A 72,089-nucleotide genomic window follows, 5' to 3' on the forward strand; every position below is an offset into this window, starting at 1 on the left:
GGGAGTAAACCCATCTGGTCAGGCTGTCTTTGGAAGTTACAGCACTTTCTAGAACATTCGTCTTAGCCTGGATTAGTTTGGGGACCACCTCATCATTTACTGTAAAGCAAAATTGGTGATTGGTGCTATTGTTGACAGAGTTTGATTTTAAAACTGTTCAGGTCCCTGTCAGAGGTGAAATTGAGGCCAAAAGGGACTCAACTGATTAAAGGGTCTGCTGCCTAGTAACTACATTTCCTGGAAGCCAGAAGGCTGAATTTTCCAGAATCCTCAAGGAAACGAGGAAACCAATCAGCAATCAGAAGTCTGGGCAGACCTTTCAAATTCAGCAGGTGATAAGGGTCATGGGAGCTGTGAGGAGAAACTTTCTAGCTTCCTACTGATTCATTCCTTGGCTGCCACAAAGAGGTTCTACCACAGCTTTCCTCCATATGGTGAAACCATGTGGTAAACCGTAAGTAAACCTCCTTAAGCCCAAGAAGCTTGTGAGGTTCTAGAACTTTGTCTCTATTTAATGGAAGTTTGTGGATTTCTGCAACTTCATGTATTTATTGAGGCTTGAAATTGAGGAGATGGATGCTTTTGGACTTCGTCTGGATCTTTTAGTATTTTTGAAATGAAACCTCGCCTAAAATTATTGTGGTAATGTGGTAGGTAATAACTCTTAACCCATTTAGACCATCTCTTACTGATTGTCATGGAAATTGAAATTACAAGCTTATGCTATTAGCTCTAAGCCATGTTAAAGAGCTCTCAGTCTTATCAACTGGAAGCCCTGTGTGGGCCTCTTGCTCTCTATTTTGAGGCAGTTTTTTTCTGACAGCTTCCCCCACCTCAGACGCAATGAACTTCCCTAAATCCACATGCTCCTTTTCAGTTTTGAGGTAGGGTGTATGTTCTCCTCTGGCCTAGGTAGTGGAGACCTTGAGGTCCTGGCTTGGGCATTGATTCCATAAACTTTAAAGTGCTCAGACCTTTCTCCAGCATGTTTCTCACAGCAAGATCTTCTTTTGAAAGATCTCCTTATCAAAGATGCCAAAGGCCTTTTCTTGACAGCCACCTTCTAGGTGTCTGGATCTCAGAATTCCAGATCTGGACATGTAAGCAAATACACACCCGAACGCCATCTGTGTTAAGAAAACTGAACGCTCTGCTCCAGTCTCCAGAGGCTAGTTCAATTCTGGGTTAGTTCCAGGGATTCCTGCCTGCAGAAGAGGCTGAGTGTCTGATCTGAACTCCAACAGCTCTTAGAAATCTGATCTGGCCCTGGGTTATCGCTATCTGAATGAGTTACCAGAAGCCCTCTCTTTTCTAGGGCCTGAGGGTCATTTCTAGGGGAAGCAGTGTGCCCTAATGGGAAGAACACTGGCCTGTTAGGGGATCTGGCTTTCAATCTCAGCTCAGTCACTTGCCTGCTGTGTGACTTTGGGTTATTCACTTAACATCTCTGTGCCTCAATGACCTCATCAATAAAATGGGGACTCACTCCTTCCTCCAATTTAGACTGTGAGCCCCGTGTGGGACAGGGACTATGTCCAACCTAATTATCTTGTATCTACCCCAGTGCTTAGTACAGTGCTGGGTATGTAGTAAATGCTTAACGAGTACCATAAAAAATTTAAAAGACTCTAAGTCCTAAAGTGGCCAGGGAGTGAACTGATGGGAAAGGGGGTCAGTCCTCCAAGATCTTCTTGATTTCCTTTGGGAAGTCTGCCTACTAACTTATCAAGTCCTTACAAATCCATACTGACAGAAGCACCAAAGCGTGTGATCACACTTACACAAGAGGAGCTTTGAAATATTTGAATGTGAGTCTTTGTGGGAGAAGGAACATGGGATTGTTGGAGTACTGAGGAAATAAGGGTGCCTGAGGTCTAACCCAAACCAGCCATTTAATTATTTAAATAACACCTTTATCCCTGCATGCCAAGCAGTCTGATACTTTCTCACCCCCAAACTCCAAAATATGATATCACAGTTTTGAAAAATAGTTCACAGAACGGGAGTTTCTACCTAGTTTAAATCTACTTCTGGGATTGTGTGATTGAGAGGAAGGTAGCTCCTTTACTCTGCACCTGCATTCTCCTATTTGCAAGAAGGGGAAATTGCCATCGAGAATACTCCTCTTCTCCTTAATGTCTATGTCCCTGGAGGCAGGGTTTGGGCTAATATCTTATTGTCAAGCATTCTGCTGAACTTTGTATGTGCAAAAAAAAAAAACCCCAATAATAATGCTGGTGAACCTGGTGAACATCTGCCCTGAAGAAATGATGAATCGGGCTATCTTGCTACCATGGATGAGGAGCAGGCAAGGTATTATAGCCAGTAGGTGCAGATCTCTTGAGAAACACTGCTGTTGATGAGCAGATAATAAGGAACCTAGCAATGACTACAGTGAGTGAGCCAAAAATAAGGTCACAGGCCAGTGACATTTCATTGGCAGGGCTGAGCACAGAAAAAATATAAACTCTCCAAAATAAAATTTCTGAAAACCTATAAGGCAACACACATACAGAAAATGGCAGTCACCCCTGTCTTTTTTTCTAGTGCTCCCATCTTAACTTGGTGGATTATTATGAGACAAATGTCAGGTTAGCAATTATATTATTCTAAGCATCCTCTCCAAGACTTAGTCCTCTGGGAGCATGTAAAATGAGGGATTAAAAGAGGGAAATCTCCATTGGTTTCTAATCCCCTTTCACCTAAGAGGGCACCAGGAAGCCATAGATATATAGTTAATTGCAGTAGACAATTGCTTCATGCAGAACCTTTTTAAATATGATAAACTAGAGGAAAGCTTAGTGAAATCTCTTTTATGAATGATCATTTAAAAATCTTTAGCTTAGCTTGTGAGGGCTGTCCTTATCAACCCATTTGAAATTTTCACCTTTGACTTTGAGTCTGGCTGGGTTAAAATACACACCTGCTTGAAAACCATGTAACATGCATCATGTATGCTCTTTTTTCCCTTTCATCTGCTAGGCATTTATGGGTCCAGTAGCTTCCACATTTTTCTGCTGACAGAGTCTATTGGGGATTAGGGGAACTAAAAGGAAGCTTTGTTTCTTCCCTCTGGGGACAATCTTCCTTCGAGCAATCATCTTTCCTTAAGAATGTTTAATTCAGGTCCTATGGTGTTAATCAGCATGGCTTAGTGGAAAGAGTACTGAGCAACCTCAGGCAAGTCGCTTAACTTCTCTGTGCCTCATTCGTCATTGTAAAGTGGGGATTAAATTCCTCTTCTACCTTCTCTCTTGACTGTAAATTCGTTGTGAGCAGGAAATGTTTCTACCTACTCTGTTGTTCTCTCTGTTCTTTCTCAAGTAATTCCTCTGAACATACTCCTCACTCAAATACCATTGATTGATTGATTAGATTGTCCTTCCGCTGTCCTGGAATGCCCTCCCTCCTCACATCCGCCAACTAACTCTCTTCCCCTCTTCAACGCTCTAATGAGAGCTCACCTCCTCCAGGAGACCTTCCCATACTGAGCCCCCCTTTCCCTCTGCTCCTCCTCCCCTCCCCATTCTCCCTTCTGCCACCCTCTGCTCTTCCCCCTTCCCCTTCCCCTCCCCTCAGCACTGTGCATATTTGCATATATTATTTATTACTCTATTTTGTTAATGATGAGTATATATCTATGATTCTATTTATCTTGATGATATCTATGCTGGACTACTTGTTCTGTTTTGCTTTGCTGTCTCCCCCATACAGACTGTGAACCTGTTATTGGGCAGGGACTGTCTCTATCTGTTGCCGAATTGTACATTCCAAGCACTTAGTACAGTACTCTGCACTTAGTAATTATTCAATAAATACTACTGAATGAAAGAATGAAAGAATTGTGTGCCCCAGGTGGGATAGGACCTGTGTCCAATCTGAATGTGTTGTATCTAATTTAGTGCTTAGACATAGCAAAGGCTCAAATACCACAGTGCTGCTGCTTGTTCCTTCCCTCTTCCTTCTTGTCAGGCATTCCTTAAAATTAGTTTGTAAAGAAAAAAAGCTAGTTATAATCTACTTTCCCCCCATCCGTAACTTTATGGATTTCACGTGGTCTGAGCTCTTAGTTTAGTGAGCTTTACCTTGCGTGCCTTATTCATTTTAACAAGTTTTCACTCATTGATTCTGTCTAATTGAACATTGTAGATAGTCAATTCCCTGTGATACATGGGCTGACTAGCCCATGGCATTTGTGGAGTTACGTTTCCCCGAAACAGCACATGCTGAAGATTCCTGATAAAAGCTTAATTAGGATTTCATACCATTTGGGATTTGCTCAATGAAATTAGGGTGCAAAATGAAGTGTAAACAGAATTAATGTACTTTGGAATAGTTGTTCAGAGAAACTTGTTTTAAGTAGAATCAATGTCCCAAGCAAAACGATGACCAGAGGAACTTAAATGATTTAGTTGGGGCAGGGGAAAATATTTTTGTGATGGATTGGAGCAGTTCTGGGAAGACGCCACTTCTGAGAAACCATAAAGTTGAAATTCACACTATACGGACACACTGTACCATGGGGCAGAGTCAGGGGAAGAGGCCATAGTGTTTTCTATAGCAGTTAGGATATTTCCATGATCCCTATAATTTTACTTCCATCCTCTTCCCTTTTCTCTCTCTTTAAAGCTCTGGGAAATCAGTCAATCAGTGGTATTTATTGAGTGCTTACTGTGTGCAGAGCATTCATCCATTTAATCGTATTTATTGAGTGCTTACTCTGGGCAGAGGACTGTTCTAAACACATGGAAGAGCACAGTACAACAATAAACAGAAACATTCCCTGTCCACAATGAGCTCACAGTCTAGGGGTGGAGGCAGACATTAATATAAATAAATTTACATATATGTAATTTCCTTGCCTGCAGTGAGCTTACAGTCAAGAGGGGGATACTGACATTAAAATAAATTAGGGATATGTAAGTGCTGCAGGTCTGAGGTTAAGAACTATTATGTCACTGCACAAGGAGGAGTAGATAGAAAGATAGCTACAGAGGCAGAAATATATATATATATAGATAGAGAGAGAGAGAGAGATGGGAGGGAAAAAGTGAATGGAAAGATGAGAGAAGAAAGGTACAAATTAGACACAGGCAAGGGGGAAATAGTGGAATAGCATGAATCTAAGAATAGCGAAGGGAACCTAGCCACAAGTAGATGAAATCTGCCAATTAGAGGAGAGAGTTGATATCAAGGCATGGTGGGAAGGGGACTAGTATATAGCTGCAAAAACTAAACCTTGGTTTGCAACCAGCAATTCCTTCTCATCTTAGCTTGGTGCCAAAGTTAAGTTTGGGTCAGAAAGATCAGGGTCTAAAATGAGCAAAAAATATTCTCCCAAAAGTGCCTGTCCTGACAAGTATAAGTGTGCCAAGATGCTGAACATGAGATGTTATGTCTGAACCGTAGTGTATTAGGGATGGACCTTCTTTTTTTCCAGGTTTAGAGAACATTCAAGCCCCCCAGGTTACACATTTCAAAGGGAATTTAGAACATTTCAGAGTATCTGTTTGTTTATTCTTGGCCGAGCCCCATTTCCTGTTTCTAAGAAATAGATTTTCAAAGCTTTTTGGAAATCAAATAGCTGTTGCATAACAATATTTTTTATGAGCTAAGTGTAAATGAATCAGAAACACATGGATTGAATTCCCTTGAAATACACATAGACTTGAAAATGAAGTAAAAAGAATATGGGCAAACACACTTAGGAGTTATCAAAACCAAAATGTTAGTGATTTAAAAAAATTGTTTGTGACATCTGATCAACCCTAAACATAGAAAGTTTATTTCCCTCTGCTGGTGTTTCTTTTGGATGTTAGGCATTAGAATTTCAAAACATAGCTTAAATAAACACTTCTTTAAAAATAGTTGGGTTTTCAAATATAGGTCTGTATGGAATGTTATCATACAAATCTACCTGTCTTTAGGAGGAGAAAAAAACCCAGGACCATGTGCAATTACCATTTCTCAGTCTCATTAGATTTTTTTTTCCCTCTCCATCCCGGCAAATTAAAAAAGTCTTTCCTTTATTTATGGTTTTGCTTATGAGTGCTCAAGAGAACCAATTGGATCCCATAAGTACAACTTCTTCCAAGCAATTCTGGAAATTTTCTGTTAGGCAGTATAACCTCAGAAATTTTACCCTGAATCCAGGATGATATTTGGAAATTCCAGTGAAAATTACGTGGGATTCATGCTGTTTAGGGCAGACATTCATCTGAACTTACAGTGGCCATCCAGTTTTCAGCTGGCCTTTCCCTGCCCTCCATCGATATGGAACCGTATTCTTTTATTTATTTTTTATTCCCCTGGAGAGACTTCTGATGCTGGCTCTTGCCGCCAAAATCTACAGCTCAGACAGGGAACTAGAGTTCACAGGAGCTTGGTGGAGGGGAAGAAGGGGAAGGACGTCCTGAACTCTGGAACAATTATGGGGAGGTAGGTGACTGGGGCTAAATTGGTCTAAGGTGAAAAACGGCAGCCATATGATATTGTCATGTCCCATGATGAGCTGGCAAAACATGTGACATCACATGTGTCTCCAGGTCTGGTATTCATGAGAGCTATCAGTACTCATCCTGATGGGGTCAAGATGTCAGATGTCTTGGAGCTGTATTAATTTTTCCCTTAAAGAGAAAGAGGGTCACAGCTTACGCATTTTCTGCTATGCATAACTCTAATTCTACTGCTGAGGTTTGCTAGGTGGTAATAATAATTGTGGCATTTGACACTGTGGCATTTACTATGAAAATAATTATAAAGATGGGGGTTTTTGTTAAGAACTAACTATGCGCCAAGCACTATACTAAGCTGTGGGGTAGATACAAGATCATCAGGACCCATAGGGGGCTCACAGTCTAAGTAGAATGGAGAGCAAGGAATTGAATACCCATTTTGCAGATGAGGGAACCATGGCACAGGGAAGTTCAGTGACTTTCCCCACATCACACAGCTGGAACATGGCAGAACAGGAATTGGAACCCAGGTCCTCTGACATCCAGGCCATGGTCTTTCCACTAGGCCACACTGCTTCTCCTGGCACTGTACTAAAAGCTGGGGTTGATATAAGCAGATAAGGAAGTCCCTGTGCCACGTGGGATTCAGGGTCTAAGGGAGAGGGAGAACAGGTATTTAATCTCCATTAAGTGATTTGCCCAGAGTTATTCAACAAACAAATGGCAAAGCCAGAATGAGGACCCAGATTTCCTGACTTACAGATTGGGACCCTTTCCACAAGACCACAGTGCTTCTCAAGGCCTTGAAGCTTAGGTCCTTGCATCTGAAACTTTGTCAAAATGTGTGCAAAGCCCAAATGTTTGCCTGTTCTGTTCGCTAAATATCAGCCAAGGTAATGCTTGATCACTCCACTGATACAGAAAGGGGTATTTATCCCCTTTATCGTGATCAGTGTCTCCCAGTCTTATTAATGTGTGAGGAAATGAAGGAAATAAGAAACCAACAAGGCAGTTCTCTCCAAAGGAAAGATGAGATAGAGATAGAGATGATCCCTTGAAGATTAGAGGGCAAAATTCACCTGAAGAAAAGATCCAGGCTGCCCTTCAGGCAAGTTGCTATCACACAGTTCCCATGGAAGCACCTGGTAAAATGGTTCTTCTCCACCAGGTATGGAGGTCAGCTCAGTTGGGCTTCCTTAGCAGCCCAGAAAGAGCTAACTCCCCACACCTGAAAAGGAAGGGAGGCAAAGATCCAGAAGAAATAAGGCCAGCGGTCCCCAAGGAAAAGAATAGCATACTAGCATATGGCAGCTTTCCCCTGATTAGGATGGAAGTGCTCTAATCTCCGGAAAGTGAGCCCCTTTGAGATCCTTTTATTAAGATTGCTCAACAAAGATTTAATTTTCAGGAAGAAGGCTTCCGTAACTGAGAAAGACGCCTGAGTATCCGATTATAGGCTGAGTCCTTTTAGTAGGTGCTAAGGGATATAATTAATCAGTCAGTCCTATTTATCAAGCATTTAGCCTGTGCAGTGTGGATCAGTGGAAAGAGCACTGGCATGGGAGTCATTCATTCATTCATTCAATAGTACTTATTGAATAGTACTATGTGCAGAGCACTGTACTAAGCGCTTGGAATGTACAAGTCGGCAACAGACAGAGACAGTCCCTGAGTCAGAGGTCATGGGTTCTAATCCCAGCTCCACCACTTGTCAGCTGTGTGACTTTGGGCAAGTCACTTAACTTCTCTGGGCCTCAGTTCCCTCATCTATAAAATGGGGATTAAGACTGTGAGCCCCACGCGGGACAACCTGATTACCTTGTATCTCCCCCCAGCACTTAGAACAGTGCTTGGCACATAGTAAGGGCTTAAGAAATACCATTATCATCATCACTGTACTAAGAATCTGGGACAGTACAAAAGAATTAGCTAACAGGATCCCCGCCCTCCAAGACTTTATATGTAGTGCAGGAAGCGAACACTAAAATTTCCCTTACGACGGGTAAGGGAAAGCAAATGCATTTAAAATATGTACCTAAATGCTGTGGTGGGGAGGAGCTGGAGTGAATATTTAAATGTTTTGGGGTGAGGACTTAAGTGCACAGGTGACACAGTTAGGAGGGAAAACAGGAGAAGGAGATGAGAGATTAATCCAGGAAGGCTTTCCGAAGGGGGTCTGATTTTAGTAGGGTTTACTGTGCAGGACACTGTACTAAGTGTTTGGAAGAGTTCATCACAGTAGAGTTGGTAGATATGATTTCTACCCGCAAGGATTTTACAATCTAATGGGAGGAGTGGGAGAAGTGATGGTCTGCCAGATGTGAAATAAAAGGGAGTTCCAGGAAGGAAGGTTGTGAACGAGAGGTCAACAGAAGAAAGATAATAGATTAGAGAGGAGTGAAGTGTGAGGACTAGGTTGTTAAGGGAGTTTAGTGAGGATAAGTAGAGGGGAGTGAGCCAAATGCCTCCCTTCCGGAATTTACAGCCTAACTACAGAAGACAAGACAAACACGAATGCTCAAAGATGAAAATAAATACTTCCAAAATATAAAACAAAACATAAATTATAGAATCAAATCGATGGGAAAAGATGAGATATTCACAAAGATGAATGAAAGTCCATAAAATATTTAGATAGTTTAAAAAACATTATATCATCTCAAGAATGAATTTACCAATTCAGGGGAAGCATAGGAAAGAAAAAAATATGCCACGCTGTCCAAATCCAGAATCATGTGAAGACAAATGAGAATGTTTTAGAGATTGAAAATTGGATTTCAATATGCTGGAAAAACACAAACAAATAGTATGGTCTTATAGAGATGAAGTCAGGAAAACTAAGCAATTTTGATCACTAAAAGTTAAGAAACAAGTGAAATTGTGCTTTATATATTGGTAATTAGTTATTGTCCTTTAGTCTAGCTCTACAAATACAATGGGTCAGATTCTCCATAGAGAGAATCTCAGTTTTATAAAGAAGATAATGCTTCCAATACTGAGAGATTAATTTTTCGTATATAAATGGAAGATGTGAAAGTCACTCTTAGGTTGAAGAACCTGCTCAAATTAAATCCTGAATTATCTTGGAACATGCAAGATAATTAATTTCTAACTTAATCACTAATGAAGTGGATGCCAAAAAATATGTAAGGTCGTTCTGTCTCACATAATATCATTACAGACCAAAAGGATGCTGGGTCAACTGTGAGATTTGTACCTGATAAGATATTACCAAGTTAAGCTTCGATTTTTTTTTCTTACTCACATCTGCCAAGAAGACTATTTCATAAAACAAGAAGTTTAGTTAGGGAAATTGGATTAACTGTAGGGTACTCTGTTCACAAATGTTTCACAGAACGGAAGAAGCCCCTTGCCAACAGAAACATCACTCATACTAGTGGTTTATGTTTAAAAAATTAACATTTCAGGAAGTCCAGCGGGATAATCACTAAAATGGAAAACGTAATTTGGGAGAGAGAAAAATATTTGATTTGAAATATGCCTGAATTGAATTTCCATTGCAGCAGTACTTCCCATGTACTTTCCTGTCTTTAAATATCAAACTGCTGAGTAGTAAATGATTGTAAACTCATTGAACAGTGAAAGGTGTCATGAATTATTTCTATAATTAGTAATGATATATAATTATGGTATTGTTAAACAGTTTGTGTCAAGCACTGTTCTAAGTGATAGGGTAGATATAAGTTAATCAGCCCTTCATGAGGTTTAAGGTCAATTAGAAAGGAGAAGAGGGATTGAATCCCCATTTTATAGATGAAGAAACTGAGGCACAGGAAGCAGCATGGCCTAGTGGACAGAGCATGAACCTGGAAGTCAGAAGGACATGGATTCTAATCCCAGCTCCCCCTCTTATCTGCTGGGTGACCTTGGGCAATCCACTTAATTTTTCTGTGCCTCAGTTACCTCATCTGTAAAATGGGGACTAAAAACCCTATGTGGAACATGGGCTAGATCATCCCTGATTAGCTTGTATGTTCCCCAGTGCTTAGTACAGTGCCTAGACTATGTTACGCGCTTAACAAAATACCATCGGAAAAAAAAAAAAAGAGGACAGTGAGTGACTTGCTCAAAGTCACACAGAAGACAAGTGGTGGAGCTGAGATTATAACCCAGGTACTCTGACTCCCAGGCCAGTGTTTTTTCTACAGGGGCATACTGCCGCTAGTAGGCAAAGTTCCGCTAGTTGTCCTCTTCTTCGGTCTTGTCTTTCTTTGTCTTCCTCTTCCTCTGATATTCCTGCATGTCCAGATGCTCAAGATAAAATATCAGTATGTCTCTGGGACAACTGATGGATGAATAAAAAACTTATGGAAGTCACTGATCCCATGCCACACAAATGCAAGGCGGTTCGTTTTGTAGAATTCGGCATCAGTGAGTTTTACAAGTATTTGTTCAACACCTGCCCTCTAGCCTACTATATCTACATAGTCATTTTCCATGGTTTCTCCAACTGTCTATCTAAACTTTATATCTTAAGATGTTAACCAAAGACTGACACTTCCCACAGCCTCACTTCTTTCCTGAATCCATCTTCCCCAAACTCACTTGGACCTGTTTTCCCTGTCCCCTCTATTTCCCAAGTATGCTTTTCTTGGTCTTATGACCCCAGCTGCATCTCTTCAGACATAATCTCCTTCAATCTGGTTCCCAACAGCTTTGCTTCTCCACTCCCTCATGTCACCCTTTCCTGTCCTCACAGACTTCTGTTTGTGCTGATGTCTATTCCGTGGCCCTCACCCTGTCTCTCCTAATCCCATCTATGTCTCTTCCTTGGCTCCATCTTGATCTCAGCCCTTTCTTCTGAAAGCCTTCTGTTCCCAGTTTCTGTCTTCTCCACACCTTCAAATCAATCAACCATTTTGATTGAGCACTTACCGAGCGCAGAACACTGTACTAGGTGCTTGGGAGAGTACATTACAAAAGAATTGATAGACATGTTCTGTGTCCACAATGATCTTACAGTCTAGAGGGAGATGCAGACATTATTATTGTGGGCAAGTCACTTAATTTCTCTCTGCCTCAGTTATCTCATCTGTCAAATGGGACTGAAGACTGTGAGCCTCACGTGGGACAACCTGATTACCCTGTAACTACCCCAGCGCTTAGAACAGTGCTCTGCACATAGGAAGCACTTAAATACCAACATAACAATAATGATAATAACAGTGCTCTGCACATAGTAAATTAGAGAAGCAGCGTGGATCAGTGGAAAGAGCACAGGCTTGGGAGTCAGAGGTCATGGGTTCGGTTCCCGGCTCTGCCATTTGTCAGCTGGTGACTGGGGGCAAGTCACTTAACTTCTCTGTGCCTCAGTTACCTTATCTGTAAAATAAGGATTAAGACTGTGAGCCTCATGCGGGACAACCTGATTAGCCTGTATCTCTTTCAGTGCTTAGAACAGTGCTCTGCACATAGTAAGTGCTTAACAAATACCAACATTATTATGAATAAATATATTTTGGGTATGTACGTAAGTGCTGTGGGGCTGAAGGAGGGGGAATAAAAGGCGCAAATCCAAATGCAAAGGTGATGCAGACGGGAGTAGAAGAAGAAATGAGGGCTTAGCTGAGGAAGGCATCTTGAAGGAGATGTGCTTTAAAAAGACTTTGAAAGGCGAGAGAGTGTTCATCATTCAGATATGAAGGGGGAGGGAATTCCAGGCCAGAGGCAGGATGCGGCTGAGGTGTTGGCAAAGAACTAGACAAGATTGAGGTACAGTGAATAAATTGACATTAGAGGAGTGATGTGTGTGGGCTGGGTTGCAGTAGGAATGGAGGAGGTATGGTAAGAGGGGACAAGGTAATTGTGTGCTTTAAACCTATGGTAAGGAGTTTCTGTTTAACGCACAGGTGGTTGAGCAACCTCTGGAGGTTCTTGAGGAGTGGGGAATCATGGATTGAATTCATTCATTCATTCATATTCATTGAGCGCTTGCTGTGTGTAGTGCTTTGTACTAAGCGCTTGGGAAAGTACAGTATAACAACAGAGTGACAATCCCTGCCCACAATGAGCTCACAGTCTTGAGGCTGAGGGGCAGGGGGCGTTGGGGGGTGGAGGCGTTAGCAGCCGGAGCTATTAAAAATGAGCATGGATGATTTTGTAGAAGAAGGTTCCCGGCAGCAGAGAAAAGTATGGATTTCCCTCTGGGAGAGACAGTGAGCAGGGAGGTCACCAAGGAGACTAATATAGTAATCAGGGTGGGATAAGTTAAGTGGTTAGATTAACATGTTAGCAGTTTGAATGGAAAGCAAAGGGCAGATTTTAGCAATGTGGTGAAGGTTGAACTGATGGGATTTGAGTGGGCAGAAAGGGAGTTCTGTTTTGGAGATATTAAATCCAAACCTCTGCCTCTATTCCTGGCCTCTGGGCCTTGACTTTCTCTGGAGGTCTCCCCCCCATTTCCCTGATCCTACCTTCCAATGGTTCTATATCCTAGAATCTACTTTCCTGACATTACAGGAACCCAACCGCAATCTCCAGATTCAACAGTGAGTGGGCATTTCTCTGGGAGAGAACAAGTGAGATACTGGGCATCGTCAGGCAAAGTCACTTCAATTTGTCTACGGAAAATAATTCCCAAAATGGCTTAATGTAAATGATTACTTGCAGCAAAACAAATAGTGCTCTATCAATCTCCTGCACTGATTCATTCAATCATATTTGTTGAGTGCTTACTGTGTTCAGAGCAGCAACCGATGTTTCAGACAGAAGAGGGGCTTACAGAAACCAACGTCATCACCTGCAAATCCAGGAAGTTAAGGAGCGTTTGCAACAGGTGGTGGGATGATTTCTAAGACGGAGAGGATGATGGTCGTGTCAACAGAGATTAGAAAGTTAAGATGAGGAGTGTGTTTAGGAGGAAGACGAGAAGGTCAGTTTTAGGTATTTTCAGATTGCAGGGCTGGTGGAATATCCAAGTGGAAGTGTCTTGGAAGTAAGTGGAAATGCAAGCGTGTATGGTTGCCTTATCCAACTTCAAATGGCAAGACAGGATTACAAACAAAGTTTGGAAATGGAGTCAATTTCCTGGTAGAGAGACTATGCTTAGCTAAATGCCGCTCTGTTGATGGGTTAGATGAAGAGAATGGATGTCAGTAGCATACCCAAACAGCCGCTGTATGGTCAGCTGAAAACTGGGCAACTAAAAATAGGGAAGATACCTTTTAAGGACGCAGAAACGAAACACAACCTTGGACAATACTGTATTTTAGCTGGATCGCAGCTGAAAATGAGGAGTGTACTACAACATGATGTACTGTAATCACGAAAGCAGTGGTTCTTTGTTAATGGAAGGAGAGTGGCCTAGTGGATAGAACATGGACCGGGAGTCAGAAAACCTGGGTTCTAGTCCTGTCTCAGCTTCTTACCTGCTGTAAGTCCTTGGATAAGTTCCTTAAAGCTCAGGGGTTAGAGCACTGGTCTTGTAAACCAGGAGTCGCGATTTCAAATGGCGCTGGGGCCTATATAACCTTGTCCTTTTTAAGCAGAGAAGCAGCGTGGCTCACCGGAAAGAGCCCGGGCTTGGCAATCAGAGGTCATGGGTTCGATTCCCGGCTCTGCCACTTGTCAACTGTGTGGCTGTGGGCAAGTCACTTAAATTCTCTGTGCCTCAGTTACCTCATCTGTAAAATGGGGATGAAGACTGTGAGCCTCACGTGGGACAACTCGATTACCCTGTATCTACCCCAGCGCTTAGAACAGTGCTCTGCACATAGTAAGCACTTAACAGATACCAACATTGAGAAGCAGTGTAGCTCAGTGGAAACAGCATGGGCTTGGGAGTCAAAGGTCATGGGTTCGAATTCCGGCTCTGCCACTTGTCAGCTGTGTGACTGTGCACAAGTCACTTAACTTTTCTTTGCTTCAGTGACCTCATCTGTAAAATGGGGATTAACTGTGACCTTCACGTGGGACAACCTGATTAGCCTGTATCTACCCCAGCACTTAGAAGAGTGCTCTGCACATAGTAAACGCTTAACAAATACCAACATTATTATTATTCTTTGTGCTTCGCTTCCTCATCTGTAAAATGGAAATTCAATACCTGTTCTACCTCTTACCTAGACTATGAGCCTCATGTGGAAAAGACTATAAAATCCGATCAACCTATATCTACCTTAGTGCTTAATATAGTGTTTGGCCCAGAGTAAACACTTAATAAATACCATAAAAATGATCAAAAGGCTTTGATTATTTTATGTTCTTCAGTATGTACTACAGTGCTCAGCACTTAGTAAGTACTTAAATGAATACTACAATTGAAGGATCATGAGATGAAGAGGAAAAAGTGAAAACAGCTTCAGATATGACAAGGAGAAAACAGGGCAACACAATAAAGGACCGTAGTTTTGCATAATCTCTTTGAGGGCAGGGACTTTGCCTTCCACTTTTATTATATGTTTCCAAATGTCTAGTACAGTGTTCTGCACATAGGTGCTCAGTAGATGCTGAACATGATGATGACACAGTGGGACTGTGGTTTCTGTATTGACCTCTTTGGCTATATTTGCACCTCTATGTCATCTTTACCATCGGCGGCAATTTCTTCTTATATGACGCACCCTTACGTATGTGTAAATAAATGTATATATGTTTATATATTTCTAGGAGCCCTGACTCTTCCAAGGCTGTTCGTCCCATAGTTTTCTCTCTTCCTGGTGTCATCTCCTCTGGCCATCCCTCACTTACAACTCTGTGATCCGCTACTTTCTCCGTCTCCTTCTTTGTCTGGGCCTGTCTGAATGATACATTCTCTTCTAATGTGTGAGTGAATAAATTGGATGTGTGATTATTTATGATTGTGTGTGTGTGCGTGTCTGTGTATGTGAGAGCAGAAGGGAAAAGTACAAGTGAATAAACTTTTTAAAAATTCAACCTAAATAAATCATTTTAATGAAACTTTTTAGAGTATTGGCACCCACTGAATTACACTGATTGATCATTATTAGGTAAAGATTATTTTCGTGGTCGTGATTATTTCCATTTATTCGGTAACTGAAAAAAAGCACTTACTGTGTGAAGAGCACTGTACTAAGCTCTTGGGGACTACAATATCACAGAGTTTGTAGACATGCTCCCTGCCCACAAGAGCTTACAATCTAGAAGCAGAGGCAGACAGTGAAATAAATTACAGATATTTTCATAAGTGATGAGGGGCTGAGGGAGGGGTGAATAAAGGTACAAACCCAGGTGCAAGGACAGCGCAGAAGGGAGATGGAGCAGGGAAATTGAAGGTTTAGTGGGGTAGACCTAAAGATAATGAGGTGCTATAAAGTTATACAAAGGGAGGAAAAATGTTACACTTGGCTTTTCACACTGTTTCATCAGCTTTAAGCGGCAAAATAGCAACTAGAATACAATCAAGCCAAGAGTTTCAAAACAGTGCTTACTGCAACGCAGAACAAATCACACGTGTAGAGAGAAAGAGAGAAGGGCAGCTGACCTATTGGAAGGCAATACTTTTAATAGTTTAGATCTTATCCAGTTGGCAGAAAATGGAAACCCGAGACTAACAATTTATTCCACATTGTATGTCAACAAAGATAGTACTTTGCCACCTTGATGTGTTTGCCTTGTGCAGTTCCTAGCAATGATTTCTGACTCCTGACCATCTGTCTCTCTTTACTCCAATCCATTTCTCAGCTTTTCCCTCCGCCTGGAATGCCCACCTTGCACAATCTCCAATATTTGGGGAAACTCTTTCGAATAAATCAAATTTACTGAACACTTATGGAGTACAGAGCTCTGGATGATCTGTTACCGATTTGCACATTCCAAGCGCTTAGTACAGTGCTCTGCACATAGTAAGTGCTCAATAAATACTATTGAATGAATGAATAAGCACACGTAAGAGTACAGTATAACAGAGTTGGTAGACACTTTCCCTCTAGACCGTAAGCTCGTAGTGAGCAGGGGGAGACAGACATTACTATTAATACTTAAATTATAGTTATATACTTTAGGGCTGTGGGGCTGAGAGAGGAGTGAATAAAAGGTGCCAATGTAAGTGCAAGGGTGACACAGATAGGAGTGGGGAAGAGGAAATGAGGGCTTAGTCGGGGAAGGCCTCTAGAAGGAGATACGTTTTCAGTGAGGCTTTGAAGGTAGGGAAAGTCAATGTCTGTCAGATATGAAGAGGGAGGGCATTCCAGGTCAGAGGCAGGCTGTAGGTGAAGGGTCAATCAATTAATCATATTTATAAAGTATTTACTTTGTGCAGAATACTGTACCAAGTGCTTGGGAGCATACATTATAAAAATATAACAGAGTTGGTAGACATATTCCCTGACCACAGCGAGCTTACAACTTAGGGTCAATGGTGAGATAAATGAGATCAAGGTACACTGAGTTTAGGTTAGCGTTAGAGGAGTGAAGTGTGGGGGTTAGATTGTAGTAGGAAATTAGGCAAGGTAGGTGGGAAGCAAAGTGATAGAGTGCTTTAAATCTATGGAAAGGAGTTTCTGTTTGATGTGGAGGCAGATGGGCAACCGCTGGAGGTTCTTGAGTGGGAAACCATGGACTGGATGGTTTTGTATGAAAATGATCTGGGTAGCAGAGTGAAGTGTGGATTGAAGTGGGGAGAGACAGGTGGCAGAGAAGTCAGCAAGGAGTCTGATGCAGGAATCGAGGTGGGAAAGGATAAATATTTGAATTAGCAAGGTAGCAGTTTAAATGAAGAGGAAAGAGAGGATTTTAGTGCATTTGTGAAGGTTGAACCATCAAGAGTCGGTGACAGATTGAATATCTACATTGAATGAGAAAGATGAGTTGAGAAAAATACCAAGGTATCCTCAGAGTCCTCCTATGATAGTTCGGGACTCATTCTCCGGCTAATCACCGCTCTTTCTCATTTACGTGATTTCCTCAACTCCTCAGAATCCGTAACAACATCTGTTTATTTCTTGTTTATTGTAAACTTCTCCAGGTCAGGATTATGTCTTCTATTTCTCCTCATTATCCCCCCAAGCGCCTCGTATGGAGTTCTGTTTCTGCATGAGGAATGTACCCAATACATACTCGTGATGATGGTGATTTTCTAAAGCAATGATTATCCTAAAGCGAGGATTATCCTATCGATTAGACTGTAAGCCCATTATTGGCCAGGGGTTGTCTCTAACTGTTGCCGAATTGTACATCCCAAGCACTTACTACAGTGCTCTGCACATAGTAAATGCTCAATAAATACTACTGAATGAATAAAGCTTCTGGTCAAGGAGAGCCTTCCCTATTCTGTTTATAAAAACTGGCCAGGCCATATATATTTCACTACACCTACTGCTCTACCGTATTGTTTGAGATCATCCTTCAGTGTCTCTGGAAAGCATCTATTCTGTCCTCTCTGGACATTTTATCCCACCATACACCTGTTCTTTATCTCTCGATGATGATAATGACAGTAATTGTGGTGTTTAAGTGCATACTTCGTTCTGAGTACTGTACTAATCCCCGGGGTAGAAACAAGATAATTAGTTCCCACAAGAGGCTCATAGTCAAAGTAAGGAGAATGGGTATTGAATCTCAATTTCAGAGACTAGGGAACTGAGGCACAGAGAAGTGACTTTTTAAATGGGATTTAAGTGCTTACTCTGGGCCGGGCACTGCACTAACAACTGGGGTAGATACAAGTTAATCAGGTTGGATGCATTTCATGTCCCACCTGGGGCACACAATCTTAATCCCCATTTTACAGATGAGGTAACTGAGGCACAGAGAAATTAAGTGACTTCCCCAAGGTCACACAGCAGACAAATGGTAGAACAAGGATTAGAACCCAGGTCATTTTGACTCCTAGGGCCTGTGGTCCATCCATCAGGCAGCACTGTTTCTTGTTGTAACCAACCCTTCTCACTTGTGGTATTTACTGAGCACTTTTTAAGTGCAGAGCACTGTACTAAGCACTTGGGAGAGTACAGTGGAGTTGGGTTGCAGCAAACATTGTTTAAATGCTGGATGACTGATTGGGGTCCAGTTGTTGACGATCCTCTTTTTCGTTTGTTTGCTGATGAAAGTGCTTGAGAAGGTTTCGTGATAGAGTCATATTTGGCAGTCATACAGAGTTGGATGGCACTATAGGTAAAAGGAATGTACACAGTTGACCTAAACATATCATTAAAAATGAATTGAACTTGAAATGTTGAAACTGCCTAAGTTTCCAATTCTTGCAAAATAAAACCTTCTTGAATTATTTTTGGGGAAAAAAACTTAAACAGTAAAAATCAAGAGAATTTCATCACTGAATCTTGTTTCATGTAGTGGCTGATACCTAATTATGTGTTTGTGACTTCTACTGGCCAAGTTTCCCCCCGGAACCGTCTTTCGCGGAGTATTACACTCTCCCAAGTGCTTAGAACAGTTTACTGCACACAGTAAGCATTCAATAAATTCCACTTTTAATCATTCATCCAATCGTATTTATTGAGCACTAACTGTGTGCAGAGCACTGTACTAAGCACTTGGGAAGTAAAATTCAGCAACAAATAGAGGCAATCCCTGCCCATAGCAGGCTCACAGTCTTTTATAATAACAAATGTACATATTTGGCCACAGATATTTTGCCTCCTCAACAATGATATTCGTCCATTTTTTTAGTAGCAATGCAATGATCTTTATACTAAAAGGTTCTCAAAATATTTCCAAAAAAAATTCATGAAATTAGCTGATTCAGAACCAACCATAAATCAAGACTATAGATTTACAGGAAGAGTGCCTCTTCCCTTAAACATAATTTCGAATCTCAAGTCATAAATGCCACCCATGTGCTAAATGTAAACTTTTTATAACCCATCCTGTGCCTAAATAATTGACAGATTTCAGAATAGAGTCTTGAAACTGTAAAATTTCAAAATAAATAAGGGCATCTACCTCCTGGGAATACCTTAGGAAAGATGAGGCAGGGAGATGATTTGCTTCATTTTTTACTAAACCTTGCAACACATAATAAAAGGAAACAGTAATTGCTATTGAAATAATAATTTTGTGAAATTTGATTCTGGAAACAGTATAATTTAATTTTTGAGGAAAAATGGGTTCAATCTTCGGTCTCAAGGCTTATTTTATAATAATTCTAAAATGACTCAGTGGTATTTATCGTGTGTTTACTGTATGTTGGAGCACTGTACTAAACACTAATTGTGTTTTTGAAATGTTCCAGTGAGTAAAAGGATGATCCAATGTATAAATATGAACACATCTAGCTCCTTGAGCAGCCTCATCAGCATCGCTCAGTTCAAATGGCAGGAGAAGGTCATCACCATTAATGGTATTTACTGAGCACTTACTGTTTGCAGAACACTGTACTAAACGCTTGGAAGAGCACAGTGCAACAGAGATGGTAGATATATTCCCTTCCCACAATGACAAGGTCACCAAAAAGAGTCTTTAAAAAGTCAGCTCATCAGTACTTTTTTTGATGGCATTTGTTAAGCACTTACTATGTGTCATGCACTGTTCTAAACGCTGTGTTTGATACAAGCTAATCAAGTTGGACACAGCCCATGTCCCACATTGGGCTCGCCATCTTCCTCCCCATTTTACAGATGAGGTAACTGAGCCCAGAGAAGTGAAATGACTTGCTCAAGAGAAGTAGCGTGGCTCAGTGGAAAGATCCCGGGCTTGGGAGTCGTAGGTCATGGGTTCAAATCCTGGCTCCGCCACTTGTCAGCTGTGTGACTGTGGACAAGTCACTTAACTTCTCTGTGCCTCAGTTACCTCATCTGTAAAATGAGGATAAAATGTGAGCCTCACATGGGACAACCTGATTACCCTGTATCTACCCCTGCGCTTAAAACAGTGCTCTGCACATACTAAGTGCTTAACAAATGCCAACATTATTATTATTATTAAGTAGTGGAGCCAGGATTAGAACATCAGTAGTACCATCTTCCTAAACTATATACCATGGTGTTAATGCTCCAAATTGTTGATTCTTAAAATTCTCACGTCAGTGGGACCAGATTTTCCCATTCTCTGGACCAAGCATTTGCTTAGCACAGTGCTTGACCTCTAATTAGCCTTAAGTACTGTAACTGAGCATGCACCCCACTTGGAAAAAAAATAATCTGAAAAATTTACACTCAAAAATTCAGAAAAGGTCCATGATCCCTCCGAGTCCTATCCAGTATATATCTTGGCCTGTAAAAAGTTTTATCACTGTGATAGTCTCTTGAGTTTTAAGAGCTATTTGTAACTTGTGTCTCAGAAACTAATGCTTTTTACCAACTGAATTTTTCAATAGGCAGTTCCATGGCTTAGTAGAAAGAGCACCGGTCTGGATTATTGCTGTATTGTATTTATTATTATTATGGTATTTGTTGAGCACTCACTCTGTGCCAGGCACTGTACTAAGCGCTGGCGTAGATGTGAGCAAATTGAGTCAAACATAGTTCTTGTCCCGCAGAGGGCTCACGGTCTTCATCCCCATTTTACAGAGAAGTTAAGTGACTTGCCCAAAGCCACCAGCAGACAAGCGTCTGAACGGGGATTAGAACCCATTACCTTCTGACTTCCAGGCCTGTGCTCTACTCAGTACTCCATGCTGCTTCCCCTTGCCTTTCCAAGAACTTAGTTCAGTGCTCTGCACACAGTAAACACTCAAATAAATATGATTGAGTCAGAGGTTTTGAGTTCTAATTCTGCCTCTGCCAATTGCATGCTGTAAAGCTTTGGGCAAGTTATTCGATTTCCTTGCACCTCTGTTTCCTCATCTGCAAAATGGTCATTTAATATCTGTTCTCCCTTCCTTTTAGACTGTGAGCCCTACTTGGGACAGGGACAATGTCCAATCTGACTTTTGAATCTATGCCAGCATTTACTACACTGCTTGGCACATAGTAAGCACTTAACACATAGCACTACTATCCCTCTAGACTGTAAACTCATTGTGGGCAAGGAATGTGACTGTTTATTGTTGTATCGTACGCTCTCAAGTGCTAAGTATGGTGCTCGGCGCACGGTAAGCACTCAATAAATATGATTGAATGAATGGATTATTCTTATCTGTTGGCTGCCTACTGAGTGGAAAGTATGAAGCATTTGGGAGAGTCTTTGCTGTATCCTTGAGTCATTTAGTGGAAAGAGCACAGGCTTGGGAGTCAGAGGACATGGGTTCTAATCCCGGCTCTGCCGCTTTTCTGCTGTGTGACCTTGGGCGAGTCACTTAACTTCTCCATGTCTCAGTGCCCTCATCTGTAAAATGGGGATTTAGAATGTGAGCCCCATGTGGGACAACCTGATTAACATATGCTTAGAACAGTGCTTGGCACACAATAAGTACTTAACAAATTCCATTATTATCATTATTATTATTAATAAGTAATTTTTATCTGAGTCTTCAAGAAGCTCCTTAAGAACAAGGAACATTTGTCTTGCTTCTGTTGGACTCCCTTTCAAAACCTTAAAGAAGTGCCTTTCCCACTGTAAGTGCTCAGTAATTACCACTGATGATATCGATTAAAATGAGGCTGAGGCCATCATGTAATGATATCTTGAACTAGAATAGTGGTGAGGGTGGGAATGAAGGGGTGGAGCCATAAGATAGAAAAAGAAAGAAGAGGATGCAAAGGCATACTAAATCTGGGTCATGATCCCAAGCCTGCAAATGTCAGGGACAGCAAGGAGAGTGATTTAGTTGGTGGCAGAAAAGTTAGGAAGAGGAAAAAAGGTTGAGGAAGGAAAATGAAGAGTTCAGTTTTTGACATATTGAATTTAAGGTGCTAGCAGACTATCCAGATGGTGAGGTCCTGGAGGCAGGAGAAGAAAAAAGATTGTAAAAAAGGTGAGAAAACAGGGTTAGAAATGTTGATATGTAGGAATCAACTGGACAGAGGAAGTAACCAAATCAAATGGTGCATATGGTCACAAAACCTCATGTCTTTAGTTTGTCAGTTATATATATATATATTAGTAACCATCAAGAGGTTATTTACATTAATGAAAGCACGCTGATTTTAATGCAAAATTATCTGGATAAACGAGGCCTACAAACATGTATTGACCTAAGTTATGTGATTCTCGAATTCTGTCTTCTCATAGTTGATTTTTTTTTTTTTTTGGCACAGGAATAATTTGCAAAAGATTATTGTGGCTTTTGAGAATCTCACCTCATTGATTATTTTAACCTTACTGGAACATCTGGGAAATCTTAGTGGCACAAATTTATATGGCGATCACATTGTATTTATTCAGTGCTGTTAGTGTTTGTTTTTCATAAATATTTATTGGCCCCCTAGTCAAGTTCATTAAACTCTTCAGAAGAACTTTAAAATTACATAGTCTCAAAAAGATTTCCCTTAGAGGCTCTATGATATTTTGAAATAGCTTAAATTTAAACTTTATCATGTATTCTCAGTAAACAGAGCTCAAAGAATAGAAAACCATCTGTAATAGACATTAAAGTGTGTTACTTCTTTGCCTTATTTAACCACAGTACATATCATCAACAGAGTTCTAAAATCATAATAAACATCCTCACCCGGTTCAACTAGCTTCTTTGTACTTTTTCCATGAATCGAGTGTATTTCTAAGATTCTCCTCTACATTAACTTAAATGAAAAGATTTTTTTGATTGGAGGTATGCTGGGTATGAGTTGCCATTTTCCCTATAAATTTAAATAAAATACCAAATACCTAAGTAACTGAAAATCTAGGTGATGTTCAGTTTTCTTCTTACAATTCATATTTCTAGATTCATCAGCAGATTCATGCCTCCCTCTCATTTTACTCTCCATAACCCCAAACAGAATAATCCATTCGGCAAAGATTAGCATTGCTAACCTCTGAAATTGTTGTCTCCGCATCAACATTCTCACCGACATATTGGTGGGACCATCCTTTAACTCTCAGTTATGGCCTAGAGAGCAATTAGTGTTCCAATTAAGGGTCCAAGAGACTTCAACAGCTGGAAAATGATGTTAATTGCTGGCTACAGACCACATACAGTGAAGATTTTGTGCATATCAATGAATTGTATAGTGTTTTATGCACCTTCAGATGAAAATTAATTACCTAGTACACCAAATTCAGGTTGTTCTCTGCCCTAATCTTTGCTCTATCTTCTTCCAGTATAAATCAGGGAAGGTCACTGATACCCACTAGCTTACGGAGGTTCTAAGAATCAGCAGCAGCAGTCAGAAGTCAGAAACATGTGGGATGTTGAAGCAAAGATAGGTGTTCTCAGAGAGTACAGACCATTTGCTATTCTGCCTTTTGGTCTCCCTACTTTTTGTATCCTCTTTCTACTCTTCCAGCCATCCTTTAGATGGTCAGCTTCCTCCCCGCCACTCCTTGTTCCAAGAGGAAACTTATTTAACTCTGTATCACCTCCTCTGCTGTAATAGAGAATGAAGCAAAGTATATAAAGGGGCAGGATGAAGAATGAACAAGTGCCTCCTCCTCTCTGGGGCCATTTTGAGGGTGAAGAGAATGATGGTTTTAATGACATGGACTGAAGGAAGTTGTTTTGCAATATAGGTAGAGAGAGTGGAGTATCAATAATAATAACAATTTTGGTGTTCATTCATTCACTCAGTCATATTTATTGAGTGCTTACCGTGTACAGAACACTGTACTAAGTGCTTGGAAAGTGAAGTCAACAATAAAGAGAGACAATCCCTGCCCACACCGGGTTTACAGATTAGAAGGGTAAAAGACATCAAAACAAGTAAACAGGCATCAGTATAAGTAAATAGAATTGTTGATATATACACATCAAAATAAGTAAATGGGCATTAATATCAATAAATAGAATTATAGATATAAACATATACATAAGTGCTGTGGGGAGAGGAAGGGGGAGGACAAAGGGTCGAGTAGCGGTAACAAGGAAGGGAGCTTACTGTGTGCTAGAATTAGACCGTAAGCCCGTCAAACGGCGGGGACTGTCTCTATCTGTTGCCGACTTGTTCATTTCAAGCGCTTAGTACAGTGCTCTACACAGATTAAGTGCTCAATAAATACTATTGAATGAATGAATGAATATAAGGTAATTGGAGTGGAAACAATCCCTATCCCACATTGGACTCATAGTCTTAGTCTGCATTTTATAGATGAGGTAACTGAGGCACAGAGAAGTGAAGTGACTTGCTCAAGGTGACACAGCAGACAAGTGGTAGAGCCAGGATTAGAAACCAGGTCCTTCTGACAGCCCCATGCTCTTTCCACTAGACCATGCTGCTACCTCGTAGGGCTTTTTGTACAAGGCAAATATATTTTATCTTCCCTTCCTGACACCAAAAACTGGGAGCAGAAAATGAATGTGTGGCAGAGGGTGGTATCAATAATGGTATTTATTGAGCACTAACTATGTGCAGAGCACAAACAGGTAAATTGAACCCAACTATAGGATCACTACCAACAGCTTGAGGGACTGTAATGTATCTGAGTGAATTATGGACTGAATTCTCCAACTCATCAGTGTTCTCCCAGTAATGCTGTCATTATTCAAATTCCTCAATGTTTTGCTTAGCCACAGCCAATTTGTCCATGCCAATTTCACATTTGTGAAGAAACACCCTCGAGAGCCTAATGAAGCAACCAACAGCTTGGAAGAAAGACCTTAAAAGATATGAAAATCTTTGGGGATGTTGGAAAGACAGCCAAGAACTTCCCACAATATCTATTGGACTGTTCTGCCTCCGTCAGTTTTCCTCCCAGTTGATTCAGGAGTAGGCCTGATCAAAAGGCAATGTCAAGGAGGGCTGGTGATCTTGACGAGATCTCCCCCCACCTCTTCTCCCACTGCTGGTCTATCTTTGCCCACTAGCTCTGGTCTATCTCACATCTTGTCACCACCCAGAGTGGAACCTGGATAAAGGGGCAGAGAGAGTGGGCGGGAGAACTCAAGAGCCTTATGAAACTCTGTTTACAAGCAACTCAATAATAATAATAGTGGCACTTGTCAAGCCTTACTATATGCCAAGCACTCTACAAAGTACTGGGACAGTACAAGCAAATAGGTTGGACACGGTCCCTGTCCCAATTGGGGCTCCCAGTCTACACGTCCCTTTTCCTGACAAGGTAACTGAGGCACAGAGAAGTGAAGTGAAAGAAGCAGCGTGGCTCAGTGGAAAGAGCTCGGGCTTGGGAGTCAGAGGTCATGGGTTTGAATCCCGGCTCTGCCACTGAACAGCTGTGTGACTGTGGGCAAGTCACTTCACTTCACTTCTCTGTGCCTCAGTGACCTCATCTGTAAAATGGGGGTTAACTGTGAGCCTCACGTGGGACAACCTGATTACCCTGTATCTACCCCAGCACTTAGAACAGTGCTCTGCACATAGTAAGCACTTAATAAATACCAACATTATTATTATTTACCCAAGGTCTCACAGCACATACACAGCAGAGCAGGGATTAGAACTCAGGTTGTTCTGACTCCCAGACCTGAGCTCTATCCACTCTGCTTCTCTAATCAGGGACCAAATTCCCTAATTCCAATGTTTTGGTGTTTGAATTTCCTAAGGTGAAATCAGAATCACAATCGTGGCATTGGTATGGTCAAACCTTGCGAACATTTAAGATCCAAGCATGAGGTGTATTCGACATGAAACCAGGGCAAAATCTAAATTCTACTAAAAAAAAAAATCAGCTAAGAAAAACATGCATGCCTGGGATAGGCCTGACACCAAAGCATCTTAATGCTGGTGCTTTAATTTTTCCCAAATTGAGGAAATGAAACATTCAAGCTAGGAGAAAAGAGGTATTAGCAATGACTAGACTGAAAGTTCATTGTAGGCAGGGAACACATCTGCCAAATCTAACTGCCAAATTTAACTCTACTTTCCCAAGTGCTTAGTATAGGGCCCTGCATATAGTAGGAGCTCAATAAAAACCATTGATAATGCTGATAATTAATCCACAAAAAGTCCCTTAATAGCAGGAGGTTCATCGGTAAAGCTCGGGGTAAAGTGAAGTTGAATTTCTGAAACAATGAATATTAACCCAGTGTTACCCATTTCTCTGTGGGCGAGGACTGTATCTGTTTACAGTTGTACTCTCCCAAGCACTTAGCACAGTGCTCTGCACACAAGCTCTCGATAAATACAATTGAATAAATGAATTAGCTTATTAGACAGCCCATTCTAACTTTGGTCTGTGCTTTAATGGCTGCCTGCATGGGCTAGGTTTTTTCAAAAGATAATTCGCAGTGGAAAAAATATATTTCTGAACTGAGTCAATAGAGGGGAAATGTTGGCCTTGGATACAAGCTCAAGTAAACAGGTTAAAAATAATTTCTGCTAGTAAGAAACACGGACTTGGGAATGTTTCTCTTCAAACGGTGGTGCCTTTTGCCATATGCAGACTCAGCCATAGATCTGTAAGTTGCAGTGGTGCCAATTTTCTGGCCTCGCATTTAATGCATTTATTTCTCTCTCCTCCAATGCTATATTTTACTGTTATTTCTATGACAGTTTTATGTCACATGATAGCAAAGCAAGTAACTATAATATTGAAACAACTCTTGTACTGTATAAATATGTGATTCCAACAAATCCATCCCTCAACTAGCAAAGCGAATGGATCTCTCAGTGGCAGAACTTGTGACTTTATCAGAGGCTCCGATAGACATTGGACCCTTCACATCATCCCTTGGGGAACAGATTCCTGTGCACTATTTTCATCGCATAGCAGGGAGAATCTGGGGGGGAAAGGGACAATGAGGGGATTTGAATTTATTTAAACTTCTGACTTGTTTGCAGCCCACATTTTAAAGTCTTTCTCACTTTAAAACCTGAAGGTTGGGCTTCAAAATTTTCAGGAAATACTAGACTGAACAATAAGCTTTTGCTAAGCAAATGAATGATGGAAATAAATGATTAAAACTGACATCTAGGCAAGAGGTCTTTTTCAGGATGTGGAAAAAATAGTTATTTGCCCCATACCCAACAGCAGACCTTATGGCTCAAATGTCACTCCCAATCTTATTTTTACCTTTCAAGGTATAATAACCTCTCTGTTTGTACTTAAGGTAATGCCATTTTTCTCTTTGAAAAGTCTTCTTTGGGGAGAATTAGAACAGTCTTTTTTTTCTTTAGACTTAAGCTTGTAATCTTATGAAATTATAAAAACACATAACATTTTCTTCCCTGTTATCCAAAAGCACTTAAAATAGTGCTTACTTTTTCTCAATGATCAGGTTGGACCCAGTCACACTTGGGACTCATAGTCTCCGGCCCCATTATGCAGGTGAGGTAACTGAGGCCCAAAGAAGTGAAGTGACATGCCCAAAGTCACACAGAAATGTGGCAGAGCTAGGATTAGACCCCCGTAGCCTTCTGACTCCCAGACCTCTGCTCTGTCCACTAGACCACACTGCTAGTGGATAGAGCACGGGTCTGGGAGTCAGAAGGACCTGGGTTCTAATCCCTGCTCCACTGTGTAACTTTGGGCAAGTCATTTCACTTCTCTGTGCCTCATTTACCTCATCCATAAACTGGGGATGAAAAGCGTGAGATCCATGTGGGACGGAGACTTTGTCGGACCTGATAATCTTGTATCAACCTAACATTTAGTACAGTGTCTGGCATGTAGTAAGCACTTAACAAATGCTACAATCATTACTATCCTCTAGACTAAAAGTGTACTGTGGCCGGGGATTGTGTCTGTTATATTGTACTTTCTCAACCCTTAGTACAGTTCTGTTTCACACAGTAAGTGATCAAAAGATACGAACGACTGACTAATTATCTTGTATCTACCCTAGAGCTTAATACAGTGCCTGGTACATAGTAAGCACTTAAATACCATTAAAAAAAAATTAGATGTCCCCAAATCCCTATTACTCCCAGGTACACTGTAATTATTTTGAACTTCTAAATTACCTTCATACTGCAAGTTAATCCCATTTTTTTTTTCAGTTATACAATTGGGTATAATGGTCTGAATTTTCAACCTCTCCAAATAAATGCTCATCAGATTATATAATCAACAACTATGTGGAATGATATAGCAAAGGCCCGGGAGTCCGAAGCACCTGGGTTCCAATCCCAACTCTGCCACCTGTCTGCTGTGTGACCTGGGGCAAGTCACTTAATTTCTCTGTGCCTCAGTTTACCTCATCTGTAAAAAGTGTATTAAGACTGTGAGGTCCATGTAAGACAGGGACTCTGTCCAACCCAGTTTGCTTGTGTTTATCTCAGTGCTTAGTACAGTGCCTGGCACATTCAAAGAACTTAAATACTACTATTATCATTGTTATTATTATTATGAATATTATTGCCTTCTACATCTCTACTTTGATATCTCACTGGCACCTAAAATTTAATATCTGTTCAAAACAGATCTCATCTTCTTACCCAAACCTGGTACATCCGTAGACTTTCCCATCACTGTCGACAACATCACCATCTTCCCTGTCTCACAAGTGCATAACCGTGGCGTTATCTTCAACTTATCTCTCTCATTCAACATGTCACCAAATCCTCTTGGTTTTACCTTCACATTTCTAGAATCCGCCCTTTCCTCTCCATCCAAATTCCTACCACACTGATCCATGCACTTCTCTTATTCAATCTACCAGTCAATCACATTCATTGATCACATGTGTGTAGAACATTGTATGTAGAACATTAGAGAAGCAGCGTGGCTCAGTGGAAAGAGCACGGGTTTAGGAGTCAGAGATTATGGTTTTGAATCCCGGCTCTGCCACTTGTCAGCTGTGTGACTGTGGGCAAGTCACTTAACTTCTCTGTGCCTCAGTCACCTCATCTGTAAAATGGGGATTAAGACTGTGAGCCCCACTTGGGACAACCTGATTACCCTGTATCTACCCCAGTGCTCACAACAATGCTCTACACATAGTAAGCGCTTAACAAATACCAAAAAAAACAGAAAACATTTTACTCAGGACTTGGGATAGTACAATATAGCAGAATTAGTAGAAACATTCCTTACCCATAATGGGTTTACAGCCTAGAGGGAGGCAAGCATTGATATAAATAAATTACAGATATGTATATAAGTGCTGTGGGGCTGAGGTAGAGGTGAATGAACGGTGCAAAGGTGATGCAGAAGGAAGTGGGAGAAGCAGAAATGAGAGCTTAGTTAGGGAAGGCCTCTTTGACGAGATGTGCTTTTAATAAGGTTTTGAAGGTGGGAAGAGTGATCGCCTACCGGAGATGAAGAGTTGGAACGTTCCAGGCTAGAGGTGGGAAATGATCTTGAGGTTGGTGATGAGGTAGATGATATTGAGGTACAGTGAGTAGGTTGACATTAGAAGAACAAAGTGTGCTGGCTGGGTTTTAGTAGAAAATATTGGAGGTGAAGTAGGAGGGGGCAAGATGATTAAGTGCTTTAAATTTATATTTAAATTTATATTCCACCTTCACTACTGCATCATCCTCCTCACTGCCTTCCCTGCCTCTCTCCACTCCAGTTCGTATTTCACTCTGCTTCAGTTTGACACTGAGAATATCCTCAGTTGATGAAGATGAATTTAAAAATATAATAAAAGAGAGATGTTGGATGAAAAACTTTTTAGCAATAAACATCATAAAAGAGCAAAATAAAGAAGCTACATAGCCCAGACTTTAGGTTCATACGGGGTCAGATTAGAAAGAGTTTATTATTATCACTGATAATACTACTACTAATAATAATAATTGTTTTTGTTGAGTGCTTGCTATGTGCTGGGAGCTGTGAGGGGTGCTGGAGTTTATAAGGAGCAGTTGCAGTCTCTGTCCCACTTGGAGCTTACAGGCTAAAGGAGATAGAGAACAAATATTTAATCCCCATTTATCAGATGAGGAAATTGACAGAGAAGTTCAGCGTCTTGCCCAAGGTCACACAGCAGGCCAGTGGCAGAGCCGAGAGCAGAAGCAGACCCGCATGACTTCCGTGCTCTTTCCAGTAGGCCACGTTACTTCTATTTCATTTAGGTAGAGACTTTTCTTTAGAGGCCTATAAATCTTTATATTGCAATTTGGGTGAACCGGAGTGATTATTCAACCTGATAGACAAAATCCCTCCACACCAGGAGCTTACAGAATAGAGGGGGAGACAGACATTAAAATAAATTACAGACGGATATGTAAATGAGTGCTCTGGGGCTAGGGAAATTCAGCTCCTCTAGTCACAGTACCCTGTAGACCCTGTTTTTTTGTTTTTGCTTTGTTCTGATGGTTTTGTTTAATCTCTCTGTGTCTGTTGCCAATTCTCTCTTCCCCTTTTTATTATTAGATATTTAGATCATCCAACACTACCACTTAAGAACCTATTTATATCCTCCTTAACACTTATGTGCAAATGCCCACTCAATTAATTTATATTGAGCTCTCTAGTTGTACATATTAGTATCTCTCCTCTGTTAGAATGTAAGCTCCTTTTGGGGAGGGAGTGTCACTTTGTTAGTCTGTATTTCCCAGTTGTCTAGTACAGTGCATCGCACAGTGGGTGCTCAAAAAATAAACTGTTAAACTGTGGTGCTTGCTGAGTGCTTACTATGTGCCAAACACCATTCTAAGTGTTGGGGTAGATACAAGGTAATCAGGTTGGACCCAGTCCCTGTCCCACGTGGGGTTCACAGTCTAAGTAGGAAGGAGTAGGAATTAATCCCCAGTTTACAGATACCCAGATGAGGCACGGAGAAGGTATGTGACGTGCCCAAAGTCACCCATCAGACACGTGGCAAAGCAGGGATTAGACTCCAGGTCTTCTGACTCCCAGGCCTGTGCTCTTTCTGCTAGGTCGCACTGTTTCTCTAAATACTATCACAGGGCTATAGATCTCCAGAACGGGGAGGAATACTGCAGTTACAATACTGATGAAACTTTAGCCTTCCTTTTCCTTCTCCTTTCCCTCTCCTTTTCTTCTAACTCCTCCCTCCTCAATTTCTTTCCACTCTTTAGACCCCTTCCCTCTCAAACTTTCCTCTTCCTCCCTCTAAAATTCTTTCCTCCATAAGAGTTTTTTTCCCCCTGTCTCATCAAGCTCTTGCCACAAAGCCCAGACCTTCAAAATCCCACCTCTCACCATGATGACCAACCCCTATTTATTTCCACTAAAGCATAATACCCTTCCTCCTCTACTATCCAGGGCACCTCCCTAACTTTACTCAGCTTGAGGACAGGATAATAAAAGATTTTTCTTCCCAGGAGGCAAACTATCTCTTTAAAAACACAAGCATCACATAAGCTAAGCCTCCTCTTCTGATTTAAAAGGTCCAGTTGAGATCAATCTATCTCTTATATATTGAAAGCTTACAGCGTGCAGAACCCTATACTAAGCACTTGGGAGAGTATGATATAACATAGCTGGTAGACCCAGTCAATCAATGGGTATTATCAATGAATCATTCGTATTTATTGATTCTAATAATAATAATTATGGTACTTGTTAAGTGCTTACTGTGAGCCAAGCACTGGGGTAGATACAACTTAATCAGGTTGCACACAGTCCCTGTCCCTCATGGGGCTCCCATTCTTCATCCCCCTTTTACAGTTGAGGTAACTGAGGCACAGAGAAGTGAAACAACTTGCCCAAGGACACCCAGCAGACAAGTGGTCGAGTTGGGATTAGAACCCAGAACTTTCTGCCTTAAGCTCATAGGACTATAAACTTGTGGGCAGGGAACGGTCTTCCAACTCGGTTACACTGTAATAATAATAATAATAATAATAATAATAATGTTGGTGTTTGTTAAGCGCTTACTATGTGCAGAGCACTGTTCTAAGCAGTGGGGTAGATTCAGGGTCATCAGGTTGTCCTACGTGAGGCTCACAGTCTTCATCCCCATTTTACGGATGAGGAAACTGAGGCCCAGAGAAGTGAAGCGACTTGCCCACAGTCACACAGCTGATAAGAGGCAGAGCTGGGATTCGAACCTATGACCTCTGACTCCCCAGCCCGGATTCTTGCCACTGAGCCACGCTGCTTCTCACAAGTACTCTCCCAAGCACTTAGTACAGTGCTATGCACACAAACACTCAACAAATACCACTGATTGATTGTGTGCTTAATGTCTGCAGAACACTGTACTACGCACTTGGGAGAGTACATTACAAAGGAACTGATAGACAAGTTATTTGCCCACGATGAGCTTATAGTCTAGAAGGTAGAAAGTGAAAATTGAACACTAATTTTTAACAGGGCTAGAACATGGAGATAATGCTAGTATCCATCAAAATCCAGCTAACCAGACTCAGGCTGAGTTAACTACTAGTCCGATCAGAATCAATGCCGGAGATCCCAGGCTCGGGGGAGGGGGCGGAGAATGAAGCTATTGGATGAACCTCAACCAGATGATTTCAGCTGATTTGTATATAAAATCTAACAAATCCCCTAAACACTGTGGTGAAAATAAGGATGTTACAACAGCAGTATATATCCTAAAATACACATTTTTTCTGTTAATCTTGTTTTATAACAAGTTGATTCAGTCTACTTGCTTTTCCCGAAGAGGCCTGACATCACACTGGCAGAAGAATGTCCAAGATAATTTTGTAAATCTTAGCTATGCCAAATTTCTAGAATTTAGTTCTTCCCAGTCTTTGACTGTGCCTACTGGAAAGTTTTGGAGTCGAAGAAACAATGATAATAATGATAAGTGTGGTATTTTTTCAGCACTTACTGTGTGCCAGGCACTGTACGAAGGGCTAGGGTGTATACAAGCAAGTCGATTTGGACACAGACCCTGTCCCCCGTGGGGCTCATGGTTTCGATCCCCATTTTTCACATGTGGTAATGGAAGCCCAGAGCAGTGAAGTGACTTGACCACGGTCACCCAGAAGACAAGTGGTGGAGCCGGAATTAGAACTCATGAGCTTCTGACTCCCAGGCCCATGTTCTATGCAGTATGCCACGCTGCAACAGAGTCCAAGTACGCAGAACCCAAATAAACCAGGGGATAAAACAATTATCCAGAAAATCCAGTGTAAGAATCAAGCAGCAAGGCCTAGTGGATAGAGCGAGGGCCCGAGAGTCAGAAGGTCATGGATTCTAATCTTGGCTTTGCCACTTGTCTGCTGCATGACCCTGGTCAAGTCACTTCACTGTTCTGTAAAATGGGGATTGACACGGTGAGCCTCGCATGGAACAGGAACTAGGGAAAGCAACGTGGTTCAGTGAAAAGAGCCTGGGCTTCGGAGTCAGAGGTCATGAGTTCGACTGCCGGCTCTGCCACTTGTCAGCTGTGTGACTGTGGGCAAGTCACTTAACTTCTCTGTGCCTCAGGTACCTCATCTGTAAAATGGGGATTAACTGTGAGCCTCACGTGGGACAACCTGATTACCCTGTATCTACCCCAGCGCTTAGAACAGTGCTCTGCACATAGTTAGCATTTAACAAATACCAACATTCATTCATTCATTCCAACTTGATTTGCCTGTATCCACCCCAGCGCTTAGTACAGTGCTTGGCACATAGCAAGAACTTAACAAATACCATCACCATCATCAAGGAAAATAGTTTTGGGGCCTGAATTAAAGACTATATTAACTGCTTCCGCTTTCCACTTTTTTGTTGTTGTTGTTGTTGGGTTTTTTTCCCACATCACCATTAAATGTCAGACCAGAATGAGGTTTCAAACATTAATATGGCAGATCAACAGTTTGGCTTTATAAAAAAAATTATGCCAATCTGCCTTTATTGAGAGATTTTTCACTGAGAATGGGATCCATAATTTATGTTGAATTGCTGATAATTTATTCCTTTTTTTCAGTGGAGATCCATATGGATTTTTTTAGAACACATTTCTTTGTAGATTTATATTGCACATAATTAAAAGGGTGTTTTCCATAACTGAGTCAAATATATTTAACTATCTGTTTTTGATTGGAAATTACTGTTTGTTTTTAGCTTGTTTAAGGAATTCTCGATCCATCCTTGAATTAAAGAAATAGTCGTAACCTTCTGGAAGGAGAGAATAGCGTAGCTTGGCAGCAGTGAAATTAAGATTGAACTAAGTAAATATGAATCATAATGAGTTTGAACAATTTTAATGTGACAATAAAATATTAACATTATTGCTGTGGATTTAAAAGCTGTAAGCCAGGGAAATGCAGCAAAAGTCCATTCGATTATTGTCGCACATTTATTATAGACCCATTGAGAGTACAATTCAGCAGAGATTGTAAGTTTAATGATCCAGGAAAAATAAATACTAATAAATGTTCTTTATGGTTATAAAAGACATATTAGAGGTGCATTTCCCAGTCAACAACATTTACTGTGTACCCGCTGGCTGCGTTTGAATGGGGCATAACTACCATCAAATGAAAAGAAAATATAGATTTCCTTTTCTTCTTAACCACCCTAAGGATATCAAGCACATTAGCTTTTAGGAGGATTTTATGATTTTAAACTAGTTTCTTTAACTGCAATTTAGTACCGTTGAACTTAAAAGCCCTACTGTACTGGTCTAGACAGGGAACTCTTGTAATGAAATTGTGTCTCAAGTGGGTCCGTGGCTACAACTGACATTTGCTCAGGGAAAAGAGCCCGGGCTTGGGAGTCAGAGGTCATAGGTTCAAATCCCGGCTCTGCCACTTGTCGTCTGTGTGACGGTGGGCAAGTCACTTGACTTCTCTGGGCCTCAGTTCCCTCATCTGTCAAATGGCGATTAAGACTGTGAGCCTCATGTGGGACAACCTGATTACCCTGTATCTATCCCAGCACTTAGAACAGTGCTCTGCACATAGTAAGTGCTTAACGAATACCAACATTATTATTATTTGCTACTTTGGGATAGTCAGCTGATTCCGGGACTCCCACCACTCGATAAATACCGGCTTTCTGGTCTGCACTATAATACGTAAACCTCCTTAACTTCGTGGCAAATTTTGGTGTGAGTGGGTGTGGAAGATGGTGGTTTGAAAGGTCAAGGATTAGCCAACCAGGAATTGGTCCTAGGCAGGAAACGAGGCTGTCTGACCTAAGGAGGCTGGCAAGCGTGGAAGATCCTGATCCTCTTCTTGCCCTTCTTGACCATGGAATTAAGGGCTTGAATATAATAATCAATTTTTGCACCCCCCGATTTGATTATAAGCTTCTTGATAGCCAGAATCATATGCTTTTCTTCTTTTGCATGTTGCCTTAATGCCTGGCAACCAATAGGAACTTGATGACTACCAATGATGATGGGGGGAGGGGAGGGAAGCATAGTGCCCTTCCTCAGCATCTTCAAGCTGTTCGATAGCCTCTCTCTTACCAGCACTTCCAGAAAGGGAGTCAGGGCCAAGTATGAAAATTCCAATAATAATAATAACTAGGGTACTCTTTAAGTACTTACTATGTGCCAAGCACTGTTCTAAGCAGTGGGGTAGATTCAAGCTACTCAGGTTGGACACAGCCCATGTTTCACATGGGGCTCTTAATCCCCATTTGACAGATGAGGTAACTGAGGCCCATAAAAGTGAAGTGACTTGCCCAAGGTCACACAGCAGACACATGACGGAGCCGGAATTACAACCCACGACCTTCTGACTCTCAGGCCTGTGCTCTATCCGCTAAGCCACAAGAAGCCGAGACTTCTGCCTTCTCCTTCCCCTCCTTTCTCCAGTACTTTTCCAGGGCCCCAAATTCCAACAGTCCTGGTGTCTTTGGGCGGCAGGGCTGATTCTTCAAGGCCTTAGAATGTGGAGGACTATGTCCGCCTTGCTACAAGCTGTCCCACAAATTCTCTTTCCCCTAATAATAATAGTAGTAATAATAGCAGTATTTGTTAAACACTTACTATGTGCCAGACACTGTACTGAGCGCTGGGATGGCTACAAGCAAATTGGATTGGACACAGTCCCTGTCCCATGTAAGGCTCATAGTCTCACGCATGTGCTTCTTTACTGCAAGTTAAAAAAAAAAAATTAGGCCTGAAATCACTGGGCATGTTTTCCTTGATTATTGCACAAATTAAGCAGCAGGTAGCTGGGGGCACTAGTTAGCCGATTCCTTTCGTCCTGAATGAGGAGAACCTTGTCCAGGATATATTCTACCTTCCCCTTGGGCATTATGCACACAGCTCAGAAACCTCCTGGATTTCCGCTTGGAGCAGAGCTGGGAACCTGCCCTGACTTTCGGGGAAGTAGAATAGCAGTAATGACAGTTATAAAACTCACCCTGGGCTCTGAGATTATTGATGCCATTTGTGGCACTGGAACAGATGAGAACCCTGAACCACTGATGATGAAGAAAGGTTTTATATTGTTCCTTGGAGAATATTGACTCGTATCGGTCCAAAGTGGACTATGAAGTTTTTCTTCTTTGGTGCTTCAGATAAAAATCTGAGTCAAGCCAAATATGGTAAGTGCTATAAATCAAATCCTGGTTTTATTATCCTGCCCTGGTTGCATAAGGCTATCACTTTTTAAAATTGTTTATTTGCCCCGAAGCTCAAGGTGTTCTGTTTGTAGAAACGGGTTGTTTAATTTGAATCTGAAAAAATTGTATTTCTTAGGTTACTTAGACAACCCCTGAAAGTAGGCTAAAGGTTATTTCCTTTGGATTATGGCAGTCATGCAAATCCTCACGAAACTGGGTTCTGGTAGTTATTTTCCTGATATTAAATAAAATTCAGAAGCAGATATGTAAGAAGCTTAGTACAGTTTAGAAATATACAGAATAACCCATCAAACCAGCATAGTTCTGTTCAATACAATGAAATGAGCATTGCTCTGAAAGATCGATGAAAATATGGTGGGATTTGGAACTCACTGCTGAATTCCAACTGAAAGGTGTCTCAATCTGACAAACGGGCAAAATAATCAGACTGGATTCTAAATACACATTCACTTAATGTGGAAGGAAGCACTTTATTTGAATCCATCCAGCCTTATTTATGCACCTATCAGTCAATCAGACAGCAGTATTGACTGAGCACCTATTGTGTGTGGAGAACAAACACAGATCCTATGGGTGAATACAATTCGGTTAGTAGACATGATCCCTGCCTTCAAAGACCTTACAATCTACTGGGAAAGACAAACATTAAATAATTAACAGCTAGGAGGAAGAAGGAAGAATGGGTATGTCTATGAGCTAGCGCTTTAAGAGGATAGGGGTGAGCAGTGGGTGGATTGATGATTCCATCAGGGTTAAATAATGCAGAAGTGTTGGTATTTGTTAAGTGCTTACTATGTGCAGAGCACTGTTATTAAGCGGTGGGGTAGTTACAGGGTAATCACGTTGTCCCATATGTTACAGATGAGGGAACTGAGGCCCAGAGAAGTGAAGTGACTTGCTCCCAGTCACACAGCTGTCAGGTGGCAGAGCCAGGATTCGAACCCATGAACAATGGCTCCCAAGCCTGTGCTCTTCCCACTGAGCCACATAATTGAGGGAGATTAGAGATTAATTGGAGAATGACTCTTGGAGAAAGTGTGATTTCAAAAGAACTTTGCAGATGGGGAGAACAGATTTAGAAGGGGAGGGAATTATAATCACGGGGCGGGGTGTGAGCAGAAGTTTGAAGGTGGGAGAAGCAAGTAGCTTAGCCTGAGAGAAAGGGAGAATGTATGCTGGGGTCTAGTGGGATCATGGACCCCTGTGACCTCAATATTTTTCCTATATTTTTAAGTTTTTTGGTTCATTTTTTATCCCTCAAATATGAAATGCATGGATGTCAGATTTTTATGGTATTTAAGCGCTTACTGTGTGACAGTTACTGTACTAAACGCTGGGATAGATACAAGGTAATCAGGTTGGACACAGCCCTTGTTCCGTATAGGGCTCACAGTCTTAATCCCCATTTTGCAGATGAGGTAACTGAGGCAACGGAGAAATTGAGTGACTTGCCCGAGGTCACAAAGCAGACAAGAGGAGAAGCTGGGTTTGGAACCCAGGTCCTTCTGACTCCCAGGCCCCTATTCTCACCAGTAGGCCACGTTGCTTCCCTACAGTATCATTTACTAGCTATTTAGAACCTTACAGGAAAAGAGTTCAGACTGCTTGATTTAGAAAAGAGGCAAAAAGGTTACCAACTTTACAGCAATCAAAGTGATATGTTTTCCTTTGTGGTAAAGCCTTAATTTGGAATAGGATTAGTACCAAAATCTGCAGAAGAAAGCTGTTTTTAAAAACTGACAAAATAAGGTGAACTTCAGATGAAGTTCTATTTAGGAAATCCTGACATCTGAATAATTAAAACTGGAGGATTTTGAAAAGGCAAGCCTTCACCATTGTATTCCCACCCTGACTGTCAAGCTGCTCACTTTGAAAAAGGTGTGTTGGGCTCATTGATTTGCATGAATTCTTAAGGTTCTTGTCATGTGAAAGTCATGTCCTACAATTCTGAATGTTTACAATATATGACAGCTACCATCTGCCATTTTAATGTCTAAATGCCTCTAAGCCTGGGTTGCAAGGCTCATTTAAATCTTTGTTTTTAACTTGATATCATTTAAATTATTCATAAAGCTGGTCCCGCAGATTATGGAAAACATTTAATCGATGACCTAAGGGTTTTTGTTTTAATCTTTGACTTGAAGTGCAAGAAAATGACATCCTTTATTGTAAAATGTGATCCTTGGGTCTTCTTTTGGTCATAATTAGCTACCCTCTAGGCATCTCATTAACTAAACCGTGACCTCCTAACCCACCAGGGGACCCATAGTGAGAGTTGAACCCCTCAGAGATGCTCACCTCTTGTTTCTGACTGGCTGAAATACTGGAGATCCCCAAGTCTCAGCAATGGCATGCGCAACGGAAGTAAAAGACACCGTCTCTACCTTCTAGAAGCTGACACCATCCGTTCAGCTAAACTTCAGAGCTTAGAGAGATTTCAAATTGCCATATGTGTGCGAGTGAGCACTTGGGAATTTGAAATTAGATGTGTGGATTGTCTCCAGTTAAGGTAATGGAAGAGTTTTTAACAGATTTAAAATATTGCCCTTCCGGGTTTCAAGGCTGACCACTTAATAACTTTAGAGTTAAATTAAAATTTGAGTATCTAATTTTAACAATCCCATCGGGCCCCCCAGGAGGCATTGCAAAGAAGTATCGGGCTTTGGGTCGCCTCCTAACACCAGCAGGGAATGACCATTCGTTTCTTACTCTTCGCTGAGGTCCTTCTGTGGGGACAGGTCCATACTGAGAACTGGGAAAAAGTACAAGGATGATCACTCCGACATGGTCCCTCCCCTTCATATCACGTCATGCCATCCAAGACTCAGTGGGATAGAAAATGCATAAAACATCTATTACCAAATGGTTGACTTGTTCTAGTGACTAGGTACACATTCACCGTGTTTCGTTTACTTTCTGATAACACCATCGTGCTTTAGAATGGGCACATGATTCCCTTTATAGTTCAAGAGATCTGTTGCTCCGGTGGAGAGTTAATCCAATCTATGAGCTAGAGTGATAATAATAATCATAAAAATAAAGGTATTTGTTAAGCACTTACTATTTTCCAATATTTCACTAAGCAATGAGGTACATACGAGGCAGTTAGGACCCACATGGGTTCACAGTCTGTCGGAGGGAAAACAGGCATTGAATTCCCATTTTGCAGATGTCGGAACTGAGGTGCAGAGAAGTTTAGTGATTCGCCCAAGATCACGTAACAGACAGTGGAGTCGGCATTAGAACCCAGCTCTTTTGACTTCCAGCCTGTGCTTTTTCAAACGTGCCACACTGCTTCCTAACTATTGGTACAATCACTGGTGAAAGATCTGGAATGTGTGTTCCTGGCCATGACTTGTGTGTGGAATAGCTCCGACCACTTAGCTCCTAGAGAAGCAGCATGGCTCAATGGAAAGAGCCTGGGCTTGGGAGTCAGAGGCCATGGGTTCGAATCCCGACTCTGCCACTTGTCAGCTGTGTGACTGTGGGCAAGTCACTTAACTTCTCTGTGCCTCAGTTCCCTCATCTGTAAAATGGGGATTAACTGTGAGCCTCATGTGGGACAACCTGATGACCCTGTATCTACCCCAGCGCTTAGAACAGTGCTCTGCACATAGTAAGCACTTAACAAATACCAATATTATTATTATTATTCTCTGAAGAATGAAGAGAGAATGACCTTTTAAGGAACATTTATATTCACCCTTTTATGCCATTTCACAAGTTATTACCCAGATACACTAGGGATATGATAACTGATGTACTGAGAAGCCAGATTCAGTTTTGGAAAAGCCCTTGGAATGTGTCAGAGAAGGAAAAGAAGGATGCCTTCAAAAGTACACATTTCATGGAAAAGAGATGCATGGAGAAGACACTGCCTACTACTCAAACTTCCAAACTACATTTAAGTACAGCCAAAGAGAGATTGATCATTGATCTTTTTGGAAACAATTCCACCTGGTTCTTCTTTAAAGTAAGGATTTGCTTTCTGGAGAAAGTCCATTTAGCATCCTTTCTTGTGTCTCCCTCTTAATTGCTGGCAGATCTGCCCTAAATGACAGCTAGTGTTTAGGGGTGCTTTCTTCTCCCTTGTTTCTTCCTCCTCCATCCTGTTAGTCTGCCTGGACTAAAGGAAACACAATAAACAAATGGATTTCAGAAGGAATGTCATTGAATCAGTGGTATTTATTGAGCATTTACTATGTGCAGAGCACTGTTCTGAGCACTTGGGAGAGTACAATCCAGCAATTAGCAGATATGTTCCCTGCAGATAGTGAGTTAACAGTCTAGAGGGAGACACAGACATTACTATGACTATTAATATTAGAGAGGCAGCGTGGCTCAGTGGAAAGAGCCTGGGTTTGGGAGTCAGAGGTCATGGGTTTGAATCCCAGTTCTGCCACTTGTCAGCTATGTGACTGTGGGCAGGTCACTTAACTTCTCTGTGCCTCAGTTCCCTCGTCTGTAAAATGGGGATTAAGACTGTGAGCCTCACGTGGGACAACCTGATTACCCTGTATCTACCCCAGTGCTTAGAACAGTGCTCTGCACATAGTAAGCACTTAAAAAATACCAACATTATTATTATTATTATGACAGATATGATAGAAATATACATCTAAGAGATTCTCTGTTAGGTGACTATTCTATGACAGGATTCCTGGAACCTCTACCAGTATTTTTCATCTGCGTAGTCACAAGATTATAGGACTTGGGATGCCTGGGCCCTATAAATTGTAGCCCAAACAGAACTCTGCCTTGAAAAATTATGCTAGGGAAAAAAGCTAATCACATGGGTGTGGACACAACAAAATTACTATTCCATTGCGGCTTTGGTTTTTGTGGATTTGTTTGGTGTTTATGATCTAAAATTGAAGTCTTTTATTGTGCTAATATAATCTGGATAATCTTCACCGATTATTGAAATGACATTTCAAATCTTCACACTGCTCTTAGTGGATGCAACTTAATTTCTTGTTTGGTGCTAAATCTGAAAAGTGAAATATGCTTTGTTGATGGCAATCATCCTTAGTCATAACTTTCCTGGTGAGAGTTCTCTAAATAAAATGTCCATTTTTTATTATTATTACTGTTATTATGGGATTTATTAAGCACTTACTATATACCAAGCACTGTTCTAAGCATTGGAGTAGATGCAAGGTAATCAGGTTGGACATAGTCCCTGTCCCTCATGGGGCTCATATTCTTAATCCCCATTTTACAGATGAGGTAAATGAGGCCCAGGGCAATGAAGTCACTTGCCCAAGGCCACACAGCAGACAAGTTGCAGAGAAGGGATTAGAACCCATAACCTTCTGACTCCCAGACCTATGCTCTGTCTACTCTACTATGCTGGTTCTTAATTTAGCTAATTTACCAATTTAGCCCGTAAGACTAGAACTACTGTGGCTGAGAAGCCTGAAACTTTACTCCTCTAGCCACAGGGATGACCCTATTTACCTCTTGGTACTTTTGGAAAATTTATCATTGTCTTTGTCATTTATGTAGTTTTTTGTGTTTTCACAGCTTGAGTTCATCATATATGTTTCCAGTCCTCTCTCCTCCCCTGATTCTTAAAATTGAGCCCCTTAGGCAGCATGGACCATGTCTAATTCTTAAATCTATATTTTTTTCTTCACGTTGCTTAGTGTAATGCTTTGCACATGGCAGGTGAATAAAAAGCAATATTACTACTACTATTCATTCACTTTCTAAATGAAAGAGTGAGCAGAATTAGGATGTCCTAAGGCTGAAAAAACAAATCTTCAGTCAGAAAGATGAAAACAGATGCTTCCCTGTTCGTCACTGTAGCAAACGTTTTGAAGTGGAAAAGAAAAAGATGTTTCCATAGGTAGTAGTAAAAACAGCATTTATGTAGCATTCATCTGGAGTGGCACACTGTACTAGGAAATTTGGAAGTACAGAAGAACTGACATGTTCCCTGCCCTCAGAGAACTTCCACCCTAATGGGGGAGATGAACTTAAAAATACTTATAGTTAGCGCAGTTAAAATAAGTAATTGAGTACATATGAGGAGCAGCACATCCTAGTGAAAATCCACAGGTATGGGAGTCAGAGGACCTGGGTTCTAAACCCGGGTCCAGTCTGCTACTTGTCTGCTTCTTGACCGTGGGCAAGTCACTTAACTTCCATGTGCCTCTGTTTCACCATTTGACAAGGGGGCTTAAGACTGGGAGCCCCATGTGGGAGAGGGACTGTGTCCAACCCAATTATTTTGTATCGTTGTCGGTGCTCAGTATGTGCCTGGCACCCAGTAAGTACTTAACAAATACCACAATTATTATAATTATTTTAGTTATTATACTATTATATATACCTATATAGATTGCATCCTGAGGGAAGTATAAAAAAGTTCAAAAGTACTACTACTACTCATAATAATTTTGTTATTTGTTAAGCACTTACTATGTACCAAACACTGTTCTAAGTATCAAAGCTGGGGTAGATACTGGGTAATCAGGTTGTCCCATATGGGACTCAAAGTTTTAATCTCCATTTTACAGATGTGGTAACTGAGGCATACAGAAGTTAAGGGGCTTGCCCAAGGTTACACAGCAGACAAGTGGGGGAGCCGGAATTAGAAGCCACGTCCTCTGACTCCCAAGCTCGTGCTCTTTCCACTGAGCCACGCTGCTCGGCCGAAGGGATGACATGCCCCAAGATGCTAGGAAATTAACGGGGAAGGCTCGTTGGAAGAGGTGGGATTTTATGAGGGCTTTGAATATAAAGAGCTATGGTCTCTTCTAAGCTGGGAGAACAGCATGCGTGAGGAGACCAAAGTGGGAGAGTTAAGAGCAGTTAAAATGTGCAAAAGTATATACCACTTTTATTTTCTGATAACACTGTAGTTGCTAGACTCCATGAGGTCTTATAACAGATGCATATTGCTGCTAAACACTACTTTTATGATCACTAACATAAATCGCTTTCAGATAACGTGCTCAGTGACTTGTCTTTTTTTGACTACACTTGGTTAGGAGAAAATGGATGAAATCAATATTTTCTCAAAGAATCAGAAAGTGAATTCAGGGGCACTAAACATATTTGAAATAAGAGTTCCTATTTTTCCAGAGATTTAACCTTATTAGTGGAGCTGAGCTGATTGATGTAACCAAGTTTGTTGGTAAGTTAAAACCCAAAGATTTTGTCACAGTGAAGTTGGTGGTAAGCTACACGGCAATGAGAATAGCAGCTTAATGGCTTATCCTCTGCTCACTCTGTTATTTTGAAGAGAAATTTAATAACAGTACTTTGACTTCTGTCAGAAACCACTTTAACAGATTTATTAGTTTAAAAGAGCGATGTGAAATAATTATGCAAAACCTTGCAGCACAGATTAATTAGAGGTTTTAATGTAGGATTCCCTCCTAGCACAGATAACAGCATGAGGAATCACACAGTTTGAAAAAGTGTTAAAATTCCCAGCAATTTCTGTGAATCCATGGGTGAAACAGCAAAAATATCTCATATCTGTTAATTGTGTTCACTCGCTGTGCCCAATGGAGTTGTGCGTAAAGTTATGCAAGACCAGGGAAACTTTACTTTCTCAACTTTTGGGGTATTTTAAACATGAAAGTCAGAAGTTATTACTTTAATTTAGGCTGGCGGAAAGATCACAGGATTGAAAGTCAGCACATCTCAGTTCTATTTTCTGCTGTGGGTTTTCGCTTTTACAGTATGAAAAAGCACTCTTAGAGCAGCACCGTAATATCAAAAAAGATGGTATTCACTCCATCAACAGTTGAAATGTGGTGAGGAGATTGGAGTGTATCCCTCTGTTTCCCCTCGAAACCGTAGTTGCCAGAAGCCCAGTTTGCTAGTGAGGCTTTTCTGTGCATGAGAATTAGGAAGTGAGGGACACCGTTTTTCAAGGATGATAAACGCGGTAGCACTATAGTTGCAGTGGGATAGTCCAAAATGGGATATTGATGTAGCACAGCAATTGGCAAAATAAGGAGAGAAGGAAATTAAGATACATTGTCAGAGGAGGATTCATCTAGTTGTAGTGGAGCAGAATTTCAATAAGGCTGTAGATCCTTCACATAAAAAGCATCACAAATAAAGTAGAAAAGCATGATCGTGACAGTAGCATTGGTCACCAAGAGGCTAGAGAAGATGTCCTGAATTCTTTAAAGCATGAATAGTATAAAAGAGCCTGTTATTTTAGTCACGCTCACACTCAAGGACAAAAATCTCACTGTCATCTTTGAAGGAGAAGGATTTATCTTTCTTTACTTTCTAATCGTCCTTCCTTAGTTATGCATATATCCATGGATATTTAATGGTATGCATATTTAGTTGCACATATGCATTTATGTGTATATACGTTGTGATGGATAGATCTGTGTATCTATATTTAGGTGGGGTTACAGCTGGTCAAGAGTGGTAACTACAGGGAGGTAATATTAATAGCATTAGTGGTAGTGTTTAGTAAGTGCTTACCGAGGGAAAAGCACTGTACTAAATAATAATGATGTTGGTATTTGTTAAGCGCTTACTATGTGCCGAGCACTGTTCTAAGAGCTGGGGTAGACATAGGGGAATCAGGTTGTCCCACGTGGGGCTCACACTCTTAATCCCCATTTTACAGATGAGGGAACTGAGGCACCGAGAAGTGAAGTGACTTGCCCAAAGTCACACAGCTGACAAGTGGCCGAGCCGGAATTCGAACCCATGACCTCTGACTCCAAAGCCCGTGCTCTTTCCACTGAGCCACGCTGCTCCTCTATAATGCTGGTATTTGTTAAGCGCTTACTATGTGCAGAGCACTGTTCTAAGCGCTGGGGTAGATACAGGCTAATCAGGTTGTCCCATGTGAAGCTCACAGTCAATCCTCATTTTACAGATGAGGTCACTGAGGCACAGAGAAGTTAAGTGACTTGCCCAAGGTCACACAGCTGACAAGTGGCAGAGCTGGGATTCGAACCCATGACCTCTGACTCCCAAGCCCGGGTTCTAGCCACTGAGCCATGCTGCTTCTCTATGCTGAGAGAGAATACACGGGTGAGAATTAGACACCGTCCGTAGCTTGGGGAGGCCCACGACCTAAGAGTTTAAGTGGGGAGGAAGGATTGGAGACAGGCACATGAAAAGCAATGAAACATTCAAACACAACATGGTAATTGTTAAAAGTGTGGCTTCAAGCGAGGGTGGATCGCGTGTGAAAAGGTGTCCACAGGAATCAGTCCTGGCCAGGTTCACTTCAGTAGATATATAGATGACCACAATGAAGGAATTTGATTTGCACTGCCCTGAACTGGGAGGATAACATTTCAGAAAATAACAATGACCCTCTAAGTAGCCTTGATCTATTTGATAATTGTTCCTACAGAACAAAATGAATTTCAGTAGGGACAAGTGTAAGTTCGTACACTATAAAGAAAACCAACCCAAATTTGGAATGGTAAACCGGGTAGTCCCGGTTACAGCGGAAAATAATTTAGGGATCATAACTGGCCTCCAGCTGAATATGATTTGGCTACATTGTGCCATTTGTTTTAAGGGGACTAGACAGTAACCCTCTAAATGGGTCAGAATCTTATTTAGATAACAATAATAATAATAATGATAATGTTGGTATTTAAGCGCTTACTATGTGCAGAGCACTGTTCTAAGCTCTGGGGTAAATACAAGGTAATCAGGTTGTCCCTCGTGAAGCTCACAGTCTTAATCCCCATTTTACAGATGAGGTAACTGAGGCACAGAGAAGTTAAGCGACTTGCCCACTGTCACACAGCTGACCAGCAACGTTATTGATGCTAAACATTATTACTTAGACCCCTGGCTCTAGCTCTGCTCACCATATCACAGAAAAGACATAGAGAAACTGGAAGGCGTCCAGAGAAGAAGGTTGAAGAAGATGAAAGTAGTGGAAATATCCAGAAAAGAAAACGTTATCAAGAGTCTTTATTAAGCAAACATTCAACGCTTAGAACAGTGCTTGGCACATAGTAAGCACTTAACAAATACCATCATCATCATATGTGGAGCACCGTTCTAAGCTCTTGGGAGAGTAGAATCCAAGAAGGCTGGCGTGCGTGTTGCCTGCCCACAGTGAGCTTACAGCCTAGAGGGGGAGACGGACATTAAGTAAATACATGAAATTATAATATATAATTATAGATATGTACAAAATTGCTGTGGTGCGGAGGGTGGGGAAATATCATATGCCCTAAGGTCACAGATGTGAGTGTGTAGATGGAGCTGGATCACTGCAGCTTTGAGCAACTCCTGCTCTCGGCAGCCAGATGGAGGAGCGACTCCCAAGTCCTCTGACTCCCAGGTCCATGATCTTTCCACTAGGTCAAAGTACTTCTCTGTGTGTGATCTTTTATCTCCACAGAGTGCATACACAAGCTTTGCTCAAGTAGTTGAAGAGAATGACATGACCAGATCTCTGAGAAGGCTCCTTTGGGGAGACCAGATAGAGGGAGGTGGATTTTTAGTAGAGCGGTTGTAGGGAGGCGACATCGACTCTTCAGTTCTGTGATTCACAATGGAATGGTTAATCTAAACAAAGGACTTGGTTTGGTTTTAGGGAGAGGGTGGGTGGGAATGAGGAATGGATGAATCAGCTTTTGTTTATGTTTTGATAGCTATAGTAATTTGGAGGTTATTGCTGGCTTTATGTGAACCAAAAGTTAAGTATGAGAAGGAAATATTTACCAGGACTATCTGTCAGTTGTATTTATTAAGCCTCTATTGTGGGCTGAAAGCCCCATTCTTAGCTCTTGGGAGGATACAAGAAGGACTCTGTTTTCGAATGCAGTCCCCAACGTTTAAATTGGATAGGCTCTTCTCCCAGAAACTCTATTTGTCACACAGTGAGCTTGTGGTTAAGGTGACACAGTCTTCCCCAGCAGAGTATCTGCTTGAACAACTCGCCAAGTTTACTATTCAGTCAGTCAAATTGAATTTATTCATTCATTCATTCATTCAATCCTATTTAACAATAATAATAATGTTGGTATTTGTTAAGTGCTTGCTATGTGCAGAGCACTGTTCTAAGTATTCAATATTCAATAGTATTTATTGAGCGCTTACTATGTGCAGAGCACTGTACTAAGCGCTTGGAATGAACAAGTCGGCAACAGATAGTCCCTGCCGTTTGATGGGCTTACAGTCTAATCGGGGGAGACGGACAGACAAGAACAATGGCAGTAAATAGAGTCAAGGGGAAGAACATCTCGTAAAAAGTGCTGGGATAGATACAGGGTAGTCAGGTTGTCCCACGTGAGCCTCACAGTTAATCCCCATTTTACAGATGAGGTCAATGAGGCACAGAGAAGTGAAGTGACTTGTCCACAGTCACACAGCTGCCAAGTGGCAGAGCCGGGATTCAAACCCATGATCTCTGACTCCCAAGCCCAGGCTCTTTCCACTGAGCCACGCTGCTGGTGTGTGCAGAGCACTGTACGGAACACTTGGGAGAGTACCCTATTTGGCCAGTTCCAGCAAGTAACTACACAGGACACAGCACAGGAAAAAAACCTTCTCTCACAGACACACACAAATTTCTACTCGCATATATTAATAACTGGGGTATGTGTTAAGCACTTGCTATGGGCCAAGCACTGTATTGAGCATTCGGATAGATACGAGATAAACGAGAGAGAAAATGCTTATTGAATTCCCATTTTACAGATGCGAAGCTGAGGCCCAGAGCAGTTGAGAGACTTGCCCGTGGTCACACAGAAGACAAATAGCAGAGTGGAGGATTGGAACCCAGATCTTTATATTCATTCTTTGCACTGTCATAAGAACTCCAGGCATTAGCTCCTTGTGTCTTCACAGGCTGCAAATGATTCTGGGCCTTTGGCCCATGAACCGGTCTGGATGATTCCCAGGCGTTCATAACGTTGTCTAAAATGCCTTAGGGACCACAACCCCCAGTCTTTCACACCCTATAGCTCAACTGCTGCAGATGGAGAGTCCTGAGCCTACCCCCAGGGCATAATCTTGACAAAAATGGGCTCTCCACCTGCAGTACAGTCTGGGGGAGGTAACTGAGCTTCCAGATGGCTCCCAGCTCTTGGCCACTACTGCTTCTTAGATGTCACTGGGCCCCCTTCCAGAATTCCTGGCTGACTTGTCTTCTGCAGGTGTTAACGGGGGCTTTTCTATACCTCAGGTCAGTTTCGGTTTCTTCGTAGGGTCAGCAATCGTCCGTCTTCTTTTCGTGTACGACAAGCATTCAGAAGGACTTGGGTTCTAATCCCAGCCCTGCCATTTGTCTGCTGTGTGACCTTAGTAAAGTCACTTAACTTCTCTGTGCCTCAGTTACCTCATCTGTGAAATGGGGGTTCAGTCTGCGAGCCCCACGAGGTCGCTTCCAACCAGATTAACATGTATCGACCTCAATGCTTAATATAGTGCCTGGAAGGTAATAAGTGCTTAACAAATACTATTTTAAAAAATGACCAAAGACAATCTCTCCTCTCCTTCCATACCGATACAAACAATGCCCATTCATACCCCCAGCCTATAGCTCAGTGGATGCAATCTGATCCCCAGCCAATCTTTGCCTCAGTTTCCTCCTGGGACAGACACCTCCTCTCCCTACCTTATACACTGTGGGACAGCTACTGTGTCTGATCTCATTATTTTTTTATCTACCCCAATGCTTAGCACAGTGCTTTGGCACATAGCACTATTCCATTCTTCTAGACTGTAAGGTTGTTATGGGCAGGGAATATGTCTATCAACTCTAATGTTCTGTACTCTTCCAAGACCATAGTACAGTGTTCTGCACACGGTAAGTGCTCAATAAATATGATTGATTTTTTTTTCATGGTATTTGTTAAGGGCTTCTATGTGCCAGACACTTTTAACCACTGGGGTAGGTCCAAGGTAATCAGGTTGGACTCATTCCCTATCCCATATTCATTCATTTAATCTTATTTATTGAGCTCTTACTGTGTACAGAGCACTGTACTAATCGATTGGAAAGTACAATTCAGCTACAAAGAGAGACAATCCCTGCCCACAACGGGTTCACAGTCTTAATCCCTATTTTACAGATGAGGTACCTGAAGCATAGAGAAATGAAGAGACTTCCCAAGGTCACACAGCAACAGTTTCCAGAGCTGAGATTAGAATCCAGATCTTCCTGACTCCCAGGACTCTGTTATATCCACTAGATTTCTTCCTCCCACCCTAATATTTTTAGACTGTGAACCCCCTGAGGGCCAGAAATCATACATAATTCTCACCTATATATTCTTTCCCGACACTTAGTACAGTGCTCTGCACATAGTATTTATTAAATATCATAATTATTACCACCATCCCCTTCACTATTGGTGGAAGAAAATCTTCAAAAATAAAGCTAAAGAGAAAAATTTAAAAAAATTCTGCTTAATCCCCATTTCTAGAGCGGTGCCTCCTTCTAGGATAGCTTCACATATCTCGCTGTTCCTAAGAATGTTCCCCTTCAATCAATCAATGAATATATGGTAATTATTAAGTGCTTACTGTGTGCATAGCACTGTACTACGCACCTCGGAGAGAACTGTACGATACAGTCTGTAGACATGATCGCTACCCACCAGGAGCTTACTGTCTAGTGGGAAAGAAGGACATTAAAATGAATTACCGGTAGGAGAAACGGGAGCATAAAAGGAGGTGTATGTAAGTGCTGTAGGGAGGGCTGAGGATGGGGAAAACATCAAGTGCTTAAAGGATACAGATCCAAATGCAGAGGTGACTCATAAGGGAGAGAAAATTGGAGGAATGAAACATTAGGAAAGGGCCTCTTGAAGAAGATGTAGTTTTAAGAGGACTTTGAAGGTCCCCATCTTGGACTTCATTCCTCTTATGTTAACCTTCTCATTGTACCTCAATCTCATCTATCTCGCCACTGACCTTTCAACCCACATCCTACCTCTGGCCTGGAATGCCCTCCCTCTTCCTATCAGGCAGATAACTGTTCTACGCCACTTCAAAACTTTATGGAAGGCAAATCTCCTCCAAGAAGCCTTCCCTGACTAAGCTTGCCATTCCTCTTCATTCACGTTCATGTTTCACGTTCTTTCACATTGCCCTGACTTGCTCCCTTCATCCTCCCTCCCATCTCCATAGCACATATGTGTATATCTGTAATTTATTTATATGTATTAATATCTGTCTCCTCCTCTATCCTGTGAGCTCGTTGTGGACAGATACTGTGTCTGTTGTTGGACTTTCCCAAATGCTTAGTACAGTGCTAAGTCCCCATATTACGGATGAGGGAACTGAGGCACAGAGAAGTGACTTGCTCAAGGTCGCACAGCAGACAACTGGCAGAGTGGGATTAGAACCCATGACCTTCTGACTCCTGGGCCCATGCTTTATCCACTAGGTCATGCATTAGTATTATTATTTTAATTAATAATCATCTGCAAACACTTTTAACCTACCAATGAACATCACAACGGTAATTAGAGTTCAGGCTAGGGATACAGTAGTGGGAAGAGGAGCAAGATGGAAGAAACCTGAGAAGAAAGAAGAGCGCGCGAGAGAGATGGAGAATGAGTCTTTAGCAGCAACTATTTTTATTGAATGGTTCCAGTATGAAGAGCACTAGAAGCTTGAGGAATATACAGAAGGAGTTTGAAACACCAACTCAATTGACAATAGGCAGATTGGTGAGATGTAGGTGTTCTTTCATATAAAGGCAAAATAAACAACTCCATGCATAACGTGAGTGCTTTTACATTACCCCATCTCACTCCTATGAGGAACTTAGAAAAGTAGAAATAAATGTTGGTGTGCAAAATATACCTCTCTCAGCTGTGCCTAGTCTGATGATATCTGCACAGCTATTTTAGCAGAATTTAAACCAACAATCATTTTTTCTCCTCTATTTGCTCTTAAAGGAATCTGAATTGATGTGATAAATAAGCAAGTTACAAAAATGATCCTGGCAAACGGAAGAATGTTCGAAATCAGAAACACACCAAGAGCAACGTAGGAGGGAGACCTGGTCCAAGACCCAGCTCCGCCATCGGCCCGCTGTGGGACCTTGGACAAATCACTTAACCTTTCTATACCTCTTCATTTGCTAATGGATTTATAATACCTGCTCTCTCTCTACCTTCTAGATTGGGAGCACATTTGAGACAGAGTGTGTTTCTGAGTCGAACTATCTGTATCTCCTTCAGGACTAAGCACAGTGGTTATCCTATAGTCTACACTATAATGTTTTTAATGTTGGCATTTGTTAAGCGCTTGCTATGTGCAGAGCACTGTTCAAAGTGCTGGGGTAGATACAGGGTAATCGGGTTGTCCCACGTGAGGCTCACAGTTAATCCCCATTTTACAGATGAGGTAACTGAGGCACAGAGAAGTGAAGTGGCTTGCCCACAGTCACACAGCTGACAAGTGGCAGAGCCGGGAGTCGAACTCATGACCTCTGACTCCGAAGCCCAGGCTCTTTTCCACTGAGCCACGCTGCGTCCCCACTATAACATAATTATACATTTAAAATGAGCTCTAAAATTTACTTTTTATTAAAACCAATGTGGGGATTGATGAATAATGTGCAGTGTGGGTGACAGTTCCATTTAGGATCCCAAATATGACTTCTTCTTGTCCTATGCTGTCGAGTCATCTGCGACCCATAGCGACACCACGGATGCATCTCTCCCAGAACATTCCACTTCCATCTGCAATCATTCTGGTAGTGTATCCGTAGAGTTTTCTTGGTAAAAAATACGAAACTGTTTTACCATTGCGTCCTTCCACATAGTAAACGAGCCTCTGCCCTCGACTCTCTCCCATGTCGTTGCTGACCAGCACAGGTGAGTTTTGACTTGTAGCAGATTGCCTTCCACTCATTCGCCACTGCGCAAGCTACGAATGGAATGGGTAGGCCTCTGGTTGACTCGCTTTCCTGTAGTCAGGACTGGTAGAGTACTGGAAACTCTCCAGGTGCAACTACTAGAGGGGAAATATGACTTAGGGAATCTAAATATCCTCTGATATTTTTCTTTCTGCCCAAATTTCAAGCCAGACTCTCCTTGACAGTGGTTCTCCTTCACAATTCAGATAGCCTCAGACCAAGGTGGGGTCAAATTCACCTGGGGACTGAATCCAGATCCATTCCAACAGATGATTTAAATCCAGTCATGGGATTAAGGCAGCCACTGTGGTTGTCGGACGTTCATACTCAGTTTTGAGCCAAGCGGCAGGCACAGTTAGAAACCTCCTGGAGTGCTGTGACTCTGAGAACAGCAGCTTTTGGTGATTGTCGAGTGTCTCCACAGCAGGCTCGGAGCCAGGTTGGATGTGATTCGGGTGGAAGCGCTTCTGCTTTCTGCCTTCCAAATACCCTCCTCCCTGATCTTTTTTGTCCACCCTCAATCATGGATCCATGTGCCTGTTTGCCAAAATAAGATCTACCTGTGGAAGGGATCGTTGCAAATGGAAGTTTCCCCGGGCTCTTGATGTGATCTTCTCAACCAGATCAGGAAACCCTTCGCCTGTTCTGTCTGATCATAATAATAATTATGGTATTTTTTAAAGTGCTTTCTATGTGCCAAGCGCAGTACCAAGCGCTGGCGTAGATGCAAACTAATCAGGTTGGACATGCTTCCTGTCCCATGTAGGGCTTATGGCCTTAATCCCATTTTACAGATGAGGTCACTGAGGCACAGAGAAGTTAGGTGACTTGGCTAAGGTCACACAGCAGTCAAGTGGTGGAACGGAGATTAGAAACCACGTTCTGTAACTTCCAAGTCCATGTTCTTTCTACTAATCCATGCTGCTTCTCTGGTGTGGCTTTTTTATCAGTCGTCTTTATGGAGGGTTTTCTGGTATTACTTCTGCAATTTTAATAGTCTAGAAGTCATCTACTATCCAGTTGAGGAGAGGAAATATCATATTCTCCAAAATGACTGAGGTTTAGATGAGCCCTCCTGTGGCACTACATAGTTGCTGAGGACACCCCAGGGATTCCTGAAGATTCCTTTATTGGCAAGAGAAGACGAGTAGCTCGAGAAGGAAAGTTGTCTTTATATCTAAGGATGATTCCTTCTCTCTGCTTTCAGGTCATGGAGTCCCTTTTTGAGGAACAGATCAAAGGAGCTGACTTCTGAGAGACTTTAAGATGAACAAAATTGCAGGAATCTGTAAAACGATATTACCTTATCGTAATCACTGACATACCAACTGAATTTTTTCTACTCTCGTCTAAGACATTTCCTGAGTGTTATTTTCTAAGGGTAGTTTGAATCAACAAATCTTAATCCTTTGGCTACAGAAGCTTTAAAAGTAAGGCTAGTGATAAAATAGCAGCTGTGGCTGGATTATCAACGTGGGATACCCCAAATAGTATACGACTGCATTTGAGAAACAAATCACTAGTTTTCTTTAAGTTAAAGAATCCCCTCAGCCCTCCCTATACAGTATTTTTTGAAACTTGAAAACAACACTGATAGGGAATTTAAATGAATTAGAATTGAATTATTAGACATAAATTGAGTGAATGTAATTGTCATTTTGACTGAAAATTTAACCAGGATTTTATGGGTACGTGTAATCTCCCTATATTCCTAAGTGTGTCTGTCTTTTCAATCTTTCCTTTATTTTTAAATAAACTAGGGCATAATAACTTTTCTCTGACACTGCAAGATGACACTTTCCCCTTAGGTCTGTTTGTCAGGATCTTTTGAGGGATGGGGAAATGCTTCCTTTGAAAGAAAATATGTCGATTTTTTTTTTTACAAAATTTGAAGATGACTTCATGGGTGGAGAGGCACAAGGAAATGTTGAAATATTTGGATTTTTTAGCCCTATAAATAAAAGCCCCACCAGCTGTTGAGGCTGCTTAAAAGATGCATCAGTTTTTGAGTAGCTCATTTATTTCTGGGCTCCTCAGAGACTAGACATTTGCCACAGTGCTTATACCCCATGTTGTCCATCAAATCAGTCTCCTGAGCTGTAGTTTGCTTGTAGTTTTGTGCTCTACTGTGTGCATAAAACTTGGAAAGTTAGAAAAAGGGAAAGAGCAGACAGGATCATCACATGTTTTAACCCAGTTTGTTTACAGTCTTCAGACCAGAGTTTATCCTCATTTCAACCTTCAAATCTGCCAAGAAAATGAAACAGTTAGGTAATTGAGAGTACCTAAGATTAAATAGCAAACAAGCAAAGAGGGGCCACAGAAACAAAAGGGGAATGACAGTCCAAGAGTCTGTTTTCTCCTGTGAAACTTCCACGTGTCTCACTAGAGCTATTACGCTTCCCGACCCTTCTTCGGCCGGGATTTTGAGTGGTGGCCTTCATGTATGTAAACTGCTTCTGCTCTGCTAGAGGAATCTTTTATGAGGTTTGTTTGGGTGGGGGGAGGGTTTGTCACTTCATTAGCATACTAATGATGGCCGTATTTTAGAAATACAAAAATAAATGCTTCTGCTTCTGAGATAATATGAGAAATTAAAAAACAGTCAGGTCTCTGTTTCCCCAAGGAGCTCTGGAAGTGTGTAACTTGTGACCTCACTGTGGTTCTATGGTTATTAAAAACACTCCTCTTTGTGACACAGAAGTTACCTTGAATACCCTGTCCCTACACAGAGTTGTTTTACTAGCTTTCCAAGTCATACAGATTACTATGATGTGAAAACCACAATGGAAAATTTCCAGAATCACATTCTTGGCCCAGATAATAATGCTTTGGTTCTTTGCCAGTTCCCTTTTCCTGCAGCTTTCAGGATAGTTTATGAAAATGTTTATATAGGTCAATATCGAACACTGGCACTGATGATGCTACTTTCTCATTCACTGCTGGAATTACCAAGATAGTATCAGGAAGGAACAAATTAAAGTCAGCTTAATAGTACTGCCTATAGCCAAAATATCTTTCAACATCTCAAATAGATGATTCATTTTTATCATGTGTGTTCCTTCTATACTGACTAGTCTATAAGTAAAATATAATAATAGGATTTGTTAAGCGCTTACTATGTGCCAAGCACTGTTCTAAGCACTGGGGTAGATACAAGGTAATCAGGTTGTCCCACGTGGGGCTCACAATCTTAAACTACATTTTACAGACGAGGTAACTGAGGCCCAGAGAAGTGAAGTGACTTGCCCAAAGTCACACAGCTGACAAGTGGTGGGGCCAGGATTAAAACCTATGACATCTGACTCCCAAACCTATGCTCTTTCCACTAAGCTACGCTGCTTCTCCGGGGTAAGACAGTGGAGGATGAAGAAGAAGCATGCCGATTACACTCTACTGTCCAGGAAATGTATCAAATACAACTTCCTCATTATGTTATGTGACTTCATTATACCCTATCTGGGGGAAGTACAGGCTAGTGGATATAGTTGTGACTGGTGTTGAATCAATGATGGAAATAATATGATCCAATGAGATGCTGCAGTGAAGTGTATGGGGAAGATGCCCTGCTCAGCCATTGCTGAAGAGGTGTAGAAGGGGATAATCCGTGACTCTATGATCTATTTCTGAGCTAGGACTAATAACTCAAGCTTCAACACCAAGAGGTTTGAGTTGGCATGATTTTTTCTAAAAGTTTTACCTTTTACCTGTTCAAATTGCATCTATTCTGTCCACTCAAGGATGTGTGTGTGTGTGTGCGTGCGTATATATATATATGTATATATATATATAAATATATACATATATATCCATGATCTACAAAGTACTCTTTCCATTTGGTTATGCATTGCTCAAACCCTTATCCTGAGAAGATGAAGAGAAGCTAGAAAGAGTCTAAAAAGGCCAAAAAAAGAATGTAGTGGTGAAGATGCCAATAAATCTAGACTAAAGGAATTGTCAATGTTGAGTCTAGACAGAGTCAAGGACTGACTTGGAGTCAGTCTCAAAGCACATGTAGAGAGAGAAGATGGGGAGAAAATTAACCAGATGATCTCCAGATCCATAGAGAACCAAAGGAAACTGTTTCAAGTAGAATTTGAGGAAGAACTTCTCGATTATCAGGATAAAATTTCAAAGGAAGCTAGATGCTGGAGGCTGTCCAGAGACACCCAGATGTATATAATGGGTAACTAGCAAGAAAGCTGGAAATGTGGGAGGAAATGTGAAAGTGGTTTGATGAAACATTTAGAAGCCTTAATACAATGTATCAGGTTGTTCTGCCAAGCATCTATTGGAGGCCATGTGCCAGAACAGGCAGATTATTACTCTGACCTGGTAATGACATTATTCATGTTGTCATGTTGTTGAGTATCCATTCCTCTAAATCTTTAAGGGAAAACCTGACCAGCACGTCGTCTGGACAGTAAAGTTGTTCATATTCATGGAGAATAGGGGCAGGTCATGCAATCTCTCCAAATTCCTTCTAGCTTTATGCGTCTATGATATCCAGGACCTGGGTCAATGCTCAGTGAGTGTGAGCATTAATTATCCCCCAAGTATCATGTTAAGGAGACAGCGTCATGACTCTCACTTAACAGAAACTTGATTATGGCTATAATGTAGCATCATAATATCCATGAACTTTCACTATGGTGAGTTAGAGGAAATTGCTAATCCTGGAAAAATTCTGAATAAAATGAAAATATTATCACTTAACAGAGACATTTTCAATCCAAGATCTCACTAATATATAGAGGATCTAATAGTGTCTTTTGGGATGCAACTCATATAAAGAACTCTGCCTTTTGATACCTTAAACAAAAAGGGAAATGCTTGTTTTCCTCACTGGTAAATTATAACAGAGGCAGAGCCTGTGGGCTTAGAAGGCTAAATGATTGTGAAATTATTGGGAGGGCTGGCAAGGTTGGCAAGGAATGATCATCTGGATAGAGCAGGCTAATTGTGTTTGGGAGGGTAGGAACACGTATTTGTCTTTTTGTTTGGGATGAAGTGGGTGGTATTCCTGTTTTGCCTGTTATTTAAGGACTACTGTGTTTGTTTTGTACAAAGTGGATTTTGTAAGTCAGTAATTAAGTGAACTGGAGGTAACCCAAATCAAGCGTCACAATCCACAGCCCTCTAGAGCAAAGTCAGAATCTGACTAGTAACCACTGAAGCTCATAGAAAGACTGATTGAATTCCTGGCCTTTTTGACATCTAAATTTTCAAAGTAAAAATCTCATATGTGTTTATTTTCATTCCCTTACCTGCCACAAATGGCTTTGATTCTCTTGTGGCTTCCTTAGTACCCTTCAGGAGGAAATCGGCCATGCCTTTCTGGCAGGTCACACTTAAGATATTTCCTGCCTTTTGGGTCCCCTTTCAGTTTCTCTCCTTTTAGATAGCAATCACAGAAGGCCAGTCTCTAATCTCGTCTTTCTCATGGTAAGATTCATGTTTCTCTTCTATTTGTCTTTTAAGAAACTGTGGGAAGAAAAGGAGTTTAAATCTCACCAAAAAATCTTGCTTATAGTCTGGCCTGTCGCACTGCCAGGCTTAGGTTCTTATCCCGGAAAAAGGTGCCAGTTCTTAAATGCTAATGTCCTATTTTCCAGAGCCCCACTTAGGGCCTCAGTCGTGCCACTTCTCAAGGTGTTTGTGTAGGCACATGTTGTATAACTCGGATCAAAGTGAACAATTGTTTCTTGCACTTCCAAAGTTTTCACTGTCTTCTGCTTCTCTGCTGATATCAGTGGAAAAGGAGGTATTTTAATGATTTTCACAGGCATGTTGTAATCTCACAGAGTGGCCCTCCCATAGCTGGTCTTTATTCTGTACTTGATGTAACCAGTGACTGGCTCCGAAAACAGTTCAGAAAAAGTGTGACTTCCCAAGTTCATCCAAATGGAAGTGCCATAGTACGGGGCTAAGTGTTTAGTACAGTGCTCTGCACACAGTAAGTCAGAGGGAGGGGAATACAATGGTTCTTGAGCAAGCTGAGGCATAAGAAGGAATAGACATTCATTGTGTTATATTTGCTGCACCTTCAGTGTAACACACCCAGCATCACACATCTCTCAGTGGCCAGTATTCACAGGGACTGTCAGAGACCACCTGACCTAGGACCAGCCCACAGAACGGGAGGAAGATAAATGAGGTGCTTTCTGCCAATAACCACCCTTTGCCCTTAATACCAGTGATCACGTTAGAACCAGCATTTCACCTATTCCCTGACCTATCATTGTTTATTGGTATCATTTATTGAGCACTTGTGTACGGTCTCACACCATCCTTTCCTCCTTGCTTTCACTGTGATCATATCTAATACGGGGGACTTAATAAATGTTAATCGAAATGCATTTTTCCCCTTTATTCCCTCTAGTTTCATTTCATTTGGAGGTATAAAAATCGAAAGAGCAATAAAATGATGCGTTCTTTTTTTGCCCATTGAAGTTAGGAGTATTAGCATAGCTTTTTGGAACATGTCCAGATCAATTGGATGGATCAAATAGAGTCAGGTAAGTCAAATTTTCTGATGACCTTGCATTTCTGGGAGCCTCATTTAAAAAGTGCCTCTTCATTCTGAAATGTGTGTCATTAGCATACTAAGTAAACTGTGCCATTATTAGATGAAAGCAACATACAAATTAGTGGGTATGCATTAATAGCTGTGGCAGATGTTAGAGGTACTTTAAAGACACTCAGTTTGTCTGGTGTGAAAAGCAACCAGAAATACAAACCCCTATTTCTTGCGTATGATGGAGTGTGTAGATCTTTCATAAACCTCAAGTATGAAATTTCCAAGATACTGGAATAATGATCATTTTTAACAACTGAGCCCATTTTCTAAATGTCTTCAGTTCTCTGTTTATCGAAATAAAAAATAACTTGTGGCTTGCATGTTTTCTTCAGTACTTCTCTTTGCACAGTTTTCTAAATAGTATATACTCAAAATAAATTTTGAGGATTTCAAAGCAACCTGAAGTTTTGCAAAAGCAGTAGTTTCACCCTATATGAACATTCATTTAGCTATACTTCATTTTCCTGGAATAATAATAATAATAATAATAATAATAATGTTGGTATTTGTTAAGCACTTACTATGTGCAGAGCACCGTTCTAAGCGCTGGGGTAGATACAGGGTAATCAGCTTGTCCCACGTGAGGCTCACAGTTAATCCCCATTTTACAGATGAGGTAACTGAGGCACAGAGAAGTTAAGTGACTTGCCCACAGTCACACAGCTGACAAGTGGCAGAGCCGGGAGTCGAACCCATGACCTCTGACTCTGAAGCCCAGGCTCTTTACACTGAGCCACGCTGCTTCCCGGATTTCCATGCTGCTTTAGGATTACATTCCTAAAAGAATAACAGCATAAAATAAACGTGATTGTTGAGTTGAGTCAGCTCAATGATCATCCACTCCAATATTTGTCTCTGCTAACAGGATGCTAGAGAAAACACGTGATGGTTACACTTCATTCATTCATTCATTCATTCATTCATTCAATCGGATTTATTGAGCACTTACTGTGTGCAGAACAGTGTACTTAGTGCTTGGAAAGTCCAATACAGTAAATAAAGAGAGACAATCCCTGACCACAACGGGTTCACAGTGTGTGGGGGGCGGGGGGCGGGTGGAGGGGGAAGACAAACATCAATACAAGTAAATAGGCATCAATATAAATGAATAGAATTCTAGATATATATAAATATACATAAAAGCTGCTGGGGAAGGGAGAGGAGAGGAAGACCAAAGCTTGCAAGTCAGAGTGATGTGGAAGGGAGGGGGAGCTGAGAAAAAGTGGGCCTTAATCTGGGAAGGCCTCCTGGAGACCTTCTTGACATCAATACTAACATTTAGGAATACATCATCTAACACCCAACTTTTTCCCCTCTACATCCCTAATTTTCCTTCTAGTAGCCCATTATGCACAGCTGACACATTAATTTATTCACACTTCTCTTGAGGCTTCTGAGTTTTTCCTATCTGCACAACTCCCTGAGGTAACAAATTTCCTGTAAGCTCAATTGTTACCTCTCCCACTAGTTTGTAAACTCTTTGAGGGCAGGGACTATTTCTACTAACTCTATGGTATTGTACTTTCTGAGTGCTTAAGGTAGTGCTCTGTGAGTATTCAATAAACTCAATTGATTGATTGACATACATATTTACTACAGTAGCATGAAGTGTTTTATTTGTTTTCAACCTATTTCCTTAGAGCTACAATGAATAATCTCCTTACCAAGTCCTTATTATGGTGTTTCGCATTGAGTAAGTGCTCAATAAATGCCACTGATTGATTGAATGCTAGCTCCAAACTCTTCAAATAAGTGTTATACTGAGGGGTTTTTTTCTTTGCACTTGCTCACACTGAAGCTCATCTGGTAATTTTCAGTTCCCTAATTCATCTTAATGCTATTTTCTTGTAGTTTATCCCAATCTTCTTGGAATCTCATTACTGTAAATAGCAAACTTGGAAGTTTAAACTACCCCAGTTCTCTCTAACCTACATATTAGTTCTCCCAATGTGCTATTTCCCAGCTCATACCCTTCATTCTACCCAGGATCGCATTCAAGCTGTTCCACGTTCTTGACATTCTTAACTCCATCTTTTTGCTTACACGGTTTCCCTGGCCTGTAAATCTCTCCTTCTGAAAAATCACCAAACCCCAACTCTCTCTTCAAAAACCTTCTAAAATAACAATAATAATAATTAATAATAACGATGGCATTTGTTAAGCTCTGACTATGTGCCGAGCACTTTTCTAAGCACTGGGATAGGCACAAGTTATCAGGTTGTCCCACTTGGGGCTCACAGTCTTCATCCCCACTTTACAGATGAGGTAACTGAGGCACAGAAAAGTTAAGTGACTTGCCCAAAGTCATACAGCTGACAAGTGGCGGGGTCATGATTAATGAACTCACGACCTCTGACTCCCAAGCTCAGGCTCAAAATCCCACCTCCTTCAGGAAGCCTTCCCCAAATAATTCAAAAAGTCTAGTCATTTCAACACAGCAACCTCCTGTAGTAGTTTAGTATTTTATTTAATCCACACTCCTCAACACCTACCCATTCATATGATTTCTTATTTGACTTTTCCATTGTTTATTCTGCTACTTCACCCTGATCTATTTGAACTTTGTTACTGATAAATTCTCCATCATACACCATTTGTAAATATTTTTGCCCACCTTATCCCTTTAGATCATGAACCCCTGGAGGGCAGGAAATGTCTCTTACTTCAGTTGTATTTCCCAAAGGCTTAGTACAGCGCTTCACATTCAGTAGGTGCTCAAGAAATACCACTGACTGATGGTTGTCATTCCCTCTTCCATATAATGTATGAAAATAGTAAAAAAAAAAAAAACCTAATCCAAGCACTGATCCTCATCCACTATTTACACTTTTCCATTTTAAAAGGAGGCTATGTACCTCTGTTTCCTGGCTCTTAGCTAATTTTCTGTCAATGAAAGGATATTCTCTTGAATCCCATGTTTCTTCAATTCAAAAAAAAACGAACGGGCAAATCCAGTCAAGAGCTTTTAGAAAACCTAAATACGTCATTTCTGTTGGTTTGCCTCTATCCACATTCTTGTTGGCTACTTCATAAAACACGGGTGCTATCACACCGCTATGTAAGGATCTTAGTACATTTCTAAAGTTGCAGAAATAGGCTTTGTAATCGTTTGGACCAAGAGGTTTGTGGATAGGGGCCAAATGCTTGTGTTAAATGTAGTAAAACTGATATACAGTCTAGAGATTGCATTCTGAACTTTTCCTGTATGTGCTGTGCTGTGAAGTTTATGTCTGACACACAAGGGTTTGGTTCTAAACCATACTGTGATTCAGGGAGGCATGATTAGCTGTATCTTTTGGTAGTCTGCCAAGAGGAATTCTTCTGGCAATGGAGAACAGGGTGATACCCCAGAAGTTTCCATAATCAGTTCTCAAATCTTGAAAATGAAGATTTTGGTGGCATTTTTGAATTTTGGAAGCATTTCTTCACCATTCCATAGGTTGCTGAAAGACTAAGCTTTTAAGCCCATCCCCCATCCCTGCTTAAAGATTTCGGCAGAAATGCCATCAGTTCCAAATGCTTTCTCATTTTAATGACTTGGATTACAATGATGACTTTCTCAAATGTTGGAGCAAAAGCCAGGCCTTCACCTTTCTGTCAACTTCGCTCTGCTGCATAGAGCCTCCATCACAGCGGTGGAGGTGGAAAATTTCTTTTAAATTTCACTGGGAAGAAGAGATTGTTCAAGGAGTCAATCTGAGACAGCCTCACTGAAGAAGTTGGATTTGGTATATGATTTGGGAATGTATGATTTGGGAATGGCCATCTAATAGAGAATCCCTGATTGTCGGCAGATCTCTGTCCTAGATGGCCACTGGACATAAAGGGCTAACATATTTTCATCCAGAAGTGCTACGTCAGTATCACTTCTAGAATTTTAAACACTTGCTTCAGACAAGTCAAGTTTCACCACATAATGCCATTCATACATTCATTTATTCAATCAATCATATTTATAGAGCCTCTCCTGTGTTGCTAGGACCTTAATCTTAAAGTAGTAAAAGTTCTTAATCCATAAAATTGTATCAGTGCTTCCTTTTTGGGAATCCATGTGGGACAGGGGCTATATGTGACCTAATTATCTAGTATGAACCTCATTGTTAAGAACATAGTTAGCTATTCATGAATACCACTATTACTATTTTTAGAGTTTCAGATCTCAGCCTCATTGTAAAAAAATTAAATTACTGACTCCCAAGAATCACCACTAATTTCCCCAGTTCTCATGAGTTTCCACTCATATTTAGGGATTAATGGTGAGCCTCCTGCTCTCTGTAGCACCAAACCCAGACTGAAATCTGGGCCGGTTGCGGTTTTCTTGAAAAGAAGGTCATTTTTCTCTCACACTACTAGAACTACTGATCCAAATCTAACCCCTATTGAGACCTCATGCCAGCATTCCAAATGTGGACCAATGGAAAAACTCTCCTTCAGATATTCCACACAGTATTTCCTTCCATTTTTAATGTCAAACTGAGCTTCATGTAAATGATGGTTTCACATGGGGAAGAGGAGAGTTTCTTACATCGAAAACAAGGAATTAGATTCTTATCTAGGATTTAACTAGTAAGAATAATGAGGTTTAATGAGTGAATGTTCTATTTTGGGACCGTTATTCATAATTTATCTGAATTTTCCTATCTCTGATTGCAAAACGTTTCTTGAATTCCTATGGGAATGATAACTTTGATAATATTTTTTGTCTTGCATAAGAATAGTCAGGATGGGGAAAGGCAATAACTCCTAACAACTTCCAGAATTTTCCATTCTATTGCAGGGATTTCAAAGGGTCCATTTATTAATTCTTTCAGCTTCAAGCTTGTTGTCAGTGGGGACCAGGTCTACTAACTCTGTATTGTTCCCTCTCAAGTGCTTAGTACCCTGCTCTGCACACAGTAAGTGCTCAATAAATACCATTGGTGATGATTAAAATATACTTTCCTAGTCAAAAGTCAAATATTGTAACATTCCTTTCTTGAGGCAAAACTTTAAAAATACTTTTAGCCATTAAACCAAGGATGCATATTGAAGAGATTGAAGTTAAACTGTTACTCCAGATACCTGTTGCTGTGGTGAGAAAAAGAACACTGAGAATGATGGTGGATTTGGGGCTGATTCAAGAATGGTTTTTCTTCTATTCCAGCGTTTGCTGTATGTTACAAAACATTGAGTGAGCAAGGGACAATCTTTATTTCATTTACCTTCACACATGTATACAGCCATCCTTGGCATTTCATTAAATATCAATCTCCTTACTCTGCTTACTCTTTCATTCAACAATTTCCCCATCCATCTTTCCTTACTCTTACTTTTCCTCATTTATCTGTACCCGTCCTTCTTCTCCCACTAGTTGTACCAGTGTTTGGCTGCATGTCTTCACCATTAGCCTCTACACTCCTGTCACCTCTCACTGTGTGGGAAGAGAGTGTACCATATGCTTCTGTTGTACTTTCCCGAATGCTTAGGGCAGTGAATTGTGCCCAGCAGCCATTGAGAAGAAACCATCACTACTTACTGAACTAAATATTTGGGCAAGTTTAATATGTTGCTAAATCAATCAATAGTATTTGTTGAGCATTTATTCTGCGCAGAGCACTGTACTAAGTACTAAGCAAAGTACAATAGAATTAGTAGAGAGGGGTCCCACTACCTTTTTAAAAAAAATATATATGATATTTGCATTTACTTTTTTTGGTATGGCACCTATTTTGTGCCAGACACTTTACTAAGCCCTGGGGGTAGATACCAACCTCTGTTATTGTACTCACCCAAAAGATAGCACAGTGCTATGGACACAGTAAGCACTCAATAAATATTCATTCATTCAATAGTATTTATTGAGCACTTACTATGCACAGAGTACTGTACTAAGTGCTTGGAATGTACAATTCGGCAACAGAGACAATCCCTGCCCACTGACGGGCTTACTGATACAAGCTAATCAGGTTGGACACAGTTGACATCCCACATGGGGTTCAGTCTTAATCCCCATTTTACAGATGAGGTAACTCAGGCACAGAGGACTTGCCTGAGTGACTTGCCAAAGGTCACACAGCAGACAAGTGGCAGAGTCAGGATTAGAACCCAGGTCTTTCTGACTCCCAGGCTCGTGCTTTATCCGTTAGATCGTGCTGTTTCCTTGAGAGCTTCTTCAAGGAATTTGTAACTTAGCAGGAGGCTTGACACTCAACTACAAGTAGGAAGGCACTTTCAGGTGATTAGATCAAATATGTGTCTGTGCCGGTGATCGGTTGAAGTGCCTGAAGTAGGGGGCAGTCAGAAGAGGAAGTAGAAGAATTAGGTGGAATCAATAACTTGAAAGTTGATGTCTCTCAGGATTAGAGTGGAAAATGAGAGTGAGAGCAGGAAGGCAAGAAAAGCATCAAAATAGGCAAAAAATGCAGAGGTGAGATTAGGACGGTGGGAGTTAACAATAACTAGTAGTAGTGGAGGGTGGGGAGATGAATGATATGGGATTCAAAGGAAGAGGAGAGACCGAGGCATCCAGGGAGAGCAAAGATGATGCTCGTGGGAAGACAGAGGGCCCATTTCATTCTTTTTCCCTGTGATCTGGGAAGAATGAGAGAAGATGAGGCCCTCTTGAGAGAGAGCAGCAGAGGAGTCACTGTCATCAGATGACAGACAAGTCTCCATGGTGGCATAAAGAAGCCAGTGAGTCAATAATAGGTTGAGGTTATTGGAGTGGGGGTTCCAGAAACCACAGCAGTATTGAGCTGTGGGAGTGGGGCACAGGGATGGGGAAGGACAGTGGGTGGGGAAGCGAGGAATGCGATTGAGATGTCAGGCAGCATTGGGAGAGTAGGAATGTTTTGGGGGATGGGAGATGGTAATGGCAGAGGAGGGGATTTGTGGGGAAAAAGGAGACGACATCCTGAAGGAGACCAATCAGCTCTGTGGATTATAACTGCTGCCTCTCGATATTCTAAAGACTAGTTTCAGGAGTAGCATAGACTAAATCCGTCTCATTATTTAAAACCCTCCTGGATTCCCACCTCCTTCAACAAGACTTCCCAGTTAATTCCCAGAATTCCAAGCCATCTCTAGAATTTACATATATATTTATATACGTCCCCAGGACTTAGGCATATGCTTTTATTCAATTGTACATTTGATTATATATTTTGATCGCTGTGTAAATATTTTCATAAAGTGGAGGGCATTGCACCTAGTAGGCAGACAATAAATGTGATTAATACTGCTCCCAACTACTAAAGTTAGTCAAGGAAGTATCCTTTTTTCCAAGGGAGAGAGAAATTGTCCTGTAATTACTACATGAGCCTGGCAGTGTGGTAGACTGAAAGGGCACTTGTGACATAGGATGTCTGATGGCAGAGTCAGTAGGTAGGCTCATTTGTATTCCCATAGAAGGGAAAAGTCACCCAGAAGGTGAGGTAGCTGTTTCCCTCTTCTAGAAGCCAAAGCCACCGTTATGCCAACTGTAACTCCAGCTGTAAGGGTGAGGCAAAGGGAACATTAAGTGGTTGGATTCCAATACAGAAAGTCACCTAACTCCTTGCTGAGGGTAAATGAATCCTAATAAACATGAATGGTTAGTCGTGCCAAATTAGCACACCCAAGCACCATATGCCATATGCAGGTACAATTTTTCCATATTTAGAAACCTGCACCCACGTGTAATTTTTGTAGGAGTAGTTTTTGGAATTCACAGGGCAATCGTACTAACTTTACTAGCAGTTCCACCCCGATACTCATAATGGTTTTGTGGACAAGCGATCACTGGCAAATTGCCACCAGAGAGTGAGGCTGATACTCCATTGATCTAGGACAGCACTAAACTTGATAAAAGAGGAAACAGTGTCTTTCTGATTTTTTGTCCTTTCTCCAAATCTTGCTTTGCCTCAGGGATTCTTGGTGTATTTTTTTCCATTTGGGGAAGAAGGTACACTGGGGAAATCTCCAAGAAGAAACTTCAATTTGTGGAAAAAAATATGAAAAAACGTTAGGCTTTTCCCTACCCTCTCCTCTCCCTTCCCTATCCTAGCAGATACAATTTTGCCACCTCTAGGAATGACAGAAGATACTGTCTGGCATTCTCAGGACTATAAGCTCCTCTGTAGACATAACCTAGACCCAAAGCACTTATGTACATATCTGTAATTTGTTTATATTGTCTCTCGCTCCTTCTAGACTGTAAGCTAGTTGTGGGCAGGGAATGTTTCTATCAACTTTTTAGTATTGTATTCTCCCAAGCGCTTAGTAAGGTGTTCTGCATACAGTTAGCACTCAATAAATATGACTGATTGATTGATTAAGCTCTCTGAGGGCAGGGATAGACTCTACCAACTCTATTGCACTGTACTGCCCACATGCTTTTAGTACAGTGCTCTGCACCTAGTAATCACTCAATAAATACACTGATTGACAGATAAGACACCCCCCGCTGTCTATGACCATGGCCTTTGATTATATCTTTTCCTCCGACACGGTAATTTCATGGAACAGAATATGTCACAGAAAGATGTTTGTATCACAGGGAACTCTCTGGCTGGGTCTAGACAAGGTGAACATACTATTTAACCATCCATTTTTTTTTTATTTATTAGAAATCTATATTAGCTAGAGCCATCCTTTTTAGCTATTTGGCTCAATTATTGCCAGAAGCTTTGCAGCTTTTTTATGTATATATCATGCCTATTTTGGTAAGCCAGTGTGTGTCTCTACTCCAATTGCTCTCAGACTCCATTTCCTCTCTCACCAGATTGAGACTTTAACAAATGATATGAAGCATGTCTGATGCATTGCTTATTCTATTTGTAATTTACCACACTTGCAAGAGATAATTGCATTGTACATTCAAGTCTAATGAATATCCCCGAGTAGATCAACACACTTTATGCCGCAGAGTCAGCAAGAAAATAATGGATCGCTTTTCTGCAGTACATGTAGTGGATCAGCAAGAATTTGGGCTCCAATTATACCTTTCCGGGGAGCACGTTGGATAACTGTGCTGGAAGAAATGAGCCAGATTCACAAGGCATGACATTTCCCCCACATTTATATGACCAATACACCCATATAGGCATTTATCTACATGCAGGATGTAATAAGGATTAACATGAGAAGAGTGTCCTCAGGCATAAAACTGCCAAATAAACATATTTAATTGTTCCATAGTGTTCACTGTGTCATTGGAAGAGTCTATGTCAGCTAAAAACGATTTGCAACTTGCTTTCAGTGGTGTCATGGTAATTTTTAATGTGCATCAAATATTTACAAATTCCTCTCTACTTTAAAGAGTATAGGTTTGTGAAATAGAAATGCCGAATGTAGAACTGTTATTCAGCATTTTTAGTTTACAGATTTAGGGCATCTAAGATCCTATAAAACTTGTCTATAGTTTTCAAGGACTGCAAAAACTGTGAGGAAATTTGCAGACATAAATAAAAGCAGATTTCCTTAGAATCCTTCAAGAATTGCATAATGTCCTTTTTTATGAGTCAAAGTTTATCTGCTACAACACAGAGAGGTGTGGACAGGGAGGGCCTGGGCCCCAACTTTTCCTCGTTCCTCTAAAAGTCCAAGTCTCTCAAACCCTATTTCTGAGGCATTCACTAAGTTCAAGTCCAACTCTCCTGCATTGGGCTGTCCTAAAACAACAGAGATAAATTCCTCTTTCGATGAGATTCTTCTGTCATTTTTCCAGAAACCCTGATGTTTTCGGGTTTGGCTCTTCATCTGTATGTTGGAATGGATCTCTTCTGGCTCCTCTATGCCCTCTCTCTTCCAACTGTCTCAATTTTGCTGATTCTTAAGGGGCAGATGGACATCCTGGAGACTCAGGGAACCTACTCTGAGGCAACTTTAAAAGGAAAAAAAAACCACACACGTACAAAGGTGAGGCAAAAATTGCATCTAGTTACCTGGGGGCAGCACATTAGATTAGCCTACTATTTTTAGAGAAAGGTTTCGGTTTTTGATTTTGCTTTGATTTGTTGTCTTTTTTCACCAATAAGGCAGAAAATTGGCTGTCTAAATCTTTCTGTAAGAGAAACATGTCACTAATCTATGTTCCACTGGACATGACTTTTGCCTCACCCTGTATTTTAGAGCTTACCTCTGATTCTGTTGAGGCATGAGTCTGTTACCCCACAGTTATTTTGCAAGTCAGCGAGAGGTTCTCCAGCTCTGGATCTGAGCTAGATTTCTAAATTTTCTCTAAATTCCACCTTTAACTTAGAAAAAGAATATATGGATGGAGACCTGAGGAACATAAATTTTGCAAACTGCTTTTTAGTGGGTCTAGATGAAGACCCTATATTGTTGGTCATTGCGCGTTGAATCTCTATTAAATTTTAGTTGGTAACTATTGGCCAAAGAATCACTTAGGGGCAAAAGGCAACAACTGGCAGTTAATCCAGTTATTACTGGGATATATTTTTTTATTTCTTTTAACTGCAAAACTGCATGTTGCTCTGTGATTTAATGTTTTTGGGCTTATGGAACTTTTCATTTTGTACTCTTCTCCATTGTTTTTGGACACAGACCAAGCCTCACATCTTCAGGTTGTAGAATTCCTTCCTGCAAACTCTACTGCAGGCTAAGGACCCTGAGTAACATAAAACTACCCTTATTTCCCAGCAGACAGCACATTAAAGATTAGTCTGTCGACCAGCTGCAAAGACAGGTGTTATTCTCTTTTACTTTACATGCCTCCCTTTTTTCATATACCAATAGCTTCCCTAACGATATTGTCTGGACTTGAAGGCAAACTTTAGAAGTCAGGGTAGAGTTTGGGATTGAGGCTTCACCTGCCTAGTTATTTTTTGGACTTCCTTAATCACATGCCCTACTTACCTATGTTCAGATTACTTCCTCATTTGAAAATGGGTTTTGTGTGGGATTTATTTGTTTGTGTAAGAAATACAGTGAAACACAGAGGGCTCTTGATCACATAATTGTTTTATCTATTTGTACTCTATTACCCAAAGTCTTAAAATAAAGTTTCATGGAGAGCAATGTGAAGAATTGATGAACCTTGCAAACAGTACTACTAGACAGTCATTTCTTTGGCATGTACAAAATGGAGTCATTTTACAGAACCTTTATCCCACCAATATCAGATGGATATGGCTGTGTTTAGAGGAAAGATCCTGGCATCCATCCTAGAGATCTACAATTTCAACTATATCCATAGGGATTCTTCCTTCTTTATCATCATGGATGAAGACAAGCATTTGGAATTTGCACTCTATTACACTTTTATTTGTCATATATTGTGACACACTTCACTTTTTAGTCTTTCAAATTCTCTTTCCCCCACTTGTCTGGAGGGAACAACATTTAGTATAGGAAAGTGGAAAAGAATGCTGATGTAATTATCTTTATTATCAGTTCTGCTCCCAGGAACCCTTCTGAATCCCATGAGATGAAGAGTTTCATTTTTGCTGAGATACAGTTTGGCCCCGAATCTCAGATGTGAAATCATTCTAGGTCATCTTTCAACTATTATTGATGTGCCAGTGTTAAAGTGCGTTGAGCAATGCACCTTCTTTGCCTTCTTCTGTAGTGTATGAATATCTCTTTCTCCACTATTGGTTGGGGGAGTGGGGGGAGAGGGAGGAAGAGAGACCAAGGGAGAAATGGAAGATAGAAATAAAGAAAAAAAGTCTCCTACCTCATATAGACTGTAAGCTTGCTGTAGGCAGGGAACATGCCTACCAACTCTGTTGTATTCGCTCAAGCACTTAGTACAGTGCTCTAAACACAGAGAATGCTCAATAAATTCCACTGACTGATATTTGAGCTTCAGCATCAACCTGGGTCATAAAATCCCCTATTAGGAGTTGGGAGGTATTTCCCCCAAAGATAGATTCTGTGGCCTGGGCAGGGCTGCCTCATAAGAAGCAGCAGATGCTCTGCCTTTCACCCATGACAGACCTGGGATCCATTTGGGTCTAACCTAAGGTGACAGTTTTTTCCCTGGCTCAAAATGGAGTAGAGTTAGGCTTTCAGGGTCAGGGGCCAAAAGAGGCAGAAAGAGAGAAGTGTTGGGGAGAGAGAACAAAGGATGAGGCCAGAGAAAGAATAGGGACAAAAAAAATTGATCTTGGGAAAAACTTAAAAATCAACTCTAAACATCTCATTTTAATGAATAATTGGGTCTTTTGTAGTGCCAGGATGATACCTGTGCAGATAGTTTCTCTCTCTCTTCTCCACCCCCCTTCCCAGTATCTTGTAAATACCTTAAGAGCAGGGAACTGTGTTTTTTTTAATTTTTTTCCTCTACTTTCCCAAAGTCCTTAGTACAGTGGTCTCCACAGAATGGGCCCTCAATAAATATGAATGGGAGACTACATAAGGATAGAATAGAAAGGGAAGAGGGAATAGGATGGAAGAAAAGAGGGAGAGAAGAAATAGGGTCAGAGAATGGAAGACTTACCTACTCCTCTACTGCTGCCAGAACCTAGCAATTCTTTCAGGGCCAGGGGACCAAGTGGTGACTATTATCAATCAAACCATGCTGGGGTAGTGGGTAGTGATAGACTATCGTAGGGTACAGCAACAGTAGGAGAGCAGTGGCAACTATGTGGCCCAGATACCCCAAAACCTTTCCTAGCAGGCCATTGGTGGATATATGCTACGTGACTAAGAAGATCAGTTTCTCTCTGTCATAAACTCCATAACAATACTGCTAATAATAATAATGATGTCGGTATCTGTTAAGCACTTACTATGTGCCAAGCATATTCTAAGTGCTGGGGTAGATCCAAGGTAATCAGGTTGTCCCACTAGGAGCTCGCAGTCTTCATCCTCATTTTCCAGATGAGGTAACTGAGGCCCAGAGAAGTTAAATGACTTGCCCAAGGTCACACAGCTGACAAGCGGCAGAGTCAAGATTAGAACCTCTGACTCCCAAGCCCGGGCTGTTTTGACTAAGCCGCCCTGCTTC

The sequence above is a fragment of the Ornithorhynchus anatinus genome, chromosome 7, assembly GCF_004115215.2.
Source record: "Ornithorhynchus anatinus isolate Pmale09 chromosome 7, mOrnAna1.pri.v4, whole genome shotgun sequence".
NCBI lineage: Eukaryota > Metazoa > Chordata > Mammalia > Monotremata > Ornithorhynchidae > Ornithorhynchus > Ornithorhynchus anatinus.